The sequence below is a fragment of the Haliotis rubra genome, unplaced genomic scaffold (genome assembly GCF_003918875.1).
Source record: "Haliotis rubra isolate DU_JTF1 unplaced genomic scaffold, ASM391887v1 Scf645, whole genome shotgun sequence".
NCBI lineage: Eukaryota > Metazoa > Mollusca > Gastropoda > Lepetellida > Haliotidae > Haliotis > Haliotis rubra.
The window spans coordinates 19251-91339 of record NW_025767352.1 but is presented as its reverse complement, the minus strand read 5'-3'; the positions used below and the strand labels follow the sequence as shown (position 1 = coordinate 91339).

General features: G+C 38.9%; 1 protein-coding gene and 1 long non-coding RNA gene across 2 annotated transcripts; one reads left to right on the top strand and one right to left on the bottom strand.

The window, feature by feature from the left end:
* Window positions 1–21700: 21700 nt before the first annotated feature.
* LOC124256977 lies at window positions 21701–22921 on the top strand. The gene has a single exon (XM_046690935.1). The coding sequence runs from the start codon at window positions 21701–21703 to the stop codon at window positions 22919–22921; it is 1221 nt and encodes a 406-aa protein (XP_046546891.1).
* Window positions 22922–44993: 22072 nt separating this feature from the next.
* LOC124256967 lies at window positions 44994–61412 on the bottom strand. The gene is made up of 3 exons (XR_006893150.1): window positions 61399–61412; window positions 54429–54434; window positions 44994–45080 (listed from the first exon to the last, which is right to left on the bottom strand). It is a non-coding gene; the product is annotated as an uncharacterized LOC124256967 (long non-coding RNA).
* Between the last annotated feature and the right edge of the window lie 10677 nt (window positions 61413–72089).

The following is a 72089-nucleotide window of genomic DNA, read 5'->3' as shown; positions in this document are numbered from 1 at the left end:
ATCCATCTGATCTTAAATCCACTGTGGCTGCTGTTGTCTTTTATCTTTCTTTGGTGCGTTCTGTGTAAAGCATATAGTGGCAGGAAGGATGTATGTGGGATAATAGTTCTTATTTCAAATGGACATGTATATAATAGTTATTGCTAGAAGCAGAGAAACGTGGACTGCAGCAGAGGTATATGACAGACAGACAGGTCTAATTCATAAATGTGGCCATGAGGACAATAGTACAAAATGACAACATGGATTAATTTTTTACAGAGCGCAATTACGTGATTTTGTTTACAAAAATGCTAGAGGAGTATGACGTTATGGGTCTAAGTATTTAGAAGATGTACAAATGTTTGTTTATTTGGGTTCATAATATAGATACTTGGTATGCAGTGAGCTCTTTCCGCTGCATTTAAAGGACATTTCATCAACACATGATACTCATCTTCTGGTACACTTTTACAATAATCGCACATAGCTACACTAATGCCATTGCAGCAGAGGTATATATTTTGCTCTTTGTTCTTTTATAGTTATATATTTTATATTGATTCACTCTAAATGAATTTATTACTCTAGTTTGTTTTAAGATTCGATGACGGTCAGTTTGCATTCAAAAATAACTCAATACAAACTGTCTCAATAGGCGGCCTCAGTGATTAAATGTGGAATCTATTCAAGCATTGTCATCGTTGGCAAACAGCTTGCTCACTGTTCAACCTTTCCCCCGTGACTTGCAAGCAAATATCGATAAATATGTTGCAATCTTAAAGACGTTTTACTTTATAGGCATTGGGGTGATTTGGGAAATAAAAAATGTAAAACTAATTTGATAACTGTAGCCTCAAAACAAAAGGGTCTTGTTTTTTCTTGGAACATCTGTCTTCTGTCTTTCGTATCTCTTTTTCATAAGATATGAACGCCTAGTCCAGCAATTTACAAGTATTTATAGAAATATACAACGGAAAACTGAGACAGCTTAAAGCACACTTCATCCGACTGTTTACAACATGTGGTTGCGCTCAGAGCTAGGATATCTCTTAAAGGTCAACTGAACAATGAAGTGAAAAGATTAATTACGGTGTGATACGTCTTACGTGATACGTTCAACATTACCGCTAGAATTTTACCGTTCTCCATTTTCCGATGATAAAACATTCACACGGATAAACCATGACACCGGCTGTTTGCGAAAATTGTGAGGATATCCTGCTGTGCTTTCCGACGTTTACACAATCTACGGAACACACGCATTGGTTGCCTGACACCGCGCAACTGTGCTATTGACATGTTGCGGTGGCATTTTAACAGAACAAGGCAGACAATTAAGTAATGGACCAGTAATTCAGTTCATTTACTGATTTTGTTAAGAATTAAAAACGCATATATGAAGACACTTCTAAAACGTAAATTGTGTTGTTTGCAGATTAATGTGAATTTTTATAACAGGTTGTTAGTTTATTTTCAGTAATGTCGGATGTAAATCATCAACAAGGGAAATGTCTGTCTTTGCATTTGTGTTCATCAAATGAATTAATTTCTAACAATATTTCATATAAACATTCTAGTTCACATGTTGACTATCAATATAGAACGTCAGTACAAAAGAGACCGGCAAACTGGAAATGACAAATGTTTTGACATGCTAATCTGTTAAAGCAGACAGCGGAAACTCCGAATGTGACAAATCATTTTATTCTGTTGGGATCTGAATAGATCATCCATTCAAATATGTTTGATCCCTTGTGGATGTTGATTTATCATTTAGTCTGTCAAGTTGGAAAGTTCTGGGTCAAGACGACCCTGCACAAGTGCATTAAATAGACATCTCTACAAACTTAAACTCGTGATTCTGACATGACATCCCCTAAGGGAACTCCATGCATTATTTCCGTCCTTGGAAAGATGTAATGGAGTGCCAACTACCAGAAGGTCTCGTGGGCTGCCATCACGAGGCTATCACATCATCCCAGCACCACAATCAATACCCATAGAGTTTCTCAACATCCGTCTGTAAAACTATAACACTAATCGTCAAAGTGAATAGAAGTGACAAACCCTTTCATTCGTAAGAAATCTCTGCCAAAAGCAGAGTCGATTGTACAATTGTGACAATATCATGAGCAGATATCTGTTTCAGCAGTATTACAGCTGCATGGTGTTGTTTGTAAACAAATGAGGCCTATACGAGACAATCCAGTTATTATCACCATGCGATACGATGACAGAGCATGTGTTTATGAATCACTATGAAATAGTCATGATACCAGAAGTCAAAATAGGGAATTGCATCGGACATCATTTTTGTCACTGACGCTTCAAATTTGGACATTTCCTCCACATGTCTACCATAAAGGTTCTTGAAAGCTTTAGTGAGGCCTTGAATGTTGTAACCTTGATTAAATAACTTCTGAGTAAGAATGGCATGACGCACTTTGAAATCCTGAAAACAATAGAACGAATATACCAAATATTCCCTGGGGTCATAATGGTGACTTTTGGTATCACAATATGTGTCCCGAGTTATTCTGACAGTCTGGGTATCCTTTTTTCCCACAAAGCACTTTTGATAAACAGAAATAGTGACAATACTTTTTAATCACTAACATTATAGTGAATGAGTGAGTTTGATTTTACGCTGCTTGTAGCAATATTCGAGCAATATCACAGCGGGGGACACCAGAAATGGGCTTCACATATTGTACCCACGTGGGGATTGGACTCCGGGCTTTCGGCGTGACGAGCAACCGCTTTAACCACTAGGCTACCCCACCGCCCCTACTAACATTATAAAGGAAGAGAGAAGTTATTCACTTTGATAACAGGCCATAAGTGGCTACGCAATGGATCGGTTAGTCAGATTTGGTGGCCAAGAATCGTTCATTGTGAAATAGTTTAAAGGTTCATAAAACTATTATACATTACACCTGTGATGGAATGATATGCAAAGCACGATATTGTTGATATGAGTTGAATGAGAGTTTGATTCTACACCGCTTTTATGAATATTCCATCAATATCACAACGGTGGACACTAGAGATTGTTCATGCATCTGAACCGATGTAGAATCGAACCTTGGCCTCCGTCGTGAGGATTAAACACTTTACTTGCTACCTTTCGTTACATGATAATGCTAAACAATGTGCTCATGCTGTCAACCTTTGCGATCGATATACTTTGTTCTTCACAGCGACGTAAATTCTGAAAGGAATTTCAAGGCCCGTTTGCGCATAGCATTTCTAGCCGCTACTTAATAAAGCTATTTGTATTTTATCAAAATCATTTTTATATTCATTACTATTATTTCTGATCAGACAATTACCTAACATTATTTAGGGTTTGGGATAATAAAATAGTTACTTGCATCAACCTGCAAGAAGAACGAAAGGTTGGTCTTGGAGTGAACACATTCGAATTTCTGAAAACATTCCAGTTTCAACACTCCTTCCATACGTCGACTCCCACCTCAGATCTCCCGGCCTGAATGCACCAACTAACACCATCAGTAACATCATTGTAGAATTATACCAACCACTCCAACATCACTACATCAAACAGCACATCGCCAAGCCTGAAAGGACGCGCCAGGCAAGTATGGTCTTCACATGATGAATTGAAAGATACTATCAGTTGAAGTGAGAAGGTCACTTCATCAATACCAGCCTCAGATTTACCTTCGGAAAAGGGTTAAGCTGTCGGAATGGATTGTCCACTTTGACATGGTCACTCATTTTAATTAAAGCAATATCCCGATTAATTGATTACGGCTTGTAGGTCCGGCACCATCCTTCAGTTCCAGGGCGCTGGTTTCTAGATTCACATCGCTTCGTGTTTTCTGATTGATGGTTATTTGTGAAAGAAGAAGACGTGTGAAAACAGCGTTAAAGGAAGTGGTCGTGTATTTATGGCTTTGAATCAATATACATGTATACAAGACTGAACAAATATTACAAATGGCGAAAAAGAGACAAGCGATCTATCTTCATTGCCACCAACACTGACCAAATGTGCCTGTATATGCAGTTCTTCACTCCCTTACCTTTTCCTATTAATGCAGGTAAAAGATCATCCTGAACTTGTGACTGATCTCTAACCCGAGAAAACAACGTTGAAATTTGGTTACGACTAAATTCAAATTAGCTGGTAGTTCCTTCCGATTGTTTTTAATGTGTCTAAAGTATGTTTTCTGAAGTGAACCACAAAATTGTACCCCGAACTCTACCTTGGCCTTGTCAAGAAAAAGGGGGCAGAACTCAATTCAATATAGCACGTTCGGTATCTTATGGGTCGCTGAATTCACAAGAGAGACCCAAATGAACAAAATTTTGATGTATTAAAACAAGCTGGAACGTAATACCCCAACGAAGAATTCAACGTCAGATGCAGTGAGTAAGTGAGTTAAAATCTAACGTCAAATCAGCAATATTTCAGCCATATCGTGACGAGACATATTTATGCATAAATTGCTAATATATATAATCTGTATAAAATCCTGTCAGAGAACAGTAACATAACTAGATTATCACATTGTTGTTAAAACTAATTCAAGGAAAATTAAAATAATAAACTAAGAATTGACAATATGATACAAATTAGCAAGAGATCGCTGGCAACAGCCGCCATACTAGGGACCGGGGGACTTGAAGTCAGCGATGTGGAGGGTCAGGGTTGTTATTGCAGTTGGCAGAGGTTACACCAGGTATTGACATTGTGCTCGGTTATTGGTTGGAAGCGTTTTAATCAGGCCGAATTTCCCTCTCAGGTGAAATTTCTCTCTACAATGTACACTTGGATTATTCAATATGAACTTTCAGCCAATGATACTTAGTTTCTTTGAATTTTAGCGATTTAAAATGACCAATGAACATAGCTGTGGCAAATTAGGAGCCACGTGACCATGTGGGTAATCCGAAATAATTGTCCCGCTTTACTTCATAGTTAATGCGGAAATCGACTTTTCTATAAATCTCTAATTAATAAACATTCTGTGTTTTTACTTATCAAAAATGTTGATAGACTAATACACTTTCAATTCAAAACAATTTTACACGTAATAGACCACACTTGTACTGTTCAGTGCATAATTTCGAATTGCAGAATCGGAAAACCCATTCCATTTTAGTAGCACCCATTAGCTTTTCCAGAAGTTTAGCGAAGGGCTGGCTGGTTTCCTAGAATTGGTTGGAGAGATGTTCAGTATCAGTACCGAGCGCTGAGCGTACATGTTATACCGTATTCGTAATCACTGTGCGAAACCCACAAGTGCTTATAGGCACAGACCCGACAGTGCCACTTTATAGGATCATGTTTACTCCGCCTGTCACTAGTACTTCATTTCCAGAATCCTGAGAGGATACGTAAGTCCCAAAACTTTTTTCATGGTGTGCACCTGAACAAGGTCGGGGTAAAATTCGAAAATAACAATGAAACGTGTAATTGTGTTGCCAAAACATTCTTTGATAGAAACCAGACTGAAAGCTGTTCTGGTATTATCTAAACTTAATTAATCGTTTTTCAAATGGGATGTCTGTCATGCCAGTAAAGGCTACGTGCCACAGGGATGTTGAATGTTTGAACAAAACGGACTCTTAACTTTTCAGTCAGTAATGAGCAGATTCAAATACAGATGACAGATCTCATCGACCAAGGGCAAAACAATGCCGTTTCATCCAAACGACTATGTGTACGAAACCAAAGTCAGAGTGCCTCTAAAATACGAAATAGGTTTCACAGTGCTTTGTGTTAGAGTTAGAGGGGACATACAATTTGTAACAGACAATTTGTAATCGATTACACAGACGGAAAATGCATGCCGGACATCCAAGTATTATCCCACGTTTAACGACTAGTGAGATGTAACGCAATAGGTAAACCTGAGCAAATCGTGACCACAGCCTGTTAATATCCTTGCAATATTCAATACTATTTTCCCAGGCAAATCAGTTGTGAAAACATACCAAAGGGTCACCTAGAATCACTGATGACACCCGGTGATGTCAAACAGGACATGTGTGAACAGCCTTACCAGTTTCACAATACTATTATTTATGCCACAGGAACACGAAACACGAAGAAGTTTGAATGTCTATCACAGTTATGGATAAATGTCAATCAAAATACACTTTTCCTCAGCTCGTCTAGTCAGGAAGTAGATAATCCTGTAAAGGTGACGATTTCTGTTCTATTCCATACACTGATTAATTTTATTCAATGTGTCTATTAGATATATATCTAGCCTGTTATTGTGCAATGTGTTTGTTTGTTTGCGCTCCCAAATTCTCAGCTATATGGCGGTGGTTTGTAAATAATCTTGTTTGGGCCAGACAATCCAGTGATTTACATTATGAGCATCGATCTACGCAGTTGGGATACGATGACATGTGTCTACCAAGTCAGCAAGCCTGTAAATCTTATACAAATCCAAGTCCTCTCTACTCTGCTATCAATCAGGGATATCTGTTTCAGTTGATGTTTTGGCGACACGCAGTTCTCTATGATGTCGGCAGATAGACGCTAAGTGACTGTCCGTTTCCTCCCATGTTCACCTGTTCCTGGATGTCTTAGTCTTCTGCCCTTGGGGAAGCGACACAATGCTGAAACCTTAACCTACAGCCCGTTCACTCTTTCCGGCACGTACAGCTGTATTCGTCTCAATGAGGTCTCTGAGCTATGGAAGTCTGAAGGATGGCAAACCCAAGTAAACATTTGCTATTTCTAAGATCGACACAACCCATTTATTCAACTCTCCCTGAGCAGACTAATTTCCGATGTGATCGCTTAGATGGATTTCATGCCGTTTTTAAGCAGCAATGTGATTTATCACGTTTTTCTTCTACAGGTTTTTATACGCACAACTCCCAAATATTCAAGAATACTAATATCGGAAGTATTTTATGTTAACAAATGTCTCCGTGGGAGATCCCAGCTTTATTCAACAGTTTTTACTGGGAGCGCAGGATGCACTGAGGGAGTGTACTGTGCAATGTGTTCTTTGCTTTGATTATGTTTCTCTGTATTTTCTCGTGGGTTTAACCAAAGGTGTAACCGTCTGAGTCCTGCATCACTTCGGACTTATCCTACCAACTGAAGCTGAAATGTTTTGATATAACTGGAGTACTGTTTACAGCTGCATCACAGCCTACTCAATCACACCTTTGCTATGGCAAAGCATTATTCAAACATTTCCTCAAAGTGAAATGTCTTCAAAGTTAAACGACGAGACGGATGATAGCCTAGGGGTTAAACTGTTTGCTTGTCTAGCCAAAAATATACGGATTCTTTCCTTACATTGGGTAAACTAAGTGAAGCCCATTCTGGCGTTCCCTGCCTTGTTATTACCGGATTATTATCCTAAGCGGCGTAAAACTATCTTCATTCATGACAAATCAGCCAGATGTTCGCAGGATGGACACACTGGCTATCCACCATGTGATGGTGCATGACTCATTCGCATGTAGCTAAAAACATTGAAATGCACTAGGATGAAACAATCTTAAAATATATTTGTTGAATTTGAAATATTCTCATTGGCTGACACACGGGAGGGTCTCAGTGAAAGAACTGTACACCTGCCCCTTTCAGGAATACTAACCCATTCGCCCTGGCACCAACACGTTGTAGGAACCTAGCTACGAAACGCATTACAAAAGCTGTAAATATTTACCTTGGTCCCATGTGGGAAATCCTTCAGACTGTAAAAGACATAACCGTATCATGTGTAGGTGCAGTGGGATGTGCAGGAACGACGGGTGATCAAATATTGGCTCGTTTAGCCACAGAAAACACTGGTGGCCGCAATGCCATAAATAGATTGAAGATAGGTTTCCGTCTGGATAGTCTCAATGCTTGTAATATGATTCTTTTTGTTTCTAATTCTCCACATCAACCAGACACTGATTCACATTAGCTATTGTTTTTTGCATGGATTTGAAAACCAAGTGTATGATATTTAGCATGCTATTACATTTATGACATTTTTCGTTTGTGACAGTTTTCATATTCGTAGAAAGATTGTATGTGATCTTAAAATCATCGTAAAAGTATTTGTATAAATATTCCGAGAACTATGTACTGTGGAACCCAATAACACCAACAGATCGATCCGTTACTGGAATAGCGCTTCATGAATAAAGAGTACAGGTCATTTCTATTATGAGAATACGGATAACACAATAATACTGCATTAGATAATATAAAGCACTTGCGGAGTCCTGCTTTTTGAAGATTGCTGTCGGTGTAATCTAGTGATATTCAAATTTTGTCATGGATGTTCTTTTTTCGAGCCATGAACAGCTGGAATGGATCAAGAGTTATATCAATTGTTTGCTTTAAAGATGTTTTTAGGCCTTCCGAGCAGCCATGACCAGGAAGATGTGATTTCAAAGGAGCGAAAAGTTTCCAAATACACCAAAACTCTTGCACAAAAGTTGTTTGACCATACAACATAAAGATTTTATGTTAGACATGTAAGGGACGTTATCAAAATTTGACACATTGGTGAACGAGTTTTGGTTTAAACCCATTCCCTGTTTTAATGTCTTTGTGGAGAGTGACGCAGAGTATTGTCATCTAGGTAAAATCGGATCTGAATATGATCTGAAGAAATAGCATATACACTAAGGCTACTTTGTTTTGTCGCTCTTATTCTTCTTCAAATTCCAATAGAAATATCTTTTATGGAGAAGGATTGCGTTACACTGCTACAATTCTGTTATAAAAATACTGGAGTATCACAGATATGAATATAATACTAGCATGTAAAACTAAAACATTTTAATTAAAGCAGACAATACAATATAAAGCACGGGCTATAGATCGCCAACAACTTAAGGTAGATCACCATACTAGGGACCATGGAGACTTACATTACTTTTGCTACCTGCATGGACCCTAGTTGTATTTACACCATCCCTTCAGCCGCTGGCGATGAGTGAGTGAGTTGACCAAAATTTAAAATAACACAAATACTACGATTAAAACGTATGGTTGAGCGAAATTGACAATGTTCCAGTTTGATGACGGCAGCCTGTATGTTTTCCAGGCTGGACGAAACAAGTGAAGGACCGATATCAGCAACGTTCTATGCCATGGGTAGTTGGCATGCTTCACGAGTCTTTTATTGTTAGTGAACAATAATCTTTGTCATGTTTCCACTTCCAGACTGTGTTTATTTTCAGACGTAAAATGTCCTGTTAAGTGGGAACAAGAAATGTTTAACTGACACTTAAAAAGGTTGTCTTCCTATATATTAAGACCGCATCCATGGTAACCATCCGAGAGTCTACGAGACAGCGGAAGATCGACTGTTCTATCCCCCTGTCGCGTTCCGCCGATCGATGCTAGGAGATGAAACTTCTTGTTAAGTTGTCTGACTAAAATAAAATGAAACAAAGAATGGTCGTCTTGGCGTCAGTACTGTGTCCGGTTGGGGGACCCATGTGGCATGTTATATCAGTGGACAAGCACTTAAACAAACGGCAATAGTCCGGACTAACACAAGCCCCTGCAACAACACTTAAATAACTATTTGGATACACGCGCGTCAACAATGTGATCAAATCACGCCTCAAGACATCAAACTTTCTTTTTGTGGAGTTTTTTAAACAACGCCATCCCAGTTATCATACTTTGTTTGTGCAAGCGCCATTCATTCAATGACAAGTGTTGGACAGTCTCGGTACATTACATAATCTACATATGTACATTTCGATGCAAAATCACCCATTGACGGTTATGAGTGAAAGGTGACTGGTCCTGAGATGGAACGTGTTCGGTCTTGAGCAGTCTGAACCCATGTGTGGGTCGTCAGTAATGACCATTATGATTATTATTACTATTATTACTATTATTATTTATTACAGATTTGATTCTCGAAATAGCACTACGGTGATGGACCCATAGCGAGACCAAAATACGCATTTCTGGATCTTATAGAGGTTACTTTGATAAGCTGTCAACGAGTGGCTCGACGTCTGGCGTGCTGGTTTTAATGACTTAATCATGAAATGATGCGTGCATCACCTTAAGGTCGTGGAACGTACAAATCCATACAATTATCCACAGTCCGTCAACGTTGGGACATAATTGGTGTGGGGATTATAGTTTATAATAATTCAGTGTTGGTACAAAAGATATATTTGCAGGTACATACAGGTTTGTTTTTTTATTTATTTGTTTGTTGTGTCTCAGCAATTTTTCAGTTATACGATTGCGATGTGTACAAAATCAAGTCTAGACCCGACAATCCAGTGATGGACACAATGGGCATTTATCTACGCAATTGGGAAACGATGACATGTACCGCATTGAGCCCTGAGCTTCCCAACTACCCTTTTCTATTCCTCCATTAGATCAACAGAAACAGCCTCAGTCCTGGCGAAACTGTTTCCAAAATTAATTCTAGCACACCCGATTTCAGCGGTGAGGACCATTTTCAAAGAATAAAGGGTAAGGTTCAAAATCTGATGTTCGCCATCTTAAAGATAGTGATAATTTAAAAACTGACAAATCTAAATTTACAAACAAATTGGCGAAACTCTTGCCAAATATTCACAATGGCAAATTATCCAGAGATATCAGAAACAGGAAAAGAGACAAAGTTAATTTTGAAACAAATAATGGTGAAGACTATAATGGAAGTGTATGTCTATTTTTTATGCTTTGTTGACAAGAAACACAAATCTAAATGGAAATATATATGTGCTCTGCTTATCATCAATTTATGTACATGTATTTTTGGGCCGGAGGCCTGTTACTGAAATAAAATTCTGTTCTGTTCTGTTCTGTTCTGTTTCATTCCATGAGCTCTACATACAGCTCTTGAGCAAGCTCATGATACTGCAACGGGTGATGACAATATCCACTTACGACAAGCATGGGTTGCTAAAAACCAACCGCCATTACGGGATTAAAGCATGCCTGATTAATAAGATGCAAAAGGAATATCCATTAATTCTGTTTGACTTTTCCAAAAACGTTGGAAATCGCATGGCTCAAACTGTCAACATTTTCTTCATAAAGAAATAACAATCTGTAACTATGTCAGGGTAACATCATTCCCTGTTGGCGGTTTGAAATAAGTTTCAAAACTTTATGCATTGATTTTATTCCAACGTCTTCCATCTGCATTGATTACTGTAACTCTAATTGTTCCTAAGTGAGAATAGGCTACAAAAGCAGGCGCATTGACCTCTGAGCTGTCCAACTACTCCTTTATTCTTCCATCAGTATTTTATAAACTTACTGTGGTAGCCGGGTTCAGCCAAGTGGCTCATATAACGTTCGTTGCTCCGCAATGTTTGCTGCAGATCACAAGCAACTGAATGAAGATCACCATGATAGGGACCATGGGGACTTACAATACCTTTACTACCTTCATGGACCCAAGTTCGATCCACACCATCCTTTAAACGCTGGTGAATTATTGAAATTTAGGCATTCTAGTTACGATACGTCAAAGTTGAAGACACGGGCTTGATTCTCCACATGGTTTTCAATGTTTGAAGCCCCTCTTGTGTCCGATATTGCTGAAATCTTAATTAGAAAAAGAATTTTTTCGATCATAAAATTATATACTTGATTTGAAAGACAGTTAACAAACAGCTTATGATAGAACGTTTTGCCTGCAACAAAACTCTGATGGCTTCTTCCTGACATCACAATACTTAAGAGAGTTCTATACTCACGGTTTGACGAACGAAAGTATTACCCTATGGTCTTGTATAATCTAGACTGTATCCGTATCACTAACGTTCGCACAGCAGCACCATCAACATGCGTTTATGTATATTAGAAGAAATATTTTTTGTCTCTTTGGGCTCTGAGTATCTCGTATGTAAAAGGCGCGGAGTAAATAGAAGAACAGAATGTTTCAAATTTGCGACTATTTCAGTCAGGGCAAGTGCATTGATTTGATTCTGGTAAAAAACCGTCTCAAGTGTACAGGCGGAAAGACTGAAGATCGAAGACATATGATCTGCAGTTCATTCCTGTCTTTGGTATAGAAATTTTGTTAGAAAATGAACCAAACAGATTTATCTTTAATTCAAAATACATTATTTTCAGAACAACCAGCATGTCCAATGTAACACATTTTATGTGATTTTTCTTGCACAACATCGATACATTATTTCTTGTCAGTTTCCAGGACAGGTACATGTTGGACGCAGCTTCAGAGAAGCAGCTACATGTGTAATTCAGAGCGAATACATAAATCAGCTTAATACACCCACGGTGTGTACTTTTAGAGGTTGTTAACAACAACCAGAGACTTAAATAATAAATTACTAAAGAGGTGAAGGAATCGGTTCGAGAGGTGTTCAGTATCAGTACCGAGCGCTGAGCGTACATGTTATACCGTATTCGTAATCACTGTGCGAACCCACACGTGCTTATAGGCACAGACCCGACAGTGCCACTTTATAGGATCACGTTTAGTCCGTCTGTCACTAGTACTTCATTTCCAGAATCCTGAGAGGATACGTAAGTCCCAAAACATTTTCATGTGTGCACCTGAAAAAGGTCGGGGTAAAATTCGAAAATTACAACGAAACGTGTAATTGTGTTGCAAAAAGAATTCTATGATAGAAACCAGACTGAAAGCTGTTCTGGTATTATCTAAACTTAATTAATCGTTTTCAAATGGGATGTCTGTCATGCCAAGTAAAGGCTACGTGCCACAGGAATGTTGAATGTTTAAACAAGACGGGCTCTTAATTTTTTCACAGTCAGTAATGAGCAGATTAAAATACAGATGACAGATCTCATCGACCAAGGGCGAAACAATGCCGTTTCATCCAAACGACTATGTGTACGAAACCGTAGTCAAAGTGCCTCTAAAATGCGAAATAAGTTTCACAGTGCTTTGTGTTAGAGTTAGAGGGGACATACAATTCGTAACAGACAATTTGTAATCGATTACACAGACGGAAAATGCATGCCGGACATCCAAGTATTATCCCACGATTAACGACTAGTGAGATGTAACGCAATAGGTAAACCTGAGCAAATCGTGACCACAGCCTGTAATATCCTTGCAATATTCAATACTCGTTTTTCCGGAGCAAATCGGTTGTGAAAACATACCAAAGGGTCACCTAGAATCACTGATGACACCCGGTGATCTCCAACAGGACATGTGTGAACAGCTCTACAAGTTTCACAATACTATTATTTATGCCACAGGAACACAGAAACACGAAGAAGTTTGAATGTATCTATCACAGTTATGGATAAATGTCAATCAAAGTACACTTTTCCTCAGCTCGTGTCTAGTCAGGGGAGTAGATAATCCTGTAAAGGTGACGATTTCTGTTCTGTTCCATACACTGATTAATTTTATTCAATGTGTCTATTATTAGATATATATCTAGCCTGTTATTGTGAAATGTGTTTGTTTGTTTTGCACTCCCAAATTCTCAGCTATATGGCGGTGGTTTGTAAACAATCTAGTTTGGGCCAGACAATCCAGTGATTTACATTACATGAGCATCGATCTACGCAGTTGGGATACGATGACATGTGTCTACCAAGTCAGCAAGCCTGTAAATCTTATACAAATCCAAGTCCTCTACTGCTATCAATCAGGGATATCTGTTTCAGTTGATGTTTTGGCGACACGCAGTTCTTCATGATGTCAGATGGGCAGCTAATTGACTCTTTGGTTCCTCCCATGTTCACACTGTTCCTGGTTGTCTGAGTCTTCTTCTGCCCTTGGGGAAGCGGCACAATGCTGAAACCTTAACCTACAGCCCGTTCACTCTTTCCGACATGTACAACTGTATTCGTCTCAATGAGGTCTCTGAGCTATGGAAGTCCGAAGGATGGCAAACCAAAGTAAACATTTGCTATTTCTAAGATCGACACAACCCATTTATTCAACTCTCCCTGAGCAGCCTAATTTCCGATCTGATCGATTAGATGGATGTCATGCCGTTTTAAGCAGCAATGTGATTTATCACGTTTTTCTTCTACAGGTCTTTATGCACAACTCCATATACTCAAAAAAATACTAATATCGGAAGTATTTTATGTTAACAAATGTCTCCGTGGAGAGATCAGCTTTATACAATAGTTTTTACTGGGAGCGCCAGATGCACTGAGGAGTGTACTGTACAGAAATGTGTTCTTTGCTTTGATTATGTTTCTCTATATTTTCTCGTGGGTTTAACCAAAAGGTGTAACCGTAGTCCTGCATCACTTCGGGCTTATCCTACCAACTGAAGCTGGAAATGTTTTGATATAACTGGAGTACTGTTTACAGCTGCATCACAGCCTACTCAATCACACCTTTGCTATGGCAAAGCATTATTCAAACATTTCCTCAAAGTGAAATGTCTTCAAAGTTAAACGACGAGACGGATGATAGCCTAGGGGACTAAAATGTTCGCTGTCAAGTTAAAATATACGGATTCTTTCCTTACATTGGGTAAACTAAGTGAAGCCCATTCTGGCGTTCCTGCCTTGTTATTTCCCGGATTTTTATCTAAGCGGCGTAAACTATCTTCATTCATGACCAATCAATAGCCAGATGACTGCAGGGTGGACACACTGGCTATATATATTTGTTGAATTTGAAATATTATCATTGGCTGACACATTGGGAGGTCTCAGTGAGAGAATTGTACACCTGCCCCTTTCAGGAATACTAACCCATTCGCCCTTGGCACCAACACGTTGTAGGGCCTAGCTACGAAACGCCATGTGCCATGTGGAAATCCCTCAGACTGTAGAAGACATAACCGTATCATGTGTAGGTGCGATTGGGATGTGTGCAGGCATGACGAGTGACTAAATATTGGCTCATTTAGCCACAGAAAACACTGGTGTACAATGCCATAAATAGATTGAAGATAGGTTTCCGCCTGGATAGTCTCAATGCTTGTAATGTGATTCTTTTTGTTTCTAATTCTCCACATCAACCAGACGCAGTTTATTCACATTAGCTATGTTCCTTTTTTGCATATTTGAGACCGAGTGTCTGATATTTAGCATACGATTACATTTATGACATTTATGCCGTATGAGACATTTTCATATTCTTTAGAAGAATGTATGTGATCTTAAAAATCATCGCGTGGATTTGAAAACCAAGTGTATGATATTTAACATAATATTACATTTATGTCATTTTTCGTTTGTGACGGATTTTCATATTCGTAGAGAAGATTGTATGTGATCTTAAAATCATCGTAAAAATGTATTTGTATAAATATTCCGAGAACTATGTACTGTGTGGACCCAATAACACTAACGGATCGATCCGTTTCGAGTGAAAAACAAAGCCCGTTACCGGAAAAGCGCTTCATGAATAAAGAGTACAGGTCATTTCTATTATGAGGAATATGGATAACACAATAATACTGCATTAGATAATATAACGCACTTGCGGAGTTCTGCTTTTGAAGACTGCTGTCGGTGTAATCTAGTGATATTCAAATTTGGTCATGGATGTTCTGTTTTTTTAACCATGAACAGCTGGAATGGATCAAGAGTTATATCAATTGTTTTGCTTTAAAGATGTTTTTAGACATTCCAGAGGCAGCCATGACCAGGAGATGTGATTTCAAAAGGAGCAAAAAGTTTCCAAATGCACAAAAATTCTTGCACAAAGTTGTTTGACCATAGAACATAAAAAAGATTTTTATGTTAAACATGTAAGGGACGTTATCAAAATTTGACACATTGGTGAACGAGTTTTGGTTTAAACCCATTCCCTGTTTTAATGTCTTTGTGGCGAGAGAGTGACGCAGAGTTTTGTCATCTAGGTAAAATCGGATCTGAATATGATCTGAAGAAATAGCATATGCACCAAGGCTACGTTGCTCTGTCGCTCTTTTTCTTTTCAAATTCCAATAGAAAAATATCTTTTATGGAGAAGGATTGCGTTACACTGCTACAATTCTGTTATTAGAGTTCATGGAGTGAGTGAGTTAATATTTAACGTCACATCAGCAATATCACAGCCATGTCGTGACAAAAACAAATTTATACAATGAAAAATGAAAACATTTTTTGAAGATTAAAACCTGTCGACGAATGACAGTAAAAATACTGGAGTATCCACAGATATGAATATAATACTAGCATGTAAAACTAAAACATTTTAATGAAAGCAGACAATACAATATAAAACACGGGCTATAGATCGCCAACAACTAAAGGTAGATCACCATACTAGGGACCATGGAGACTTACATTACTTTTTGCTACCCATATTTTTCACTTTTGTACAAAATGCTTATTACAATCATCTATAAGCATATTTATGTTTCAAAATCATCATCTACAATCAATTACATCTCCAATAAGTTAATTCACTTCTTTAGATGAGTAAATCAAAACATTGATTCTACTCCTTATTGTAATCAAAACAAAAGCACATGTCATTGTTTACAAACATGGGGTCAGCTGACCTAATTTGCATATCATCACCACCTGGTGGCTGTTTCAAATTTGTTACCTGGCTGAAGTCACTGACTCTCCATATTGGTCATGCACCTGGTCCAAGTGGGAACACAAGGTGTAAGTAACAATTTTTGCTGTATCCTACCATAATGTTTTAGAGAAAGTGTAATGTAATGAATATCTGCTATTTTTTGGTGTTTATTATGTTTTTTGGTAGGAAATGTGTAATTTGAAGGGAAATTTCATGTGAACTGTCTATTTCTGTTATTTGCATTGTTTTCATGACTGAGCCTAGATGAAATAACGAATATGGTTCTGTAACAGTGTATAAGGCCTAAAATGAGTAAAATTATGTAAAAAAGGCTTTTTCATATCTGTATTGATATGAGTTTGTGTTTGTATAACTGAGGTTCTTTTTGTTTGTTTTTATTGTAGTTTTTGAACCTCGTCACATGTGTGGTATGAATAAATTCTGTGGCGCGAGTTTCGCATTTGTGTTCTTGCTGCTACAAAGTTCAAAAAACCTTTTGAACGAGAAGATGGACTGTTGTGGACAGCCGGGCCAGGACTGAAGTGACAACGTAACAGAATGCCAGGACAAGTCAGAAGATAACAGTTGAAAGTGAATGGTGACTTGTGAATTGTGACAGTTCTGTTGAATTTGTGTTTTGTCAGTTTTGTAGGACATTATAAGGATTAATATGTCTGACAGAAGTGGCAATAGTGAATTTGATTGTAGGACATATGATGAACTTGGTATTGCACCAGTGTACAGACATGATGTTCTAGACTATGATGAGACTGAATTTAGTCAACGTCCTACTCGTCAACGGGTCCTAACGGAGAAAGGAAGGGCTGAACGTTTGTGTGGTTTGAGAAGGGGTGCTACTAGTGCACTCGCTGCTGTGACCAAGTGTAAAAATGAACTCACTAGACTGTTGAATGATTCTAATGCTGACAATTTACACTTGATTAAATCATGTTTTAGTAGATATCATGATTTGTGTTTCAGCTATGAAAATGTGTTGAATCTTACACTAGGGAGATGGAGTCTCCAGAGGAAGTAAATATCTATACTGTTCAGGCTAAAGAGAGGTTACAGGCAATGAAAAGAATTCCGGGAGCAGGTGTTGGATTCAATCAAGACACAGGAACGTGAGTTATTAGCGGAAGTGAATATGATTCAGTGTCCTACAGGGGTTCACAGCACAGCCATAGATCTAAAGGTGGGAAGTCTACTTTGTCTTATGCAAGTTCTACCAAATCTGCTCGTACCTTTGAGAAAGCAAAACTTGCAGAATTGATTGCAGAGCGTTCTATGATGGATGCTGCACAGAAGGTCAAGGAGTTACAGCTGGACATTGAGATAGCCAAGGTACAGGCACGTGAGAAAGTTTTTCGCCACTGCAGAAAATGATGACATTGAACAGACAGCGGTGAAAGATGTATTCAAGGCAAGTGACCAGATGAACAGACTTACCTTGCAAGACACAGAGCCCAGAAAGCATACATATCCACTGCGCAGTACTACCTTTAAATCAGAGCCACATCCCAGTGAGTATGTAAGCTATCCAGCTACTTCCAGTAACTACCCCAGGCACCTCCCTACCAGTACACTAGAGTCTGTTAATATGAATCAGGGGCAAAGTGCAAGTAATATCATGACAGAAGTTTATAGGCAGATGACAAGTGCAATGTTATTGCCACAGACAAAAGTTCCTACATTCAAAGGGGATCCTATGGAATTTGGACAATTTATCATGTCTTTTGATGCTCGCATTGTACCACACACAAATAATGATGCTGACAGATTGTACTATCTTGGCCAGCAGCTTGAGGGTGAGGACTAAGGACTTGATATCAGGCTGTTTATATATAGAGCCTACAGAGGGATACAGGACTGCACGTCAGCTCTTGCATAATGAATATGGTGACCCATATAGTGTTTCCAGAAGCTATCTGAGCAAAGTACTTTCTTGGCCGACAATCAAGAATGATGACAACATTGGACTCAAACAGTTATCTGTCTTGTTGTTTAAATGCTACCATGTTATGCATAGCATCTCTCACATGTCGGTGTTGAATCATGCTCCAAACCTACAGGCCATTGTACAGAAGCTGCCTTTCACCTTGCAGAACAAATGGAGAGACAAGGTCACAAAACTTAGAATGGGTGGACAAAGGGCTGTTGATTTCAAGGCATTAGTGGATTTTGTTGATTTTGCAGCCAAGTCAGCGAATGAGCCCATTTTTGGTAAGGAAGCCCTGACAGCTGGCCAAGAATCGACAAAACGTCGAAGAGAAAACAAAAGGAGCAACCAGTCTTCACGAAGGCAAGAATTCAGCAGTTTTGTAGCAGGAGTAAACAGCAATGAACAGAAAAATGGTAAGCGTTCCAAGGACAATGAGAAATGGTTCTGTTATTTCTGCAAGAAACAGCATGATATTGACAATTGTGAATCTTTTAAACAGAAGTCACTAGCAGAGAGAAGAGCTTACCTTCGTGACAACAACAGGTGCTTCAGCTGCTATGGTGCTAACCATACTTCCAGGGGATGTCTGAAACATCGTGTTTGTGCAGTCTGTGAATTGCGCCATCCCACAGCCTTACATGATTACAACTACAAGCCTGAAGATTCTCCAAAGACAAGTAGTAAAGTACTGTCTGGATCCAGTAATCAAGAGACAAGTGTGGAGACAGCCTGTAATGTCACTGGGACAGGTGTCATAGAAACAGTTCTGCAGCCTATCATTCTTGTCAAAGTAAAACAGAAGGGTCAAGACAAGGTAATCACGACGTATGCCTTTCTAGATAATGGAAGCACAGGATGCTTTATCACCAATGACTTGAAGCAGAGACTGGATGCTAAAGCTATGAAGTCCACACTGAAGCTTACTACCATGAACGGAACGGAAGTGATTGATACTGATGTTATACATGATCTCATCATCACTGACCTGTCTGATGACAATCTTTCTCTTCTTCCCAAGACATTCTGTCGAGACGTCATGCCTGTAGACCACAGTCATATCCCTCAGCGTCAACTTCTACAAAAATGGAAGCATTCTCAAGGTATAGCTGATACATTGCCTCCATACCAGCCAAACATTGACATTGGACTCCTGATAGGCATCAACTGTTCTTCTGCACACCAGCCACTTGAAGTAAGGTCAGACAAGTTGTCAGATCTGTTTGCTGTTCGCTATCGACATGGTTGGACAATCAACGGCCCTATACAGGTGAAGCACAACAGAGAAGACAATACAGTGGTGTGCAATAGAATTCTTCTGCGTCCAGTCACAACAGCTAATGAGTGCTTGTCTGAAACAGTTCTCAAGATGTTTGAACAGGACTTTAGTGAACATGGTCAAGGTAAACGACCTGGTGAATTGGGACTCTCAGTGGAGGATGAAAGATTTATGGAAATTGTTAAAGGTCAACACTGTTTCATTGATGGACATTTCCAAGTTCCACTACCTTTTAAGAAGTTGGATCAGACTATGCCATACAATCGTGAGCTTGCTGTCAAGAGAGCTTTGGGTCAAAAGAAAAAAGATGCTCCGTGATGACAAGTATCACAGAGATTATGTAATGTTTGTAGAATCTCTTCTCCAGAAAGAATATGCACGCAAGATCCCTCCTGCTGAACTGAACACACAACCTGGACGTATATGGTACTTACCTCACCATGGCATTTACCATCCGAAGAAACCAACAAAGATCAGGGTGGTCTTCGATTGTAGTGCGAAATGTAAAGGTCTGGGTTTAAATGATGTACTGCTTCAGGGTCCCGACCTCACGAATTCATTGTTGGGCGTTCTTCTTCGCTTCAGAGAAAACAGCATAGCTTTCATGGGTGATATAGATGCTATGTTTCACCAGGTCAGGTTGCCAGCTGAGCATCAGGACTTCTTTCGCTTTGTTTGGTGGCCAAATGGAGATCTAGACGCAGAACTGGAGGAATACTGCATGACGGTCCAGGTCTTTGGAAGCGTGTCATCTCCATCTATCGCTAACTTCGCACTCAAGGCAACCGCTGACAAGGTTGAAAAGAAATATGATGAAAGTGTGACAGAAACTCTGAGAAGAAACTTTTATGTAGACGATTGTCTTAAGTCTGTGGGTACTGAGGAAAACGCCATCAAACTTATCAAAGACTTACAGTCAGCAAGCATGGAAGGCGGATTCAAACTGGCAAAGTTTGTCAGTAACAACAAAGCAGTGGTTTTGTCTATCCCTCCTGAAGACAGATCTAAAGATATTCAAGCAATAGATATGGACTATGACAAGTTGCCTGTAGAACGAGCACTTGGATTACAGTGGCATACCGAATCGGACACATTTGAATATGCAGTTGTATTACCAGACAAAGCCTTGACAAGGCGAGGTATATTGTCGACAATGTCTTCACTGTACGATCCTCTTGGACTAGTATCACCTGTGCTCCTGCCAGCCAAGAAGATATTACAGGACTTGTGTAAAGACAAATCACTTGACTGGGACGACATTGTCAGTGAAGAGAATCAGCAACTCTGGAAACAGTGGCTTGCAAACCTTCAATCTCTCAGGTCGTTGAAAATTGATCGTTGCATGAAGCCTGATTATTTCGGCAACATTGTCTCAAAGCAGCTCTGTGTATTTTCCGATGCCAGCACAAACGGATATGGATGTTCAGCCTACATTAGGCTTTCTGACAACTGCAACAACATCCATACAGTACTTCTCATGGGCAAGTCACGTTTAGCACCTATGAAAACCCAGAGTATTCCCCGACTCGAATTGACGGCGGCTACAGTGGCGGTTAAGATCGGACGACAACTGCTATGTGAACTGGACATTGACGATGAGAATATCACCTACTTCACAGACTCAACCACAGTCCTTCACTACATCAAGAGTGAGCACAGAAGATTTCCTGTCTTCGTAGCAAACAGGGTTAGACTGATACGAGACTTTTCTACTCCTCAGCAATGGTTCTACGTGGATTCAAACAGCAATCCAGCAGATATCGCTTCAAGAGGAAGCAGTTGTGAAGGCCTAGTGAAGTCAGCAACATGGTTTGAAGGTCCACGATTCATGAGACTACCTTATTCAGAATGGCCATCCCAGCCTGCTGACACTTTGTATGACAAAGACCACACTGAGGCCGAGGAGTGTGTCGCTATTGTGAGTGTAAAAAACAGTCTCAAAGTTCAAGTTGTGGTGGTTTGATGAAGCTGATAAACTACTACTCCTCTTGGTATCGCCTGAAACGAGCTGTTGCAGTCTACCAACGATTAGCCAAAATCTTGTATCAGAGAAATATGAAACGTGATATCAAATCCCTACTAACTGATCAGAAGTTCACTGTTACAGAACTGAAAGATGCTGAAACATCTATTGTGAGATTCATACAATCAGAACATTACAGGTCAGAGATAAACGACTTGAGGAAATCTGGGTCAGTGAATAGGAATAGTGGAATTCGCAGATTGAGCCCATTTCTTCATGACGGACTACTGCATGTTGGAGGTCGTCTATCACGAGCGCGCATATCTGAAGATATGAAGCATCCTATTCTGATCCCTTGTACCAGTCCTATCAGTATCTTGATCATCAGAGAGATTCATGAGAATTCTGGACATATTGGACGTTCACAGGTACTGTCTACTTTGAGACAGCGCTATTGGATAACGAAGGCAAATAGCACAGTCCGCAGCGTCATCAACAAATGTACAACATGTCGAAGATATAAGAGGCAGACAAGTACTCAGCTCATGTCGGACTTACCAGAGAAAAGAGTTAATCCAGCTCCTCCATTTGCATATTGTGGTGTGGATTTCTTCGGCCCACATACAGTGAAAGAAGGAAGAAAAAGCGTGAAACGTTACGGGGCTCTCTTCACTTGTTTCACCAGTCGAGCTATCCATATCGAAGTAGCAAATTCCTTGAGCACAGATTCTTTCATACAGGCCTTGCGTCGTTTCATCGCAAGAAGAGGACCTGTACAGGAAATCCATTGTGATAATGGTACAAACTTCACCGGGGCAGCAAAAGAACTTGAACAATCTGTACAAGAAATGGATCAGTCTAGATTACATGAGTACTTGCTGAAAAGCAACATTTCCTGGAAGTTTAACCCACCAACAGCTAGTCACATGGGCGGCGTGTGGGAGCGACTTATACGTTCCGTGCGTACTGTTCTTAATCCCCTACTGCGAGAGTTTGGAGAGCGAATAGATGATGAGTCCTACAGAACACTGCTGACTGAAGTTGAAGGTATTGTAAATTCCCGACCCTTGACAACGTCGTCTGATGATCCGCTTGATCTCCAGCCTCTAACGCCAAATCACCTCCTCATGGTGAAAACACAAGTCTTTATTCCTCCGCCTGGAACATTTCAGAGGAATGATGTCTATATGCGTCAACGTTGGAGATGTGTTCAACATTTGACCAACCTTTTCTGGACAAGGTGGAAAAATGAGTATCTCCTTACCTTACAAAAACGTCAAAGTGGAATGCTCCGAAACGTAACTTTGAAGTAGGAGACATTGTACTGCTGAAAGATGAGTCTTTACCCCGAACCTACTGGTCTATGGGACGCATCGTAGAAACGGAGCCTGATCAGCAAGGTTATGTCCGAACTGTAACTGTGAAGACGCAGGGGTCTACGTTACGCAGGCCTATCCACAAGCTTGTGTTGTTGCTTGCAGGCAACCAGTGAATTTGTGTGTTTTCTGCTTGAATTTCCAGCTTTAATGTAGTATTTAGCCTTTATTTTTGTGTTAAACATGTTATATATGTTTAAGAGGCCGAGTATGTAAAGGCTAAAACCATATTTTTTCACTTTTGTACAAAATGCTTATTACAATCATCTATAAGCATATTTATGTTTCAAAATCATCATCTACAATCAATTACATCTCCAATAAGTTAATTCACTTCTTTAGATGAGTAAATCAAAACATTGATTCTACTCCTTATTGTAATCAAAACAAAAGCACATGTCATTGTTTACAAACATGGGGTCAGCTGACCTAATTTGCATATCATCACCACCTGGTGGCTGTTTCAAATTTGTTACCTGGCTGAAGTCACTGACTCTCCATATTGGTCATGCACCTGGTCCAAGTGGGAACACAAGGTGTAAGTAACAATTTTTGCTGTATCCTACCATAATGTTTTAGAGAAAGTGTAATGTAATGAATATCTGCTATTTTTTGGTGTTTATTATGTTTTTTGGTAGGAAATGTGTAATTTGAAGGGAAATTTCATGTGAACTGTCTATTTCTGTTATTTGCATTGTTTTCATGACTGAGCCTAGATGAAATAACGAATATGGTTCTGTAACAGTGTATAAGGCCTAAAATGAGTAAAATTATGTAAAAAAGGCTTTTTCATATCTGTATTGATATGAGTTTGTGTTTGTATAACTGAGGTTCTTTTTGTTTGTTTTTATTGTAGTTTTTGAACCTCGTCACATGTGTGGTATGAATAAATTCTGTGGCGCGAGTTTCGCATTTGTGTTCTTGCTGCTACAGAAACTCTTGCTAAATATTCACAATTGGCAAATTATCCAGAGATATCAGAAACAGGAAAAGACAAAAGTTAATTTTGAAACAAATAACGGTGAAGACTATAATGAAGTGTTTTCCTTCCATGAGCTCTACATACAGCTCTTGAGCAAGCATTGATACTGCAACGGATGATGACAATATGCACTTACGACAAGCATGGGTTGCTAAAAACCAACCGCCATTACGGGATTAAAGCATGCCTGATTAATAAGATGCAAAAGGAATATCCATTAATTGTGTTTGACTTTTCCAAAAACGTTGGAAATCGCATGGCTCAAACTGTCAAAATTTTCTTCATAAACAAATAACAATCTGTAACTATGTCAGGATAGCATCATTCCCTGTCGGTGGTTTAAAATAAGTTTCAAAACTTTATGCATTGATTTTATTCCAATTCTTCCATCAGTATTTGATAAACTTACTGTGGTAGTGGGGTAGCCAAATGGCTCATAACGTTCGTTGCTCCGCAATGTTTGCTGCAGATCACAAGCAACTGACCATGGGGACTTACAATACCTTTACTACCTGCATGGACCCAAGCTGGATCCACACCATCCTTTAAACGCTGGTGAATTATTGAAATTTAGGCATTATAGTTACGATACGTCATGCTGAAGACACGGGCTTGATTCTCCACATGGTTTCAATGTGTGAAGCCCCTCTTGTGTCCGATATTGCTGAACTCTTAATTAGAAAAGAATTTGTCGACCATAAAAGCCTAATTGAGTGCAAACTGTATAGCCCAGTTTTGGGATGCTCCCCGACGTGATATGCATGGAATATGGCTACAATAGCGTAAAGTAAATTAAATGCTCACTCACTCGCCAAAGTCATAACTAAATTTGAGGAATTGTGCATTCTTTGAAGGACATTCTGAGTAAGCACCTACGTTTCCGTGTAATTTAAAAATCGTAGTCTCTTTCCTTGCGCCGTCGGAAACAAAGTCAATTAGGGCATATAACTGTCAGGTTCCTTCTACGCGGAACACGTTTCTTACACAATAGGTGAAAAAAATCCGTTCCTGAAAATTAAACTGAATGGTTGATGAGTTTTCGCATGCTGGCAGAAATGTGAAATTTCCACACAAAGGAAATATATCAATAATTTGAATTCAACAGCTTACAAATTGCAGTTAGAACTTATGAATGAATAATGAATAAATTTAGGTCAATATTCTGCTTCACACCTATGAAAAACAGCAGGACCTACAATGAGGACTTCAATAAGTATCACATTCTTGGTGCATTTGTAAATGTAATGCAATTTCCAGTGTTTCTGATTTTGACTTTTAAGGGCAGTGTTGTTTTTGCCATTTACATGACAAACGTCAAAGACGTAATGAAACTGAACCCGCCAGATGCTTCCACTGTGAATGAGTTAATATTTATCTTCACATCGGCAATATTTCAGCCATATCGTGACGAAAACAATTAATGATTATATCATATTCAGTAAAAGTAGAAATTAAATCCTATTGACGAAGAACAGTAAAAGTACTAGTGTATCACAGATATCCATTTAAAACTAGTAAATAAATATAAAACATGTCAACTAGAAATGACAGGACAATGTAAAAACAGGCTATAGATTGCCAACAACTGAAGGTAGATCACCATACTAGGGACCATGGGGACTTACAGTACATTTGCTTCCTGCATGGACCCTAGCTGGTTTACTCTATCCCTTCAGCCGTTAGCAGTTTAGACACATTTAGCCATACATTAAAAACACACATATTCTACGATTGAAAAGGTTGGATAGATTTAAATTGACTTTGAATGTCTTGGGACTTACGTACACGACCACTGGAAGGGCATCTTTACGAAGCAAGGTCGAGAACTAAAATAGTCCGGTTTCCACCATTAACGAACTGGTGAGGAACTTCGTGGCCCCATGTGTAGCGCGACCAGTGTGGCGCTAAAGTTATTTCCCTTCAACCTGTTGGCTCGTGGTTACTATATTACTTGCATTTACCTCAAACGAAAAGGTGGCGTCTTGTCAAGAGGACTTTATAGATAAACTTGATCTATACTGTCATGGAGGGTATCACATGTCTTGAGCACCTTCATTAACAACTGAATAACATCTATTTGTCGACTTCCAATAAACGGTAAACATACTTTTTATTCGACCAGACTATACAAGTGAGTTTACAACCCGGATGTTGACTGCCCTGTTCGATTTTGATTGGACTATGCACAAACTAAAGAAATTCCAGGCAGGTTCGAGAAGGATGTTAACTTCAATATTTGAGCCCGTTAGAGCTCTTGCCTCGGAGAAGGATCTCGAAAGGGAATTTGATTTCTCAGTCTTAAAGAGGATGTGGGTTTGTGTGTTGTTGGTAGAGGTTTTAGTGAAGAAAAAATCAAATTCACCTCCGACCTGATTAATCCAACATCGGAGCCAGTGGAGATTTGCGATAGTGTAATCTCATCTCTAACAGATTGATCGATTTCTCGCTCTCACTTCACGTTGTAGAAATGGTTGTCCAACAAATACAAGAATAATTAAAAAATTATGTCTGTTTTTACACCAGAGAGGTTTAAAAGTTAGTATATAATGACATGCTGGTATTTGTCCCTCGGAGAATTCGAAAGGTGTCAGAAAGTTCAATTATGAAGTGCTTTCAACGTTTTGTGTCACACAAAAGAAAATGTCACTTCAACTTATGATACAGGATCATCAGTGATAGGATTTGCCTGTATTACGTGCGACGGTTAGACTGTATTACTATAATAAAAACTGTGAGTGTCCGAACACTCTTTCTGTGCAAACATGGCTCCCGATCAAAGGCTACCTCAAAACCCTTGACATTATCGATTTTTCCATCACAAGGAATAACTATTTTAAAGTTTCACCCACGAAGGATATTTTAATGAAAGTGTGTTCTTAATTCTTGATTATTTAAAAAAAAGGTTATTACACACGTTTTGATTGTAAAAGTTTGTATATAATAACACATTTTATATAATTAGTAGAAGAGCTGATAACTAAGTTTGTTTGTGGCGGAACCCATGAAGGGGTTTGAGCACTGTAAAAGTATTGTCCCCCCACCCACCCCGAATGGGTACTGAAAGTCCATACCATTCAAACCATGTTTGATCTCCCACCGTTTTAACATAGAAAAATATGTCATTTTTTTTGGCTAAAATTCCTTACTATCGCCAGCAAATGAAGGGGAGATGTAAATCCATACGGGTAGCAAATGTACCAGATGGTCTCTAATTAATGTGATCTACCTGCCTTTGTCGACAGATTGTCCAAACGTTATTTATTATCAATGAATGACATGCTTAAGGCACGATATTGCTGGTGTGAATTTAAATTTTATCTCATTCACTACCTCAAAAGCGTGGGTACCTATACAAGATTTTAAATATTCAGGAAATGTTGAGATGCATACACTGCGACAATTTATCTCGGGACGGGACAAATCTGCTTGGAGCACTGCAGATATTGCAGGGTAAAGTGGCTGTGCATCCAAAGCTCACATTCGCACCAACAATCAATGATGTTAGCGAACAATGTTGAAATAGAGCTGTGTTCTTATTAAAGGGGTGATCTCTTCACAGGGTCGTAAGAAAATGTTTTCTTATGGACATGAAGAATCATTCCAGTATTTAGTTCTTGAATAAGTGGGGTTTTGCGTTCCTTACATTGTTTTAGATATTTCTTTAGAAGACAAACGTGATAAATATCCATGCTGCTTGAAGCGGTATTAAATCCATTTAATCAATCACATCAGGAATTAGACTGCTCAAAGATCAAGAATGGATGGATTGTATCCGTGTTAGAAATCTAAACTGTTTTCTTTGGTTTGACACTCTTCTGATTTTCATAGATCAGAGACCCCACTGAGGCGAATACAGAAGGCGGAAGGAGTGGGTGAGCTGTAGTTTAAAATGTCAGCATTGTGTCGCTTCCGCAACGTGAGAAGAGTGATATGCCTTCAATAGATGAGCAATTGAGTACATTATGAATCAGTTGCAGTCTATCTGCCTTGCATTATAGGGACATTCATGCTGTAAAAAAGGTCAAATGGAAGCGCTATCCATCATTGATAACAGTGCAGACAGGATTGGGTTTCTTATGAAATGGACGACTCTGTACAATAACAGATCACATACTTGCCATGAAACAAACAGATTGGATTTGCAATGGAGCATCAACCGTGGTCCTTACAGTATAATCTACTTTCTGACTAGATGAGGAGATAAGGCACTTGAAACAGTCTATTTTGGGGTAATGTTTGAACAATAGATGTCAATTTCTTTATATACTTTCGACATGATTTTTACGATTGTTTATCCTTTTACACCATATATGCAGCAGAGGGGAGAAGTTGCTATGAGGGGGACCTGCCACCTTATAGCTTGTAAAAACAAAACAATCTTTCTTGTCTCTCTTTTTGATCGGATAAGGACTTCTAATCTTGCTATTTATTTAAGCGTAACTACAATGGAAAACTGAGACAGCTTACGCACACTTCATCTGTTTACGCACACTGTTTACATCATGTGGTTGCCTTCATAGCTGGGGTCTCTCTAAAACGTCAATGGAACAATGTAGTGACACGATTAATTAACATGTGATACCTTTACTAAATATTGAAGGTCACCGCGAGTAATTATACCATTCTCCATTTTCAACAGATTCCATTAGACATGCAAGGTGAATCGATGACACCAGGCGTATGCATAAATGGTGTGGGTATCCTGTCCTGCTTCGCGACGTTCACACAATTTACGAAAAACACCGCACAACAGTACGAGTGCAATACGACGGTGGTATTTGAACAAAACAAACCAGATAATCAAGTGATGGACCAGCAGGTCAGTTCATTTACAGATTTCGTTTATGATTAAAAACGCATGACTGAAGAAATTTCTAAAATGCAAATTGTATTGTTTGCAGATTATTTTAGTTTATTTTCAATCATATCGAATGTAAACTCTCAAACAGGGGAATATTTGTCTTTGCATTTATGTTCATCAAATGAATTTCCTAACAATATTTTTTTATAAACATCCTGATTTAGAGCTCGCATGTTTACACTTATTCTTTCAGGACGCTACTGAATTACAATATAGAACGTCAGTGCAGAGAGACCGGCAAACTGGAAATGCTAATCTGTTAAAGCAGACAGCGGAAACTACGAATGTGACAAATCATTTTATTCTGTTGGGATATGAATAGATCATCCGTTTGATCCCTTGTGGATGTTGATTTATCATTCAGTCTGTCACGTTGGAAAGTTCTGGGTCAAGACGACCTTGTACAAGTACACTAAACATATCTTTACAAGCTTAAAGTCGAGATTCTGACACTGCATCCCCTAAGGGAACTCCATGCATTATTTCCGTCCTTGGAAAGATGTAATAGAGCGCCAACTACCGGAAGGTCTCGTTGGCTGCCATCACGAGGCTATCATATTATCCTAGCACAACAATCAGTACCCATAGTGTTTCTCAACATCCGTCTGTAAAACTATAACACAATGGTCGGTGTAAAGTACGAATATACCAAATATTGCATAGGGCTAAAATGGTGACTCTAGGTATCATAATATTTGTCCATTCTGACAGTCGAGGTATCGCCGTTTCTCACAACGCCTTTGTGATAAACAGATATAGCGAGTCAGATATATAGCAATTCCTTTTAAGTACTAACATTATAAAGAAAGAGAGAAGTTATTCACTTTTATAACATTCCATAAGTGGCTACGCAATGGATCGCATGTGGTGACCTTGAATCGATTCATTGTGAAATAGTTTAAAGGTCCATGAAACTATTATACATTATACCTGTGGTAAAATGATATGCAAAGCACGATATTGTTAATATGAGTTGAATGAGTGTTTGATTTTATGTCGCTTTTAGCAATATTCCATCAATATCACAACGGTGGACACTAGAGATTATTCATGCATCTGAACCATCTGTAGAATCTAACCTGGGCATCCGCCGTGAGGATTAAACACTTCAATTGCTACCATTCGTTGAATGATAATGCTAAACAATGAAGATGTGTTCTCATGCTGTCAACCTCTGCGATGTACCTTGTTCTTCACAAAAATGTCGGCAATAGAGCTGACGGTGACGTAAATTCCGAAAGGAAATTCAAGGCCCACTTACCATAGCAATCCAAGCTGCTACTTAATAAAACTATAAGACATTGTATTTTATCAAATCATTTTTAATACTCATTACTATGATTTCTGATCAAACATAATACCTAGCATTATTCAGGGCTTGGGATTATAAAATCGGTTATTGTTTTCCATTTTTTAAATTCATTTCAGACTGGTGTACATTTCAGGGTGGAGTGAAATTGATACTACAGCACTTACAAATTACAACACATGAGATAAATGTTGCATGACAGTGATCTACTGTAGGTTCTCTGAGTGTACAATTAAATCTACTTTGACATTTTTGTAAAATTTGGCAATCCTGTGTTTTTCCTGGCTATATGCCTTTCGACTATTAAAATATCCCGTAGTATCTTCATGAATTCTGAGATATGTAATAGTTAATGCTAGAAGTAAATATAAATCTTTTACCAGCAAGTATAATGTTGTTGATAAAATCATAGTATTAAGTCCCAACAGGATTGTGAAATTTGAGAATACCAATTCAATGTTCAGAATGTCTTTAAGAAACGCTCTTAATTCATTCCAAAACGTCTGTACATATTCACAAGAAATAAAAACATGGACAATATATTCAGGTTCTGTTTTGCAAAATGTACAAATATTTCTTTCTACTATTTTCATTAATTCTCTTTTGGTATATATAATCTTATGGAAGTCAAATAGCTTGATATCACGGGATTATAAAATAGTAACTTGGATCAGCTTGTAGGTAGAAAGAAATGTTTGTCTTGGAGTAAACACATTCGACTTCCTGAAAACATTCCAGTTTCAAAACTCCTTCCATACGCCGACCCTCACCTCAGATCTCCCGGCCTGAATGCACTAACTAACACCATCAGTAACATCATTGTAAAATTATACCAACCACTCCAACATCACTATATCAAACAGCACATCGCCAAGCCTGAAAGGACGCGCCAAGCAAGTATGGTCTTCACATGATGAATTGAAAGATGCCGTCAGTTGAAGTGAGAAGGTCACTTCATCAATACCAGCCTCAGATTTACCTTCGGAAAAGGGTTAAGCTGTCGGAATGGATTGTCCACTTTGACATGGTCACTCATTTTAATTAAAGCAATATCCCGATTAATTGATTACGGCTTGTAGGTCCGGCACCATCCGTCAGAACTAGGGCGCTGGTTTCCAGATTCACATGGCTTTATGTGTTTCTGATCGATGGGTATTTGTTAACAAGAAGACGTGAGGAAACAGTGTACAAAGGAGTGGTTGTGTTGTGTGGTTATGGCTTTAAATGAATATATGTCAAGAATGAACAAATATTACTAATACAGACAAGCACTCTATCTTCAATGCTATTGAAGTTGGCAGAGGTTACACCAGATATTGACGTTGTGCTCGGTTATTGAAACCTATTTTTTATATTCTCAAAGGTGAAATACTGTAAATATTGGTGAAAAGAAAAATGGTATTTTCACTGAGTAGAATAACATGTTATTTCACTGAGTAGAATATCACTTTTGCCTGGAACTACTTTCTGTTCAATGGCTAGACTGTAGTTGGGTTGCGTGATAAAATGCAGACTTACTCGATACCTCGATCATTTATAAACAATGATCAAAATATAATAAATAGAATATTTTGTTAATGTTGTCAAATAACATGTATATTTTATCTCGTGATCTGACAAAGTTGATATGTTCAGTCGTGGCTGTGTGCGCCACTCGTGGACATATCAACTTTAACAGACCACTCGATGACATAAACATGTTATTTGACAACATTCACAAACTATCCTCTATGTAATTTCTTGATGATTGTGCTCCTAAATCTTGAACATGACCGCACTTGTTCACGTCATACGACGAGTACTACAAAAGGAGTCAATTTTGTTTGCTTTGAATAAACTAAACTTGGGGTGTTGCGATATTTTATTTCATGTGTATAGTACAGTTACCTTGACGAGATACAACCCTCAGTTTGACATAATGCTTACATCACTTCTGACGTAATGCAGATATCATTGTTACATAAGTCAGTGTTGTCATAAGAACGTTCCTGACGGGATACATACATCTTTGTTAACATAAAGTAATAATTAGTCTTGACATAAGTCATGTGTGCACGAAATGCATGCACAGCCTTATATTAATACCATTTCCAGAAACTATATTCCATTCACAACGTTTTATGAATTTCGTTCAAATCAAATTTTTCGTCAGAGCGTTTTTCATGATGTGCCCGTGAACAAGGTTGGGGGTAAAATTCGAATTTACAATGAAACGTGTCAGTGTGATGCAAAAACAATTCTATGTTAGAAACCAGAATAAATGCTGTTCTGGTATTATCTAAACTTAATTGGTATTATCTAAACTTAATTGGTGTTATCTAAACTTAATTAAGCGTTCTTCACATGCGGCACGTCTGGAACAGCTATTTGCAATTGGTATGTGGAATGTTGGAACAAGACAGAGTATTGAGACACGAGCTTTTAACTTTTCAGTCAGTAATTAGCAGATAAAACTACATATGGCAGATGAGGATCTGATCAACCAGGGCGAAACAAGATCGTTTCATCAAAACGACTGTGTGTACGAGACCATGGTCAAAGTACCTCTAATATGGGAAATAAGCGTCACAATGCTTTGTTCTAGAGTGAGGGGACAGACGATTCGTAATCGATTGCACAGATGGAGAATGCATGCCGGAGGTATTATCCCACGATTAACGAACTGTCCCACTACTGCAAGACGTTGGTATCAAGCGCGCCAGCGCTGGCCCAATCGTCGCTGGGTAAACGTTCTGTCTCGGAGGAGTCCGTGCTTACCCTGGAGTTCTTTGACAGGCGTAGCAGAGATAGGCGTAAACAGAAGTTAACGTTAGACAGAATTGTCGGTTTTGGGGTCATTCAGTAGTTGTGTGGGGTGAGATCACTGTACATGTCACGCCAAACATATGGATTCGTTCCTTACATTGGGTAAACTATGTGAAGCCCATTCTGGCGTTCCCTTCCTTGTTATTACCGGAATAATACAGTAGATGTGTGGGGTGAGATCACTGTAATTGGCAGAACACATATATAATTTTGTTTCTTTGTTGACGAACTCTGGAATTTTCAAGCTCTATGAGGGTGGTCAAATAATCGAGTTTGGGCCAGACAATCCAGTGATTAACATCATGACCATCGATCTACTCAATTGGGATACGATGACATGTGTCAGCCAAGTCAGCGAGCCTGTAAATATTATACAAGTCCACATAATTCATACTGACAAACAATCTCATTCTTCACAGCGATCCTTCGTAGCCTAGTGGATAAAACCGCCAAGCTAGAGGGCAAAGGGTTGCAGGTTCGAAACCAGTCATCGCCACTATATACTGAAAGTTTTCAACAATGTGATATTTTACGATCAGTGATAGCAAGACAAAGATGTATCAATCATAACCTGATATGAGGTTTCGAAACGTGTACTTCAAAACCTAGGTTTAGAAATCATCAGTGCAAAGTCACAGCAGAGGTCTACCTGATTCTAGAAGGAACCTACTTTGCTACAGACAAAATCGGATATAGGTTTATAAATCTTATACAAGTCCTCTCTACTCTGCTATCAGTCAGGGATATCTGTTTCAGTTGATGTTTTAGCTGCACGCAGGTCTTCATGATGTCGGCAGATAGACTCTAATTGACTCTTTGGTTCCTCCCATGTTCACCTGTTCCTGGTTGTCTTAGTCTTCGGCCCTTGGGTAAGCGACACAATGCTGAAACCTTAACCTACAGCCCGTTCACTCTTTCCGGCATGTACAGCTGTATTCGTCTCAATGAGGTCTCTGAGCTATGGAAGTCAGAAGGATGGCAAACCAAAGTAAACATTTGCTATTTCTAAGATCGACACAACCCATTTATTCAACTCTCCCTGAGCAGACTAATTTCCGATCTGATCGATTAGATGGATTTCATGCCGTTTTTAAGCAGCAATGTGATTTATCACGTTTTTCTTCCACAGGTTTTTATACGCACAACCCATCTATTCAAGAAAACTAATATCGGAAGTATTTTATGTTAACAAATGTCTCCGTGGAGAGATCCCAGCTTTATTCAACAGTTTTTACTGGGAGCGCCAGATGCACTAAGGGATTGTACTGTGCAGTGTGTTCTTTGCTTTGGTTATGTTTCTCTATATTTTCTCGTGGGTTTAACCAAAGGTGTAACCGTCTGAGTCCTGCATCACTTCGGGCTTATCCTCCCAAATGAAAATGAAATGTTTCGATATAACTGGAGTACTGTACACAATGGCTCCACAGCCTTGATTTTGTACATGACAAGCAAGGGAAGTATCACTTATTTTGTACATACATTTTAGGGGGGATCATGCTTCTCAACAAAAATCATCATCACCCCCCTAGCCATAAATTATCAACGGTCCCTAAGCGGTGTAACACCACCCTCATTCATGATGAATCAGGCAGAAGTTCACATCAATTGACAGGATGGACACACTGACTACCCAGGTGATCATTCTTCTGAATACCTGCGTCTGCATGACTATTTTGCGTATAACTAAAAACATTGAAATGCACTGGGATAAAACAAGACGTTCCTTGCTGAATTCGAAATCCTCATTGGCCGACACACAGGATGAGGGAATTATACACCTACCCCTTTCAGGTAGAGAATAGTAACCCATTCACCCTCGCACCATCAACATTGTAAGAATCAAGCAATGAAACGCATTACGAAAGCCGTAAAAATTTACATCGATCCCGTGTGGGAAGTTCCTCAGACTGTAGAAGATGTAACTGTATCATGTGTAGGTGCAGTTGGATGTATAGATACGACGGGTGATTAAATATTGGGTCGTTTAGCCACAGAAAACCCTGATGGCCGTGATGCCATAAATATATTGAAGATAGGCTTCCGTCTGGATAGTCTCAGTGCTTGTGATGTGCTTCTTTTGTTTCTAATTCTCCACATCAACTAGACACTGATTCAAATTAGCTATGTTCCTTTGGCATATTTGAAGACCGAGTGTCTGATATTTAGCATACGATTACATTTATGACATGTATGCGTCCGAGAATAATGCACTGAATCCCAATAACACCCACGGATCGTTCCAAGTGAAAAACAAAACCAGTTACTGGAATAGTGCTTCATAAATAGAGAATACAGGTAATCTCTGCTATGAAAATATAGATAACAATAACACTGCATTAGATAAACTCCCCACATTTTCAATACGTTTGCTATGTACATGTACATGTAGATGAAGCAATCATACATACCCCTACTTGTGGTGGTCCGATTAATTGAAATAATCGAAGATTGGTCGCAGTGACTAAACGACCAAGCAATCGATCATGTTTTCTCATAATCGAACACAAACAATTCTGGAACACTTGTTTTCATTAACAAAATATTTCACAAGGCTGGTTTTGTCTGTTACATTTATTAAGCACTACAAACTCGTTCCAAGTCATGATTGAATTTATCTTAAAGACTCCAAGAAATTTATGTTCGTAACATACTTGTCATCCTTTAAAGATGTGTGTCCTTATTTATTGTGTGCATTACTTACAAATTATTTTCGATGATTGATCGGTTGTAATGAAGCAATCATCAATAATGAGATTTTAACCAATTCCCAACACTAACCCCTACTATCCTGCGATGAAACACATTTAACAGTCCTACCAATAGTATATTCTGTGAATGTTTTCGGTGTAATTAATCTATTGATATTCAAATCTCCCCAATTTGTAAATAGATGTATATTTTATTATTGGTAGTTTGGATTCGTAACTGAGATTATTAGTGGCTGTACCCTTAAAGGGGGTTGAAGTATCGTAAAATTATTGTCCTCCTGAGAGGGTACGTAAGTCACAAAACTTTAAAAGTCAATTTAAACTTACCAGGATTTTAAACGTAGTATTCTTGTTATTTTCATTTTGGCTAACATTTCGTACAATCGCCAACAAATGAGGGGATGTTGTAAATCCAACTAGGGTCCATGCAGGTAGCAAAGGTACTGTAAGTCCCCATGGTCCCTAGTATGGTGATCTACCTTCAGTTGTTGGTGATCTATAGCTTATTTTTATATTGTTGTCCTCTGTAGTTAAAATGTTTTAGATTTAATTACTAGTTTTGTATCTGTGATATTCTAGTTGTTTTACTGTCCTTCGTTGACAGGATTTTATACTCTATCTTTAATTATTGTTAATCTATATGTTGTTTTAGTCACGATATGGCTGAAATATTCCCAAAGTAACTTTAAATTTTAACTCACTCACTCACTCAATTCTCACCATGGATGTACTGTTGTCAAGGAACAGCTGGAATGGATCAATCAATTCCATCAATTCTTAAACCGCTAGTTGTTATGTTACTTTAAATATTTAGTTTTTATGCGACCGGGAAGATGTGGTTTCAAAAGCACGAACAGTTTCCAAAGCACAAAAGAGCTGCACAAAAAACCCAAAACAACAAAAAACAAAAACAAAACAAAACATTTGGCCATACAACATAAAGCCTTTATGGTGGACATGTTGGGGACATTTTCAAACTTTGACACATCAGTGACCAAAATGAGTTTAATCCCTCTTTTGACTGTACATACCTCTTGTTTTACAGGGTAGTCATTGACACTATTCCATTTTTGAATACCTTTAGAAAGTGTTTCATCCTAGACGCACGGCTATAAATCTATTATTATTATTATTACATATAGTCCATGGGAAATGCAGTCACCTATTAGTATATGCATATGACGTCCAATTGTGTCAGAATATGATGCAGGTGGTGCCGTTAGTGTCGTGTAGAGCAAGACTTATTTACACTAAGTTATGAATGTTAAAAATATTACATGCAGCTGGGGTATCTTAGCAATACGAGCCAACTTCCGATTATATGCACCTGTAGTTAAAATCAATTACTGTTGATTTAAAGCAGGTTTTAACAAAATATGCATGAGACTGTATTCAAGTAAACATATTGGTTTAAACAGGTTTCGAATCCGGGTTCTGATGTATAGAGTGTGCAATCGGTGGTTCGATTCGATTCCGGTCATACCAATCGATCGATGGTGCTTGAACTCTGTCTATTTTATTTTAAATTTTAACCTTGTGAAGCACCACTGAGCAGCCACCGGTTGGAAATTAGGTGCTATACAAGTGCATTATTATTATTATTATGTTTTACAGATTAAAGATAATATGCAGCAGAGAGGGTTTGGGTGATCCTGGCACAGTCAGGCTGGTAAGGCTCATCATCAGCTCAGGGCCCTTGCCCCCTCTACACGCAGCCCAGACAGCGAATGGGACTTCTCCCAGGAAACGCTGCCTAGTCGAACCCACCAAGAACTTTCCGGAGAATATGAAGGCTCCCCAACACTGCAGCCTTCTGCATTACCCAGAGTGTCAGAAGAGCTGTACTCCAGGTGGAGAACCCGGGCACTCTCCTGATCTGTGCCAAAAGATCAGGAGGTACCAAACCAAGGGCACCGAGAACAATGGGGAGCCTGACGACAGTGTACTTGGGATGCAAGCGAGACATTTCAAAGGCGAGGTCCGCATATTTATCATGCTTTTCCTTGATCTTGTCAATCACATTCCTGTCAAAAAGGGACAGAAAATTCAATGATATATATAAATTCATTGGCTTTATCAAAAAGGACAAGATCAGGTTTGTTGGCGGGAATTCTTCTGAGGCTGTATATGGGCCTATTCCACAGAAGTTTGAAAGCATCATTTTCCATGACGCCCTGGACATGTTCAGGGTCGTACCATGGATGGACCTCGGAGTCAAAGCCACAGGCATGTCGGAGACGGTAGTAAAAGCAGCGAGCCATGCCATCATGTCGTTTAAGATATGATGTTTGTGCCAAGGAAGGGCATCCACTGACAAGGTGTTGGACAGTCTCTTATTATTATTATTATTATTATTATTATGTTACCCTACCCATATCGCAGCATTAAGGGTATGATAAGTTGGTTGTTTATTTGAAATTGCGGCATAGTATCGTAGGGGACACACACTCTTAAGTACTACAGAACATATAATGCGTTTGATTGTTTTGTTTGACAGCGCACTCAACCGTCTTCCAGCTGTGTGACGATGGTCTGTAAATAATCGAGTCTGCACCAGACAATCTAGTGATTGACATAAGCATCCTGACGAGTAAATGACTCACACAAAACATACACACGCGCATGCATGTAGTTTTGTATACATGCACTATTCTTTGGTGATATCCACGAGACTGATATGGTACAGAGAAACCAAGGGTCAAAATCTGCTGCCCTACTGAGATTTGCACGCCAGATTATCGGATTCTGACAGCTCCACAGGGTCGTTCCCCTGCGATAAAATACTTGCAAGAGCTCGAACGCCTGTTAGATATTCTGCACCGCGCACGTGATCACTGAGATAGTTTCAGTTTACTTGATAATTAAGTTCTAGAATGATATCTTTCTCTGAAAGAAACTTTCCGAAAATCTACGCACTGTACACGTCGAAAATCCCTAAAAGATGAAAACAAATGATTGAATGTTACAACATGGCAACACATGGTGCGGACTTGGCATTTTCAAGGAGAAAGAATATTTACATAAACGTCTTTTCAAACATTCTGATTATCTGTAAAAGTTTATTGTGATTGTACCATCAATTTCTCCATTTAAAATCTATCAGTTATAACAAATCATTCAAATGAATTTGTTTTCCTAATATTACGCCAGGGATTTACTCCGTGAATAGTTTTCAGTTATTCCAGACGTTTGATTGGCTGACTGAATATTCTGACAGAAGGCACTACTTTCGCTGAATTTATTCGTTCATGTTCACTAGCCCTCCGTCTCCATACACGCTGGACAACATAACAAATGAAAACGAACTGAATTCAGTTTAATTTCTAATTTCTTTATTAGATTCAGAAGCTTCTAATTTCATTATTAGATTCAGAAGCTCCTCCGTTGAAGAATTACCTATTGATCAGAATCTGTATAAAGTAAATCTTTCCTGGAAAGTGGCTGTATATTTTTATGTTCCATATACGCAGGAAGTGATACTTGAGCGACATGGTCTTAACTATTGAATATATGGCACTGACATTGATATTAGGTATCTATGGTACAGGATCAATGAAGAGTGAATTCACTACGCAGTAGGCGTCGTTTGGGGACATTTTGGAAACACGATGGTCGTCTTCATTAATCAACACGAGAACATTCTGACGTCATGCGACGACATGTCTGCATGTACTTTTGGACATGATCAATCAACACCCTGCATTTGGAAAAGTAGCATGATGATACATTTAAGTTCAGCAATGGAGAAACCGGGCCCCGTATAATGAAGTTTACATATGTATGCTCTACCACTTTGGTTGATCACTCAGATTTAGCGTAAACGAAACTTGGAACACATACACATCTATATAGTCATAGAAAAAATATAGAAAATTTTGCAAGTGAATGTCATTGAAGGCTTTTATTTTGTTGTTGTTGAGGGCAATATTCATCAATTTTTCAGCCTGATGACGGAAGCTTGTAAATTTTCCAGTCTGTGGACCAAACAAGTGATTTCAAGATAGATATCTGCAACACTCTATGCCATCGGGGTACTCTGAAACGCTGTGCACAATTGAGTCATATATATTTTATGAGAATTATTCTTTGTCATGTTTCTACTTCCTGACTGTATTTATTTTCAGATGGACAGTGTTCTGTTAAGTGGGAACAAGAAATGTATTACTGACACTTAAAAAGATTTTCTTTCTGTATATTCAGAGGTGGATACCATCAGAGCGTCTAAAGGACAGCGGAAGGTCGATTGTTCGATCCCCCTGTCGCGTCCTGCCGATCGATGCTAGGAGATGGAACTTCTTGTTAAGTTTTCTGATCGAAATAAAATGAAACAAAGAATGGTCGTCTGGATGTCAGAGTGAAGCATCCATGTTAAAATATGTATACAGGATTAGTATTTCAGTTATTGACTTGATTCTCGAAATAGGATTATTTTGATAGACCCATAGTGAAACTAAATTACGCATGTTGAGGTTATTTCATAAGCTGTCCTCATGTGTCTGGGCATCTGACGTGTTGGTTTTAATGACTTAATCATGAAATGATGTTTGCATCACCTAAAATCCATACCAAGTAATCACAGTCCATCATCGTTGAGGTATTGCTATTCTTTGTTCAACTTCTTATCGATATATATAGAGGATATTATTATCCTTAAGATAAATTTGTTGTATTCTGATTGTCAATAGCCAATTCAAATCTGTCACGTGACACATTACACGGGTTGTACGAATGACCTTGACCTTAGATGGAATATGGCTGCCATACGGTTGATCGCTTCGAAATTTTAGAGTTGGCGTGTACAACTATTATGAGTTTAAACAGAGTAATAGAATTGTTGCCATAATTTCTTATTTGTTTCTGTCAATATATATATATATATATCCAAAAAGTAAAATGTATCTGTATTTCACTTGTCGTTTAACAAAACCTCAAATTCGATAATTTTTATCATCCTGAATTATCCCCCTTTATGGCGAAATGTTTTACGTCTCATTCTGGCGATGATTAAATGTTGCTGTTTAAAGATAAGCTGAATAAAAAAATCTTAAGGGTAATAAATTCGTTACATGGTGTTTCGAAAGGGAATTTACAAGGGTCTTACATTCCCGTACACCCTTTCAAAACACCGTGTAACTAATATTATATGAGTGCCCAAGCCATACTAAGTTTACGACACGAGTGCCTAAATGTTGGTATTACCCGAGCGAGAGCGAGGGATATACCGATATTTAGGCACGAGTGTCATAAGCATAGTATGATATGGGCACGAATATAACATTCTATTTATTACCGAAGTCGTCAAATTGAGGAAAATAACCCAAATCTACTTTCAAACATAGGCTGGCTACCCGCCGTCGCCGCCTGTAGAACGCAACGTCATAGAAGAAACGTGACGTCATATGTCACCATGACAAAGTGATATTTTTCCCTAGGGTATCGTATGAAAAGTATGAACCCCGATGTTTTCGCCCTCATAGGTAATAAATGAGGATTGTATTTGAAATCAATTACATTTAGGTGCAAGCAATATCCCTGTAGGTACAAACAAGTTTGCTTCTGCACTCAGCAGTTTTCCTCATATACGACGGCGATCTGTTAATAATCAAGTCTGGACCAGTGATTAACGCCATGGACATCGGTCTACGCGATGGACAGGATATCATACATCAACAAAGTCTGACAAAGAGATCCCGTTAGGCGCCTCTTACGACCTACATTACTAAAGACCAACTCTAACCGCGGATCATCACGGGTAACACACAGGTTGGCATTACAGGTAGATCACTTTATGCCGAAGTGTGCACATAATGTGTTGCAAAGGTCAAAAGGTTGAAAAAATATAGCTTATTGAACTGGATTCGTACATTGCGTGAACATAGAGGGCAGTGGAGCAAATGTGAGTGAGTGAGTTTAGTTTTACGCCGCACTCCGCAATATTCCAGCTATATGGCGGCGGTCTGTAAATAATCGAATCTGGACCAGTCAATCCAGTGATCAACAGCATGATCATCAATCTACGCAACTGGGATACGATGACTTGTGTCGCCCAAGTCAGCGAGCCTCTTACAACAAGCATGGAATTCTGAAGAGAAATTCTAATCCGGATCTTCACGGATTGTAAATCCAAAGACTTGGTTGAAATTATATTTGAGCATGGTCCTGTGATGAACCTAAATAAGCAATGATTCTGTTAAAAACTCCTCGTCAACCATAAGTCAGAAATGACGATGAAACATTTCTCATAAAGAGTATCTTGTCATTGAAACATCCAAACAGCGGAAAAGAACATGTATTCTCGGGTCTTACCTGAAAATATCATTCATTGGACATGCTGCATATTCTAAAAGCTAATGTGATATGTGTATAAACATGATTGTTTCAGATGACCCGGAATATTAAATTGTTTTCACTCGCAGACAATAATAACAGTCAGCGAACCAAACCATCCGATCCCGTTAGTCGCCTCTTACGACAAACATGGGTTACTGAAGATCAATATTCTAGCCCGGACCTTCACGGGTTAGAGACGAAAATGTACACCAAACTGAATATAAAGATCTAATGTAATCATCACTGGATTGTCGGATCCAGACTCGATTATTTAAAGACCAACGCCATATAGCTGGAATATTGCTGAGTGCGGCGTTAAATAATACACAAACAATGAAACATCATGAACATCAACAGAATCACCTTCTCATTTCAGGATGGATATTTTACATCTGTTTTTGTTATTTAATACCCTTGTTACACAACATGAATATGCTTCTGAGAAGCACACAGTCTCGTTGCTGCAATCCTTGAAGGTCCGGGTTAGAATATTGATCTCCAGTAACCCATGCTTGTCGTAAGAGGCGACTGATGGGATCGGGTGGTCAGGCTCGCTGACTTGGTTGACACATGTCATCGTTTCCAGTTGCGCAGATCGATGGACATGCTGTTGATCACTGGATTGTCTGGTCCAGACTCAATTATTTACAGACCGCCGCCATATAGCTGGAATATTGCTGAGGGCGGCGTAAAACTAAACTCACTCACTCCTGCAATCCTTACGTTATAGTCAAGGTTTCATGCTTCAGATTTTTTAAAAGTTTGAATACTAAAAATGTTGGGCTTACGTTTCCGCTTCTTTACGAACTCGAAAGGTTTTGCCTGTTTATTGCAGACTACTTCTTTAAGGTAGCGTTACAGGATTAAGGCATGCCTGAAAAATAAGATGCAAAAGAGATATCCATTAATTGTGTTTGATTTTTCCAAAAACGTTGGAAATTGCATGGCTCAAACTGTCAAGAGTTTCTTCATAAAGAAATAAGAAGCTGTAAATATGTCAGGATGACATCATTGCCTGTTGGTGGTTTGAAATAAGTTTCGAAACTTTATGCCAACCTCTCTGCCAATTACATCTGCATTAATACTCTAACTCTAATAGTCCTTTAGTGACATTTTCATCGCTTTAACTTTTTTTTCAAGCTCTACCATTCCCGAGAATGGGCTTCAAACTTTACATAATGAAGCAGCGCATTGACCTCTGAGCTTCCCAAATTCATGGACTCATTGTTATTCCTCCATTAGAATTTCCAGAAATTACTGGGGCAGTCTTGTGGCTCATGACTCTCCTCTTAAACCTTTATGCATTGTGCTTATTGCAACGTCCTTGCATATTACGTCTGCAATGATTACTCTAACTCTAATAGTCCTTAAGTGACTTATCATCGCTTTTGACAACTTTTCAATCTCTGCCATTCCCGAGAATGGGTTACAAACTTTACATAATTAAGTATCGCATTGACCTCTGAGCTTCCCAACTACTCTTTGTTTTTTCCTCCATTAGTATTTCCGAAAGTTACTGGGACGGTGATGCAGTCTTGTGGCTCATAACCTTCGATTCTACGCTTGGATACAGCGCGAGGTGTCCATTTCTGGTGGCCCCCAGAAAAAAGCGACGTGAAACCATACTCACCGACCCACTCACTCCAACATTTACTGGGGCGGTGGGGTAGCCTAGTGGTTAAAGCGTTGGCTCGTCACGCCATAGACCCGGGTTCGAATCCCCACATGGGTACAATGTGTGAAGCCCATTTTTGGTGTCCCCCGCCGTGATGTTGCTGGAATATTGCTAAAAGCGGCGTAAAACCAAACTCAGTCAGTCAGTCAGTCCAACATTTACTACCCGGTCTTGATCCACAAAGCATTGGAAACATTATGATCTGTCTCAACTCTACTGTTTAATATAGGCCTACGAATGTCGCAGCACAGGGAAGCTTAGTGGATCGGGTCACATCGGCAATATTTCAGCCATATCGTGATTTAATAAGGTCATTCTCTAATAATAGATAATGTTATACTATAAAGTCTGTCGACAATGGACAGTAAAACAACTGGAATATCACAGTTTGAGACATAAGATCAGTATGTAAATTAAAATCATAACATTATTGAGAACATTACAATATAAAATAGATCACTCCTACTGAAGGTAGGTCACCATGCTCAGGACCACGGGGACCTGAGGTACCTCTACTACCTGCGTGTACCAAAGCTGGATTTACACCATCCTTCCAGCCGCTGGTGATTGTATTGAAATTTAGGCACCCTAGTTACGATACATATGTACTGGCTAGCGAACAGTTATCGCCATATTTTAGCGGCTTTTACTCCGCCGTTCGTTAAATTAATGAAACAGAATTATGATACTTAATTAGCTATTCACCGATGTGTCCAGCCCGTTCACTGCCGCCAATCATGTTTTTATATAACGCGGCGGAAGTGAATCAGGGAAGTATAAGTAGATATTTTCTCACAACTAACTGTAACAGTTATCGCCATTCAGAATTTCTCATGCCATTCGTGAATACCTCGAATAATTGATTGTGTGACTATTTGAGTGTTTCTTTTACAGTAGATTGAGTGAGTGAGTGAGTTTAGTTTTACGCCGCACTCAGCAATATTCCAGCTTTATGGTAAATAATCGAGTCTGGACCAGACAATCCAGTGATCAACAGCATGAGCATCGATCTGCGCAATTGGGAACCGATGACATGTGTCAACCAAGTCAGCGAAACTGACCACCCGATCCCGTTAGCCGCCTCTTACGACAAGATAGTCGCCTTTTCATGGCAAGCACATGGGTTGCTGAAGACCTATTCTACCCCGGATCTTCACGGGTTTTACAGTAGATTGATAGGGAATGAAACTACTAATGACTTGTGAACATGAACTTGCTATTATATGTCATGGGACATCCGTCCGATAAGTTAAAAATGTTTATAGGTTTTTTTCTCTTTAATTTTTCTCTTATATAACTTGCTTGAGGTCATTTGCTGCCCCAAATACCGTGGGGAATTGTAATTGACCGGGACTGCGCACGTGTGATACTGATGTATTTGCGATAACTGTTACGCGGCGATGACTGTTCGCTTGCCAGTAGATGACTGAGGTGGTGCTGTAGCTTAGTGGCAAAAGCATTCGCTCATCACGCGGAAGGACCGGGATCGGTTTCAATGAGTGAAGGCCCTCTGCTGAAATATTAATCAGAAAAGAATTTGGGAATCATTAAATTATATACTTGAATTTAAAGAAGAAAGATAAGCGTTGACAATAAACAGCTTATGATAGAACGTCTTTTTGTTTGCATAACATACCGATGCCTTGTACCTGACCAATACAGGAATCTGAAGCTTGCGGAACATCTACGGGCTATTGAGGAGCTGTAAGAACTGTGGCAGAACTCTCAAAGACGTTCAATGTTTCACCGTTCGTAGCCTGTTTCAACAGAATATGAAACAGGCACCAAATATACCCATCAATGTGGACGATGTACCCCGTTGCAGGGGTCCAGGGTCAACGACACAGAGTATAGAGTACATTCGAAACCAGCCTCAAAGAAATCGTGCTCAAACGGAACATTATTGCAGCTAACTTTCAGAAGGCTACTGAAATGCAAAAGAAATCATCGTCTGCATGTATTTTGTCCTTTATGCTCAATAACCACATGCTGTGCCTCACCTGTCAAATCGTTATACCCATAGTGTACACAATGTCGAATCTGTCTTGTCACATGTCATGTCTTTAGTCTCGACTCATGATAGCTTTGCACTTTTTAGAAAGGTCGTCCAAGTGAACGCTGAGCTAAATGACTGTCAACCTGAGAAAAAAAACAACGAAACACATAAAAAAAACCCCAGAAAATACAACAAAACAAAAGCAAAAAAAAAAAACCCAAGACAACAACAAAGGGGTGGGGGGTGGGAGCATCACAAAATAGAAAAAAGATCACAAAAGTCCCACAGGAACTGAAAATGGAAACAGAGTCTGTTTGACACTATTTTTTTAATATATAAATAACGGATGGCATTAAGTGTGACAAATGATTCGGTTTATATTAGTGGTAAACGTTTCACTAAGATTTCCGTACCGTCACCGTGCACACGACCGAGAGTTCCTATTGTCTTGTTCCACTAGATTCGTTGTATTACTGACCTTCATACATAACACCATACTACATGTCTATTATAAGAATTATTTTTTTGTCTCTTGGGCACCGACTGGTATCTATATAATGGGCGTGGAGTAGATGGAAGAACAGAATGTTCAAGATTTGCACCTATTTCTGTCAGGGTTAGTGCATTGATTTGATGTTGGTAAAACAACGTCTCGAGCATATAGACTGAAAGACTGAAGATCGAAGATATTTGAACTGCAGTTCATTTCTGTCTTTGATAGGAGTATTGTTCAAGGCTAAATATATATTCTGTCATCGTTTCAAGATATTTGCTGAGACTCCAAAGAAGTTAAAGATCCCCAGATTGTTTCAGTGTTCATCAGTTCATCTAAGGTAAGATGACTGATTGGTCATAGTAATATTAAAGAATGCTCATTTGTTTCTTTGGAAAAGGAACCAAACATATGTGTTTTTAATTCAAAATACACTATTTTCAGAATAACCAGCTTGTCCAATGTAGCACTTTATATGTTAAAGGGGAAGTGTACACGAATAAATCACATTTATTCTTATGTGAATCAAAGTTAACTGTTTTAATTAGTTAATACCAATGTTTGAAAATATACACTCATTTTTCTTACAATGTAAGTATAACCCTCAAAATAAGTGCTGAAATGTTATGCCAATATGAGGTATTTGTTTGTCGAGCTAAACAGGCCAGAGTTCCGCCCTTTGATTATGATGTAATTGGTGCCACTTGATTTTAAACTGGTCTCCTGTCTAGTCCCAAATCAAAAGATAATAATACTGATATTAATCACGTGAAAAAATGTTTGTGAAAATACGAAAGAAGCATAAGAACAGAAAATGTAAGCAGCAGGACGGACTGATCGTGTGTATTTTCATTCATAACCTCGCCTCAATGAAAATACCAAATATGTATGACAATGTTGACGTCCGTATGACATCACTATCGGGAAGCGACTTTTTCAAAATGGCGTGTTCACTGACACGAGTACGCCGGAGTTTTCGAAGGAAATTTTCGTTGTTTCAAGCAACGTACATGTATATGCATAAATGTGACATGTAAGTAGTCCGAAAATTCTGTCAGTCTGCTGGTTGTTATTTTCTTTTTGTTTTCATTGTGACCAAGGGAAATAGTCAGAAATTAAGAGAAGTACCGTCATCGTTGTGCGTGAGTTTGCGTCAGTTATGGCGTCATGCTTTCAAAAACTATGTTGTGATGAATCTAGAAATTCATTGGTATACGCCTGTTTTATTTAACTATCGCTTGCTACAATACCTTTCCCATGCATGTTCTAAAAATAATGAGCAATTGCATGCAACAAGTAGGCGAACGGATACACAGTGTAAAATCTGAGATTGGCTTTGTTTACATTTCAAACAAGTATTATTTCACAGCGCGGCATCTCACATCCTCTATATATTTCGTTAGATTTCACTGAAACACTTCGTATTGGTGACAGAGTCCATTTGTCAGTTTATTTTGAACTGTATGAGAAATTCTGGGATTCATGTAAGGAAGATGGTGTTGAATTATACAATTGATTTTATGGACGAAACATAACCGACATACATGTGACGTGATTTTATAAACACTATGTAATATGGCTGAAAATTCACTTTGACGTTTGCGTATTTTCCAAAACATTCTCAGCGATTCTCGGTTCATCGATAATGTTTCAGAACGAGCATTCGTGATTCGATCATACAACAACAAAACTACCGTCATCACGTCTTTTTCTTTTAAATTCAATTCTTCCAGTAAAATTTGACATTTGAATTAAGACATACCATAAATTACGCAAAACGGAGATTTAGTAATGTGTCAAAACTGGCGAGATTTACGATGCAGGTAATTTTCAGTAAATTTTATCTACAATGAGCGGATGATATCATAGAAAAACAAATTTCAAACAGTGTTCAAAACTGCAAATTGCATTTATCTGCGTGATGTGTTTGGATATGTACTATCGATATCAAAGTGAAGGTGGAAGAGGTGGGACATATCGTACGATTTATGTAAGAACTTTAGTAACAAACGTAGAATGCCGGCACATTCACCGATGGCAAGCAAGATATACGTTTCAGGTTGCATGTAAAAAGATACTGTTGGAAAGGGGACCGACTCAGGTTGAATATGTTATACAATTTGGTTACGTGGTAACACTTTTAGTACAATGTATGCGTTTTTTCAAACTGCAACGTCATTACAGTGTAGAATTGACCACATAGTCAGCTGACGGCCAAGCAACAGGTGGATTAAAACAGTAGCCTGCGCATCGAGACGAACCACACCTATACCTGCACGACGTGAAATGGGTCTAATAAGGTCTGACGACGTCATTCGTTTATCGTTTGGGCACCAATGACGTCATTTCAAAGGGACATAAGCCATGGTGTGTTTATTGTGGACATAGAACTCTTGGTAAATGTTGAAAATATGAATTGATATAACGCAAATAATACATTAGTTACTTCTGAAATATGTACGGGTTTGGATATAAAACTACTTGATAAACACTTTTTATGATGAAAAAGTGCAAGACAAAAAGATTAATTTTCGTGTACACTTGCCCTTTAATGGTTGTAGAACAGGGATAAAATTCTTTCTCATTTCCCGGAACAGGTACTTTTCTGGCGCAACTCACGAGTCGCAGGTACATGTGTAATTGTGAATCAGAGTGAGTAACTAGATCGGAACAACTGAATGTAGATCACCATACTAGGGACCATGGGGACTTACAGTACATTTGCTTCTTGCATGGGCCCAAGCTGGATTTAAACCATGCCTTCAGATGCTAGCAATTTGACACAATTTTTGCCATAGATTCAATAACATAAATGCTACAATTAAAGATAGTGGTACATCTAAATTTATTGTTAATGTAACAGCACTTACGTACCTCTCAGGAGGACAATAATTGTACGATGATTTAACCCCCCTCGAGGATACAGCCAATAACAATCTAAGTTTCCAATTGAAACTACCAATTATAAAAATACATCTGTCTACAAAACATATCAATCAGAATTTATCAATAAGTTCTATGTCTTTTAAACACAATTAAACGACTATTAACATTTGGCCAATACGACATCGTTGTATAACGAACCCCTCAAATCAGGACTGACAACCCAAGTAGGTGTAACCGATAGTTGGTTTAATTTCATGTAATTTATTCATATCTACTTGGGTGTCCCACTATTTTAACATTAGAAACTATTGATGTTGGTGGGGATGTGAGGATAATCTGCCCTTCCTGTGGTACCCATCAGAAACACATGCCAAGGCATGTCAATTATTCATATCAAGAAGCAAGGGAACTACTCGAAAAGGTAAACTCAATCTGACGATTGGACCATTGCTTTTGGAAATGTCACACGGTTAAGTTTATTTGTGTCTCACTTGGGTAAACCAGCATTGTGCACGCCATACTCAGTTTGGGATAATTGGAATCCCTATTGACTACAAAATGTGAAGCCCAATTTTGTGATACTGCCCGACGTGATATACATGGAATATGCCAACAATAGCGTAAAGAATATTGAATGCTCTCTCATTTGCCAAAGTCATAACTAAGCTTGAGGAATTGTGCATTCTTTGAAGGACATTCTGAGAAAACGCCTTCATTTCCATGTAAATTAACAATCGTAGTCTCTTTCCTTGCGCTGTCAAGAACAAAGCCAATTGGGGCATATAACTGTCAGGTTTCTTCTATGCGAAACACGTTTCTAACACAATAGGTGAAAAAATCCGTTCCTGAAACTGAAACTTAATGGTTAATGCGTTTTCCTATACTGACAGAAATCTGAAATTTCCACTCAAAGGGAATGCATCAATAATTTTAATTCATACAGCTTACAAATTGTATTTAGAACTTAAGAATGAATAAATTCAGGTTGATATTTTGCCTCACAATAGTAAAAAACAGAAGGAGCTACAATGAACACTTCGAAAGGTACCACATTCTTAGTGTATATGTAAATGTAATGCCATCTCTAGTGTTTTGGTTGTGACTTTCAATAGCTGTATTGCGTTTGGAATTTACATGACAAATGTCAAAGATAAAACGAAACTGCCTCAAGGAGCAAGCTTTTCATTAATTAATCTTTAATCAGAGAAATACCACTGGAAAGGCATCTTTACGAGGCAAGGAAGATAACTAGAAAAATCCGGTTTCCATCATTAACGAACTACGCAGGAACTTACAAGTTTCCCTTCTATGTCCATCTGTTGGCGAATAAAATTCCGCCTGTTACGACATCACTTGCATTAATATCAAACGATGCGTAGTCAGGACTATCTGGTAGATAAGCTTGGTCTCTGTTGTCATGAAGGGTATCACATTTCTTGAGCACCTTCATTAGCGACCTGAGAACACTTTGAAAATAATTGTCGACTGCCAAGTGATAGTAAATGTAGAATATGCAAGTGAGTTTAAACCAGATGCGATTTGGACTTAGTCTAAAAAAATATCAAGTTGGACTTTAAGTAACTGCCAGATGATTTATTCTTTGAAATATGGGTGGGGGTGGGGGTGGGGGGTTTGTTGTTGTTGTGTCATCTTCTGATGGTTCTTGTTGGAATAGTTGTTAAGTCTGATATTGATTATTCTCCTTGTAAAAATCCCTGTCTAGGTAACAATAGGTAAAAAGCATAATGGTCCCCTGTCATGGTTAGAAAATTCCTTCTTTTCTTGGAATTGTCAAGTGTTTTGATGTACTTATTGATCAAATTGTGTTATAATTGAGGTATAAATTGAATATGTGATTGATGTAATGGTTTGAATGCAACTTGAAAAAACTAAGTTATTTAGTTTTAGGATATAAACATCTCATATGTCTCTTTTGTAACACAGTATTGTCAATATTGTCACAGATACAATTCTACTTTCATACATTCTTTCGATAACATTAAACATTTGCTATAATCTTCTTTGGATATTCAGATCTAGAATAATAATGAAATAACTGAGAAATTTGCGTTGGTTGAAACGTATTTTGAAGGTGTCACAAAAATACCGACATCTGCACAGGAAACCTTTGTAGTTTTTATGTATGTCCCTCACCTAGGATATATAAGTTTCGTTATTTACATGTTATTCTTGTTATAATTTGTCAAACTGTTAATATTTTGTTCTTTTGTTACAACCAGACTGCCATAAAGAAAACCAAATACACCAAAGTGTATGTTTTTCTGTTCGGAATTATTTGTACAGCATGTGTAACTGTAATGTGGTCTATGGTATTTATGAAACAATACATGCAGTTATGTTATATGACCTTGTTTGTGTTATTTTTCATCATGTCTGATGTAAAATCTGCTTTCTATGACAGTATATCTCATCTTGATTGAATTGTTGGATTTCACCAAGTATTCTTATATTTGGCTGGCCTCATGAAAAGGCTGTTACATTTTTGAAAGTCACATTTACTTGCCCACTGCAAATTAGATAATTTCAAAGTAAAATCTCACAAAGAGCAATTCATTTAGATAATTTTAAGGTGTGTTGGTGTACAATAATGAAGGCTCTGCTTAATGTGGTTTCAAGGATTATACATCTGCCATATACAATTCATTTATCCATTGTCCAGTTAGAGTGATTATAGAAGCAACAGAGGCACACAGACCATATTATAAATCTTTTCTGCCAGACATTTCGGCAGAAAAAAAAATTCTGCCAGAAATTTCTGCAGAAATGCATTTTCAGAGCCAATTTGTGAGCTTATGAACATATGAACACACTTGCACATTATATATGTTTGGATTCACCTCCTTGAGATCTTTCCAATGATATACAAAATGTGTTTGTAGCATGCTTCCTTCTGTGTGTCAAGTTAGGACTTGCTGGCCATTTCTAAGTTGTCCCGCCCGGCCTTATAAGCTTTTCGATTTTGATTGGACTATGCACAAACTCTAAAGAAATTCCAGGCAAGTTCGACAAGGATGTTAACTGCAATATTTGAGCCCGTTAAATGCGCTCGAAGGGGAATTTGTTTTCTCAGTCTTAATGAGGATTTGGGTTTGTGTGTCTTTGGTATAGGTCTTAGTGAACAAGAAATCAAATTCAAATTGATGGAGGCGAATTTCTTGGTTCTATGTTTGATTAATCCACCCAATCACTGTAAAAGTGTCAAGAAAGTGGCTGTAAATATTCTTCAAATGTAATCAGAGGTGTAATCAGCGATGTAACATCGGGGCAAGTGGAAGTTTGCGAAAGTGTAATCTCATCTCTAAAACATTGATCCATTTCACGCTTTCAATCCACATTGTAGAAATGGTCGTACAAGAAATATAAGAATAATTCAAACACTGTGTCCGTTTTTACACCAAGATACGTCTATACGTTAAAATATCATGACATGCTGGTATTTATTCATTGGAGTATTTGAAAGGTGTGAGAAGGTTGAATTATGAAGTGCTTTCAATGCTTCGTGTCACACACAGGAAAATGTCTCTTCAACTTGTGATACAGGATCATCAGTGATAGGGTTTGCCTGTATTATGTTCAACCCGATAGCCTTAACCACCACACCCTAAGCCTCGAATATCTTATCTGGGCTCCTAAATTAATTTCGTATTATGTGTGGATTGGGAGCTCAGGCGGAGGGTTTAGCTAACGATCACATCTGTCAGGAAGTGATCCTACTTCTTGAATTGGTCAGATATGACATGAACAAAACAAGCAAGTTTTTCATTGCTCTAGATACTATTCTATATATATAATGTAATCGTCTTCCTCTCAACCCTAGTTCGCATTTCCTGTTGCATCCATGAAGATCCGCTAGAAACAGTTTGAGGTAATGATCGAACACAGGTGTCATGTCTGATTTCTTTTTATACGATTTTCACAATCGTGTTGCCTTTTACATCATACATGCAGCGGGCAGTGGGTTAGCCTAGTGGTTAAAGCGTTGGCTCGTCACGCTGAAGACCCGGGTTCGATTCCCCACATGGGCACAATGTGTTAAGCCCATTTCTGGTGTCCCCCGCCGTGATATTGCTGGAATATTGCTAAAAGCGGCGTAAAACTAAACTCAGTCAGTCATACATGCAGCAGAGGGGAGAACATGCTTTGAGGGGGGCCGCCGCCTTATAGCTTGCAAAAACAAAACAATCTTTCTTGTCTCTCTCATCGATTGGATAGGACTTCTTGTCTTGCAATTTATTAAAGCGCAACTGCAGTGGAAAGCAGAAACAGCTTACGTACATGAAGCACACGCCATCCGACTGTTTACATCATGTGGTCACCTTTATAGCTAGGTTTTCTCTGAACGGTCAATAGAACAATGCAGTGAAATGATTAATTAATATGTGATACGTTTACTAAATATTAAACGTCACCTTGAGTGATTAACCATTCTCCATTTATAACATATTCCTTTCAACATGCAAGGCTAAACGATGCACCAGCTATATGCATAAATGGTGTGGGTATCCTGTCCTGCTTCGCGACGTTCTCACAATTCACGAAAAACACCCCACAACAGTACGACGGTGGTATTTAAACAAAGCAAAGCAGATAATCAAGTGATGGACCAGCAACTCAGTAAATGAAATGAAAAATTCTAAAATGTAAATTGTATTGTTTGCAGATTAAAGTGGATTTTGAAAATAGGTTTTAGTTTATTTTCGGTAATACCGGATGTTAATTCTCAACAAGGAAAATGAATTTCCTGACAATATTTCATATAAACATCCTAGTTCAGAACTTACATGTTTACTAATGTTCTTACAGGCAGCCACTGGATTACAACATAGAACGACAGGCACAAAAAATCTGCCTCAGGATTGACAGCTAATCTGAAGCAGTGTCTGTGAAGAATCAGAAACAAAAGAAGCGTATTACAAGTATTGCGATTACCCAGACGAGAATCTATCTTCAATTGATTTATGGCATCACGAGCACCAGCTTTGTCTGAGCCTAAGCGAGCCAATATTTAATCATCCGTCATGTCTATTCACCACACTGGGATACCTACTTCTTGTGGTACTGTTACGTCCTCTACAGTTGGAAGATGTTCCTACTCCACAGCTAACCCGTTGTGACTTCCTTACAGTTTTTCACAGCGAGGCCACAACCACAAGAGCGTGTTACTATGAATGAGTTATCAGATTCAAGTCAGCGTACTATCGGTGGGTGTTGGACTCCTTGGCGAAAAGCGTCTCTCGCCAGTAAAAGAGATTATTTAAAAACAAAATTAAGAAAAAGATTGCTTTATTCCAATACATAAGGGACAGTGGCATGTATTCATCCCAAGTGTATGATGATCAATAGACGGACAACTCAGTACCCTGGAGATCGTGTGACACTCATTGCTTAAGTATTTTGTATTTCTATGACAAATGAGTATGTTGAGCGCTTTAGTGTATAGCAAGAGTTATTGTGACATACAAACAACAAAACAGGATTAGTCAAAATGTTTGACTGCCGTCCAAAGAAGTACACGTATGTCACATTGAATGACTGTTTGAGCTATTTTTAGTACACTGTTTCGAACAACGGGTCACACTGAGTTCGTTTCAGCAATTTGTTCTTGCCACACAGGGAAGCCAGAGGGAAGTTTACATAGCCTGTAGACAATGTGTCTATCTTGTCCATTGACACAGTCCTGACACATCTGGTTAATTTTGAAGATGGTTTGGAGATGGTTTTACGCCGTCTTTAGCAACATTCCAGCAAGAACATCGCGGAAGAAACCAGAAATAGGCTTCACATATGTTCACATCCAGTGTCTGGCTCAAAGAGCAAACGCGTTAACCTTGAATCATCAATGAAGAGGACCCTTCACGAAAGACGTGCTGTATACACTTAGTGTCATCTACACCACTGGAGAGTTGATGATTGACTTACAGATACGCCAGGGAAGACACGTGCTGTGAGAGTTGTTCGAATATCCATCTTGACGAGGATTTGTCTCGTAAGGTCGTTTTGTTTACATGGTTTCTTTTTCTTTATGCAACCCAAAACTCTCAACAAGCATTCATAACTAACAAGCCTTCCACCTGAGATGCTTACATTTCAATCGAACATTTTCACCAAGATTTCAAAGAGCGTCATGCGACTGGACCTCAGAAATTGTTTGTTCAAGGTTAAAAAAAGTCAAAACGTTTTATGGTAGATATGTAGAAGACATTAACAAATTTGACGAATCAGTGACAAAAAGGATGCCCGAAGCAATTACCTATTTTGACTTGCAACATACGTTTCTGATATTTTCCAGGTGAACAAATGACTGATGGTTGCCATCGGTGGAGTAAGATATGCACAACAACACAACTTCTTGACCATCAGTCTCTTTCTATGTAAACATTGCTCTCAATCTCAAAACCGTTATTGATTTTTCTATCACAAGGGAGAACTATTTTAAAGTTTCATCCAAGAAGGATATTTCAATGAAAGTCCATTTTTAATATTGTTAAATATAAGTTTTTCCACACATTTTGATTGTAATATTTTGTATATAATTAACAAATTATATTTATCATCCAAAACTGTGTTCCACAGGAGATATCGCGTGTGTGAGATCATATGATATCTCCTAGGAGATATCGTTTTGAAAGTAGATTTTGTACAATGCCCTGACAATGCTATGATGTCATCAACTTGATGACGTCACAGTGCTATGACATCGTTGCACTGCAAGTCTAATGGTGGTATAGTGTTGAGAGATGTGCACTTTTCATTGAAAACTAATGAAGAATGAGTTTTAATATAAATGGAATCTCTCGTGTCTGCTGATATCAATTATATCAACACTCGTTGATAAAGGTAAAAATATCCTGAGCAAGCCTTTATCAACTCGTGTTGATATAATTGATATCAGTAGACACGAGGGTGAGATTCTCTATATATTATTGGTAGAACAATTGATAACTAAGAGTGCGTGTACTGTACAAGTATTGTGCCCCTGATGGGGTAAGAAGTCCATATCATTCAAAGTATGTTTGATCTACCGCTGTTTTAAACATAGGATAGTTATCATTACTATCGCCAGCGAATGAAGGGGAGATGTAAATCCAGCTACGGGTCCATGTAGTTAGAAAATGATCTGTAGTCCCCATGGTGTCTAGTATATGGTGATCTACCTTCAGTTGATGGCAAGTTTTAACATCTATATCTGTGCTATTGTAGTTGTATTAGTGTCCTTTGAAATATTCTGCAGATGTTGAGCTATATACTCTGCAACAATTTATCTCCGGTATTTTGTAAACTGGACGACCCGTGAAGGTCCGAGTTAGAATATTGATCTTCAATAACCCATGCGGGAGTGCGGCGTAAAACTAAACCCACTCACTCATTGTAAACTGGACAACTCTGCTTGGAGCAATGCAGATATTGCAGAATACAGTCGCAGAGCATCCAAACCTCCCATTCGCAGGAACGATCAATGATGTTAGTGAACAATGCTTAAACAGAGCTGTGTTCCTATTAAAGGGGTGATCTCTGCACAGAGTCGTAAGAAAAGGTTTTCTTATGGACATGTAGAATCATTCCAGTATTTAGTTCTTGAATAAGTGGGGTTTTGCGTTCCTTACGTTGTTTTTGATATTTCTTTAGAAGGCAAACGTGATAAATATCCATGCTGCTTGAAGCGGTATTAAATCCATTTAATCAATCACATCGGGAATTAGACTGCTCCAAGATCAAGAATGGATGGATTGTATCCGTGTTAGAAGTCGAAACTGTTTTCTTTGGTTTGACACTCTTCTGATTTCCATAGATCAGAAACCCCACTGAGGCGAATACAGAAGGCGGAAAGGGTGGGTGAGCTGTAGTTTAAAATGTCAGCATTGTGTCGCTTCCCCAAAGTGAGAAGAGTGATGTGCCTTCGACTGATGAGCAATGGAGTACATTATGAATCGGTTGCAGTCTGTCTGCCTTGCATTAAAGGGAAATTCATGCTGTAAAAAGGTCAAATATAAGCGCTATCCATCATTGATAACAGCGCAGACAGGATTGGGTTTCTTATGAGATGAATGACTCTTCGCAATAACAGGCCACATACTTGCTATCAAACAAACAAATTGGATTTTCGATTGGCTTAGAGCATCAATCGTCACCCTTACAGCATAATCTACTTTCTGTCAAGATGAGGAGAAGAAGCTCTTGAAACAGTTTATGTTGAGGTAAGCTATTGACATGAATATGCAGCTTTGATAGGAATCAGTGTTACAACCCTTTTTCAACCTTTTTTTGACATATAACACCGAGGCAAGTAATGTGCTTCTGGAAAAACAGCACAGGCGTACCCAATTCTCGAACAACATATTTCTTTTCTGATTGTGATTAAACCTTCTATATGATTTTTATTATTGTTTTGCCTTTCATAACCATAGGAAGCTGAGTATGGTATTTGCTTTAGAAAAAACTTGCTTTCAAGGGAACTGATGAAGTCCTAATATTATAGGTAAAATATGCCATTTGAGTTTGAAGAAAATTAACCATTGGTATGTGGCAGTGTTATTCATTGTGTAACAACGTCACAGGTGTAATACATGGTACATGTGGATAGTCAACGAGGGACAGACGTTTGCTATATTAAAACAGTTCTTAAAGGTACAACACAGTACATCCCACATGGGCCTTTCCATTATATTCTGACCCAGAAGAAAGCAAAATTCTCTGGTACGTGTAGGTATATTAGTTGAGCGAAACTCTTGTCCCGGATGTCTGGCCCAGATTCAGTTATTGCAGACTAACGCTATATAGTTGAAATATTGCTGAGTGCAGCGTAAAAACTAAACTCACTTACTCATAAACGTCTCCACTGTTGCTTTGACGTGAAGGTTACTATGTCTGTCATTATTGCTATAATCACTCCTTTCGTATCATCCTGCCTTTGCGTTTTTATTGCCACTCTAATAGCTTTAAAAAAATGAAACATACAACTTTACGGATGACAACTTTTTATTTAGTGCATTGAGCAACGTTTCGATGTAGATTCTTACGTCGTTATCAAGCTAAAAGTGAATCCAACCAGATGTAGAGGAGTATATATACTGAGTCAAAAACGAAACTTCACAAAATGCAATTTGAAAAATAATGAATATTTTTTCTCTGATGATACATCTATGTATCCGAAATTGGATCCCTATCTTTCGACTCTAGAAAAACGTTAGCAAAACCCACTTAAAGCCATCCATTCGTCGTGCAAATCACGTTAGTGCCAAATCAGGTTTTGCACGTGCAGTCGATCACGTGTTTGCATTGGCCTCAAGAATTGAAAAAACACTTTAAAACCACAGTTCTAACGGTACTTTAAATGCCACGATTGTCAAATGTGCAACGTGAACGTGCCATTGGCATGTTGCAAGCGGGAAGATCAGTTATTGACGTGGCAAGAGCAATGGGATGCAGCAGTCGTATTGCGTATGACTTGCGAGGTCGTCTACAACAAACTGGCACCACTTCTGATCGCCAAAGGTCGGGTCGTCCACGTGTGACGTCACGAGCAGAAGACCGTCAAATCGTCCTACGTCACCTACGTGACAGATTTCTGCCAGCTACACGAACCAGGGCTGAGATGTTTAGAGGTCGACTGTCCTCACAGACCATTCGAAATCGGTTGGGGGCTGTCAATCTCAATTCTCGACGTCCATATTGTGGGCCAATATTGACGCCGTTTCATCAACGTCAACGTCTGCTGGAGGCCCAACGTCACCTCCAATGGACCCAGAGAGACTGGAATCGAGTCGTCTTTAGCGATGAATCCAGGTTTACCCTCAGATTCGCGGACGGCAGGCATAGAGTCTGGAGACGACGTCGTGAACGGTATGCCCAATGTTGTGTACAGGAAGTCGACAGATTTGGGGGCGGAAGTTGCGTGGTGTGGGGTGCTTTCTGTGGGAACAATCGTTCCCGACTTCTGGTCTCCGTGGAAACCTCACAGCTGCTGCTTACCGCGACCAGGTGCTCACCCCTGAACTCGTTCCTTTCATGGCGGCTCATGGCCCAGGTCTACAGTTCTAGCATGATAATGCTCGGCCGCATACCGAGATGTAAACACGAAATTTCCTTTAAAACGCTGGAATCAACGTCATGGACTGGCCATCGAGGTCCCCTGACCTTACTCCAATAGAGCACGTTTGGGATGCACTTGGGAGAAGGCTTTGTGGTCTTAGGAACCAACCTCAGAATTTGCAGGAACTTGGCGCTGCCTTGCAAGAGCAATGGTGCAGAATCCCCAACCACGTGTTCACAAGCATCAGGCAGTCGATGAGGAGACGGTGTTTGGCAGTGGTGAATGCGCGGGGCGGCCATACACGATATTGAACTGAGAAATTTCGCATTTTTATTCTTGTTACTTGACATTCTGTATACCCATGTTTTGGAACGGCGGTGTAGCCTAATGGAACTGATTATGGCACTGTCAGTGTATCGAGTACATCACACAGATCTCAGCAATGAAATAATAACAATTTAACCATCTTACCATCTCTTGTTCTTTTATAGTGCCCTGAAGAAAGAATGTGAAATTTCTTTTTTGACTCAGTATATATACACAGCATGTTTTGACAACAGCAGATTAACATTAACAACAACATGTAATTGAATAACAACTGGTACATAATTATGAGAGGCCAGTGTACCAGTTGTTATTCAATTAACATACTGTGTATATACTCCTCTACATCTGGTTGTATTCACTTTTAGCTCCATAACGATGTAAGAATCTACGTCGAAACGTCCCTCTATGCAATAAATAAGAAGTTGTCATCCATGAAGTTGTATGTTTCATTTTTGAGTCACCAACTTCTAGAATGCCCATCAAACAATCTAATAGCTTTGTAGTGATACGTGTTAATTTGTAAACTTAGTTCATTTGAGAATACAATTGTTAATTATATAAGTCTGCTTTGTTGTTTATTGGTTCTTCACTGACTTCTTTTAGAGACGGATTCCCTTAACGTTTAGTTTCAACTTGGGAATTAACATGTAACACTATGTCCTTTTCTTGTTTTGCCAGTAGTTGTTGGAGCCAAAGTGTGTCCCTTTGAATTAGAATCTGTCTCTAGTAAGGTACATTAAAGTCTCTGAGGGCATATGGTCTTTTACTTTCTGAAAATGTCACGACGGTTCGCTGTACAGGTAAAGCTCTTGGTGACATATTCAGAGTCAAATAACACAACTCAAACGTCAGAGACTGACAATCAGCACGTTTAATGCCTGTCTGGTGGTTACATTTACTACATCATGAAACTCAGTTCAGTACTTTACTCCAACACAATAGAACATTTCAGCAACGCCTGACCTTTCATTACGCCAACGGATACAATTGATACGACTAATTACCCAATGGTTTACTTTTGCTGTGTTACCTGTCATCTTCGGGTTTACCTATGAGTATTGAGAGGAAGGGACGGCGGGGCTGATAGCACTTGTGAAGTAGTGGCAGGTAGTAAAGAGAAGTTTTTCAGCTAGCCACCTGGGAAGTGAGTGATTATGAGAGGATAAATATGTTTGTATCACCGCTTTCAACAATACTTCAGTTACAGCACGGCATGTCTTGTAACTGTGAGAAATAACGCTGGAGGTGATGCAAGCAGTAGACGATTATCACTCTGGGCAAACGGGGATTAAACCGACACTATAATTGGTTTCAAGCGCGCCAGACGGATTTTAAATCTACACAGAACATGTCGTCGACAACCTGGCATCTGGTGCAAACCATATCAATATATAGAGATGTTTTGAGCATTTCTAAGGCGCTGATTGCGAACTCCAGTCGGCATCAGGTGGTTACAGTTTGTAACTTGGCTGAGTGTCCTAACGCTGTTGGACTGTCACAGCTTTGTGATGACTCGCGCGATAAAACTGGAACAACGACGATTGAAAGATTAAACTACACACTTAGACGTGTGACACGAGTATGAAGTGGTGCAGAATTCGCTACCTTTTCCTCACTTTGCCAGTTATTGCCTCTGACCTTAGCCATGTGCCCTTGTATCTTAACATTCTCACCACTTCTGATAACAGCACCTCAAAAAGAAAAATGCTATCTACGTCATGAATCATTTTGGATTTCATTGAAATGAATGTGTTAATTTTAAGGTGGAAATTGCAATGGTTCCGAGTCGCGTTCAGGTAGAAACTAATTGAGGCTTCATGCTTCTGGTCTGAGCTCAGTCGACTCCAGAGAGTGTGAATTACTGTAAGTACCTCGTTACAACATTGTGTCACTTCAACCCAGACAGAAGAGAAGTACATGTATCAACAGAAAACTTGTGTAATATCCTTGAGTCAAATAAGGTCTATTTCCCCCCAAAGCTGCCTAAATACATATGAAGATAAAATTGCAAGCACTATCACTGTCTGAATAGCTTTACAACGGATATTGTTTCTAATTCTACTATGTCTGCAACCTGTCCACAAATATAAATGTTTTAAGGAGCCCAGAGGGCAGGGTACCGAGGAACAATTATCAAGAATCAGATCTTCAACCAAACTCTTCAGTACCTATCATTAGTGATGCACGATAATCTCTTTCCTGGCAATGTAAGAAATATGATGGTGTGCATATATTGAAATAAAGTTAACGTATAAAATCATGTATACGTAGTTGTGGCAAGGTAATTCCCTTTCATATTTCAGTTCTGGATAAAAAGACATACAATACCAATATATATCTGTCCGTAATCCTTTGTCCGCACACTACCTGTATAGGTGTCGGTATTCACAAATTTTGTGGTAAAAACACATTCAGGATCCTTACCCCATTGATTCTGATCATGGGCCATTTCTGCATTGCAAATTGAGATACAGGGATTCTCACCCGAGTGTCTCTTCGATAATAAGAAGAGACACTACTTAAGTAGCTTAATTGTTAAAGTGTCACAGCTTTACGCCAAAGACTTGGGTTCGATTTCCCACAACATTTGTGATGCCCATTTCATCATGATATTGCTGGAATATTGCTAAAACTGCGTAAAACGATAGTCACTCACTCGATATCAAATATATGATTCGATTTTAATAACTCTTGTTCTGCAGGTTTAAACTTTGATTAACGATGGGACTAATATATTATTTTTAAAAGAAACGAGGGGCAGTTGTTGTTTTCTAAACTACCTTCGACAGATTCTAAACGGGCTAAAACTGATGCAACCCAGTATAAGGCGCGACGATGGTCAGGCTCACTGATTTGGTTGACACATGTCATGGTTTCCCCAACAGATAGATACTAACGATGTGAATAACTGGATTGACAGGTCCAGACTTAATTATATGGCTGGAATGTTTCTGAGTACGGCGTTAAATAAATAGAAACAAACAAACAAGTGTAAACTGGATTTCTCGTATCCAAAGTGTACGGTGTAAATCAACGACTTAAAAGGTTAATGATAAGTAAGGTCACTGGAGTGTGATGTCGTGGTGAGTGAGTGAGTGAGTTTAGTTTTACGCCGCACTCAGCAATATTCCAGCTATATGGCGGCGGTCTGTAAATAATCGAGTCTGAACCAGACAATCCAGTGATCAACAGCATGAGTATTGATCTGCGCAATTGGGAACCGATTACATGTGTCAACCAAGTCAGCTAGCCTGACCACCCGATCCCGTTAGTCGCCTCTTACGACAAGCATAGTCGCCTTTTGTGGCAAGCATGGGTTGCTGAAGAAGTATTCTACCCCGGATCTTCACGGGTCGTGATGTCATTGGATGTGAAGTTGGCACAATATTCTGCTGAACATTATTCATTGTGGCGATATTTCCTACGGGAGCCAGCTTTGGGCGTGAAGTGATGTTGCTTGACTATCAATGAACCGAGAATGTGTTCAAGTGCAAAAACGTTAATTGGATACGATATTCAAAACATGTTTTTGATGATGAATATATTTTACGAAAGGATGCCATACATACCTCACCATATCACTACAGGCAATACTAACGCATTGATATGATGCATTGTAGACCTATGCACACGTGTTAAGAGAATAATACGGATGAAGAAAAGTTCCTATCTTGATGTGTTAATGTGCTGTCAATGTGCTAGTCATTTTTGAAAAACCTCCAGAGCTACTCATTGAAGGAGAAATGAATATGTGATATGTGATAACGTTACATGCTATAGAGAGCCTTATTCCTTGATCTGAGAAAAAAAAAATTGTTCAAGGATCCACAAAGTTGCTAGTATAGGAATCCCAATATTGTGTCATGCACAGTGATAGGTACCTGGAGGCACCTGGACTTAGTACAAAATCTATATCAGTTCAACCCGACAGCAACACTGATTGTTCCATACAAGACAGTAAGCCTCCACAAATACGTCTTACCACCGAGTATGGTCATGTTCCTCTTGTCGATGTGTATAAGTATCATTGCTATTGTCTCGTGAGAAATATCTACTGACGTAACAGAGTTTACTGTGAGAACCTTAGTCGGCTAAGCAGTACTCGACACTCTGGTGTGCATTCCGGGAAGAGCTATTTAGATGCTTCATGTAGTGATTGAGGAGATGAAACTCCTTACTCCTTGTGGCACTGGTCTTTCTGATAATGAACAGAACTTCTGATTCCTCCCACGCAAATGAGCAAGACTACAAGCGTTTTAAAATAATACGGCGACTAATGACATGGGGGCTATCATGTTCAAATGTTTATTGAACAACATGGTTGAGAATTAGATTGAAAAAGTAGACGTATGATTTTCAAGTGAACTGGAGAATTGAGAGGATTGGAAACTTGCTAAGTTTCCTTTCTCAATAAGTGGCATTAAACTGTAAACAGTTTCATTAGAAGGAGCTAGACTCTCTCGTAACAGATAATCTTTCTAATAAATGTTTCCTGGTCTTGCTTTTACACGTTGGCAGTTATTCGCTTCTGCCTGAGTGAGTGAGTGAGTTATTATTTAACGTCACATCGGCAATATTTCAGCCATATCGTGACGAGAACATTTGACATTGTAATGGAATATGTATATATTATAAAACCTGTCATCGAAGGACAGTAAAACAACTAGAATATCACACTTGGATTTAAAACTAGTGTGGAAGGTTAAAACTAATAGCACTATTAGGACAATACAAAATAAAAACAGGCTATAGATCGCCAACAACTGAAGGTCGATCACCATACTAGGGACCATGGGGACTTACAGTACCTTGGCTACCTGCATGGACCCTAGTTGGATTTACACCATCCCTTCAGCTGCTGGTGATTGTAAGAAATGTTAGCTACAATTAAAATGACAAAAATGCTACGTTTAAAAATCCTGGTAAGTTTAAATTGACTTTCGAAGTTTTGGGACTTACGTACCCTCTCAGGGGGACAATATTTTTACGATACTTCAACCCCCCTTGAGAGTACAGCCACTAACAATCTAAGTTACTAATCAAACTACCAATTATTAAAACACAGCTATTTACAGAACATATTAATTAAAATTCATTAATGAAATCAATTTCTTTTAAAAAACCAAGAATTAAATGAAGATGAACAGAATTAAAAAGATCCTTAACAGTTTTAACATTGAAATATTTATCCCTTATGATGGAGAATTCAACACAGTCAAGCAGGAGATGCTTGACTGTGACTCTCTCATCACAAGGGATACAAAACGGAGGATCTTCACCATTTAACAAATATTTGTGAGTATACCTTGTATGGCCAATACGACATCGTCGCATGATGACCTCTTCAAATCTGGACTGACAACCCAAGTAAGTGTAACCGATATAGGGTTTTATTTCATGTAATTTATTGATACCTACTTGGGTGTCCCACTTCTTCTGCATCAGATCACGGATGTATGTTCTAATGCAAGCTTTGTAATCAGAGTAAGGAATAAGAAGTGGTGTTACAGATTTGTTGAGTGCTGCCTTGGCAGCAAGATCGGCCATTGTATTCCCAGAAATGCCAACGTGGCTGGGTAACCAACAGAAGACGATGTCGCACTGGCCTGTAGCAAGATCATTATATAATTCGATGATTTCAATTAAAAGTGGATGTTTGCAAGAGAGATTTTGAATAGCCTGAAGGCAAGAAAGAGAGTCAGAAAATATTATATACTGGTTATGTTTTGGATGTCTTTGAATATATTTAAGAGCTGTTAAGATGGCGTTTGCTTCTGCTGTAAATATAGAGCTGTTATCAAGTATTCTAGAAGATATTGTTCTGGCTCCAATGACAGTGGCACATGCCACTGCGCCACCGTCCTTGGACCCATCTGTAAATAAGGATTTGTATGTATTATATTTGATTTTTAATTGATTATATTCTTGTTTATACTGTAATTCATTAGTTTCAGATTTCTTAAATTTTGTCAGAGTAAGGTCAACTTCAGGCCTCACCAGTTGCCAAGGAGGAGAAGAAAGAAGACGGGAAGGAGCTATATTCTCCAGCTCAATGCCGGCAGCAGTATTGAATGGCTTCATTCTGAGCCCCAAGGGCGGAACAAGAGAAGATTTATTGTTGTACAAATCCTCCTAAAGAGGATTAAAGATACAATGAAATGCAGGATTCGATTCGTTAGAATATAGTTTTGTAAGATATTGTAAAGATAATTTTATACGTCGATGAGAAGGCTCGTCTGCTGCGACGTAGAGACTGTCAACAGGAGAAGTTCTAAAAGATCCAAGACAAAGTCTCAGACCTTGGTGGTGGATAGAATCAAGTAGTTTTAGATTGCTTTTGCAAGCTCCACCATATACGATGGAGCCATAATCAAGTTTCGAGCGGACCAATGAGCGATATAGGTGGAGGAGGGTAGCTTGATCCCCTCCCCACTTTGTGTTGGAAACAACTTTCAACAAGTCAAGTGCCTTCAGGTATTTAGTTTTAAGGGATTTAATATGTGGCAGAAACGTTAAGTGCGAGTCAAAAATAATATCCAAGAATTTGGCCTCCTTCACAACTTTAATGGGAGTGCCATTTAGAGAGAGTTCAGGGTCTTTATGCGGTTTGTATTTACGGCAGAAATGTATACAATTAGTTTTGGATTTTGAAAATTTAAAGCCATTTTCAAGACACCATTTATTTATCTTGTTTAAACACAACTGCAGTTGTCGTTCAATAGTATGCATTTTCTTACCGCGACATGAAATATTAAAATCATCCACAAAAAGTGATCCATCAATTGAATCGTTTAAAACCTTGGATAAACTGTTGAACTTGACGCTAAATAAAGTGACAGACAAAATACTGCCTTGTGGGACACCCTGATCCTGATTGTAATGGTCAGACAAGGTTGAACCCACTCGGACTTGAAAGTGCCTGTCTTTTAAAAATTGTGAGATAAAATGAGGCAAACGACCTCTTAAACCGAAATCATGCAAATCTTTCAAAATGCCATGCTTCCAAGTAGTATCATACGCTTTCTCCAGATCGAAGAAAATTGATACTACATGTTTATTTACAATTGCATTTTTTACATAGGATTCTAATCGTACCAAATGGTCGATAGTACTTCGGTTTTTCCGGAAACCACATTGAATATTAGTAATGAGATTATTGGTTTCCAAATACCACACTAAACGATTATTTACCATTCGTTCCATAGTTTTGCAAACACAGCTAGTCAAGGATATAGGTCGATAATTAGATGCATCTGAATGGTCTTTGCCAGGCTTAGGTATAGGAACAACAATAGCATTTCGCCAAGAAGGAGGGAATTTCCCTGAAGTCCAAATTTCATCAAAAATGTCTAAAAGCACTTCAAGACATGATGCAGGCAAATGTTTCAGGAGCTGATAGTGAATGTTATCAGCCCCTGTTGCTGTATCATGAGCCTGCCCAAGGGCAGCTTGTAGCTCATGTAGTGAAAATACTTCGTTGTAATCTTCTCCGTTTTCGGAGTGGAAATTAATTTTTTTCTTTTCCTCAGTTTTCTGATATTTCTGAAATTCGGGAAGATAGTTTGATGAAGCCGAGTGTTGAGCTAATGTTTCGCCAGGTTTGTTTGCAATGTCGGAAGCATCTTCAAGAAAGTGATCTCCTTCCTTAATATGTTTAACACTCGGTTTAGAACCTTTGCCTTTGATCCTTTGGACCATATTCCACACCTTTGATATAGGTGTGCGGGAATTAATCTCGGAGACGTAGGTTCTCCATGATTGACGTTTATTTTGTTTGAAGGTACGGCGAGCTTTAGCTCTGGTTACCTTAACGTTATTCAAATTATGTACAGTTGGATGCTTGCGGAAATATTTTTCCGCTTTTTTCCTATTTTTCCTAGCCTGTTTGCAGTCGCCATCAAACCATGGCTTACGAATGTGTGGATTTGCAGAGGACTTATGAATGGAATCGGTAGCTATAGCATTCAGTTCATCTGAAAACAACTGAATGGGGTCAGCAATATTCTGGAACGTTGCATGTTTCAATTTCTCAGTACATAACGAACTGAATTGAGACCAGTTAGCCTTTGAAAAATTCCACCTTGATGAGGGTGGAACGTCAGACGGGTTATTTACTGTTAGAAATGTAGGAAAGTGGTCACTGCCACATAAATCATCATGAACTGACCACGAAAATTCATGTAGAAGGGTCGCATCTGTGAGTGTAAGGTCCAAGGCAGAATAGCTACCCGTTGCAGGGTGTAAATATGTATGAGTACCATCATTAAAAATACAAAGACTATTGTCAGAAATGAAATCCTCCAATACTTTGCCCTTGGTATTAATACCATTACCTCCCCATAAAGGATTTTGTCAATTCAAATCCCCCATGAGTATGCAGGGCTGAGGGAGCTGGTCATATAGAGATTGAAGTTCAGATTTCTGGAGGTTTGAAGATGGAGGGATATATAAAGAGCATACAGTAAATGCAATGTGTAAAGTTAGTCGGACTGCAACAGCCTGAAGATTCGTAGTAAAGTTGAACAGGGCTGTGTATTATGCCCTGCCTCACTAAGATAGAGGAGCTCCATTGGCTTTGCCACCCGGGGTGAAAAGGAATGATGAGAATTGTATTGACGTAAGTCAAATGTATCTGTCTGTTTAAGGTATGTTTCTTGGAGACAGAAAATTGATGGCTGAAAATCTTGTACTACTAATTGTAGTTCATTTAAATTGGCTCTAAGTCCTCTGCAGTTCCACTGGATAAGTGTATTACCCTGACTCATGTTATATTAGGTGGTAGTACAGGGGATCTGGACCGTGGCGAATGACTATTGTGACGCACACGGTGATGTGGAGTGACATCCATGTCCTCCAGAAGTTGATATTTGTTAAATATTTGTACCGGATCCCGTTGACCTTTCGGTACTCGATCCGATTTTTTGGAATAGTTGACTGACTTGCTGGCATTTACTATTACAGGTGACGGTGAACGAGATTGTTGACGCGATGGTGATTTTGTTTGCGTAGATGCAACATTTTTCGTTTCACGTATTGAATATTTCGCAGTCTTCACCCAGGTGATATCGGTCTGGCACTCTACAGATTTAACAGTCTTAGTAGGCTGACGGGTAACTACTGCAGAGTATGATACAGATGCAGTTGGAGTGTTAGCAGATGTTACCAAACGTTTAGCCTCTGCAAAAGAGATACTCTTTCATGCTTCAGTTTAACAATTTGATGTTGTAGTTGCCAGACTGGGCAGGATTTTGATGAAGCAGCGTGGTCCCCAGAACAATTAGCACATTTAGGGCTGTTTGGGCAGTCTAAAGTGTCATGCGCAGGTTCTCCACAACGGTGACATTTCTTGCTATTGGTACATGATTGGGCACCATGACCAAACTTTTGACATGAGTAACACCGAAGTGGATTTGGTATGTACTTGTCTACACCAATATTACAGTAACCTGCTTTGATGGATGGTGGTGGAACTGGAACAGAAAAGGTAAACAGATAAGTATTCAACTTAATAGTTTGACCATTCTGCCTGCTTGTAAAACGTTTCACAAACGTTACACCCTGGTCGTTCAGTTCAGAAGCTATCTCATCCTCAGACATGTCTGCAAGACAACGGTCTCTATCTCTGACAATGCCCTTGGAACTGTTGAGAGTTTTGTGTGGTGACACAGTAACTGGTACGGAAACAAGATGTTTGACAGCCAATAGTGTAGCTGATTGAAAGGCTGATTTACATTCTAGTAAGATACAGCCAGATCGCATCCTTTTCATTGACACAACATCACCAGCGATACCATAAATCGCTTTTGATAGAGCAAACGGATTCAATTTCAATGGACCATCATCCGGAGAAGAAATCACCAAAAATCGAGACCAATGGTCAGATTTGTTTTTTGAGACGGTGTCATCATCAGAAGATGTACTATCTTCTAAAGTACGTTTGAGTTGTTTTGGAGGTGTCATGGTAAGTTAATAAAGGTTCATCATCCCAGCTCCCCACCCACCACGGAGTATCAGGAAGACAATGCCATATGCCAGTGGGTGTCCAACTAGCAGCACCAAGGATACTGGGATGATATACTCCAGCAGAAGTATCTATTCAAGATCAATAAATCCACCAGATTGACCCTTGAGCCATCGCCTTCTGGGCATTAAGACTCTAGGTAATTACATTTTGATCTATGTAGAATCAATATATACATTGCAGGTCTATAAGTGATTTGACCAAGACCCCATGGCAAGCACTAGAAAATATCAATATTGTGCAAAAACAAGTAACATGCACAGGGCTCGGCATGACCAGCCGATTGGTAGAACCGGGCCCATTCTACCACCCGTCTAGGTGAAGTAAGGGGCGAAGTGGTGTGTTGGGCAAAGGAACACTGTTCCTGGAACCAATGCCCTCAACCACCAGACTCCCTTCCTCCACCGACACAGGGGCGCAACCCACGGCAAACGGGTTGGTGGACCAAATATCCCCACGGGTCCACAACGGGGGGTTGAAGGGCGCTTAGCGTTACCCAGCACCCACCACGAGGAGGTGGCCCTTCATGGGTGCCGCTTCTGCCTGACGTGAAATTATCAAAATAAGTATTTTTTCAAATGTTTTCTACCATGTCTACAGTTTATCATAATAAGATGATACACGCTTTCAAACAGACAGTTTATTATATTTCACACCATCTTAAGCAGTATTTCACCAGTGAATGACATGTGTTTCGGGTGATTTTTATGATTGCTCTTACTATAAGATATTAAAAACTGGTGCACTGACGATCAGATTCCAATCTTTAAATAAACAGGATATCCATAAATCTCACTCAACACAGCTTTATGTTGGCACTTTCTTAACTCTGAAGAACCTTTAATGACGTGTAATTGTCTTTGTCTTGGAGAATTGTTATTGTGTAGCTCAATTACAAATACAAATTACAGTCCAGATACAAGTGAAACTCAGTGATCATGGGTATCAACATTCTCTGACCTGCATTACTTCAATTGGTATTCAATAGACACGGGGCTATTAATCTCTATATAATAAATGTATATATTTATAATATTCATATCTGACATCTGTGAATGTTATCTAGTTCGATAACATGTCACTTGTTTCCGATTTTAATGTTCTCTCATGACACGTAAAAGCGCTTGTTGGCTAAGTCTTCCTCGAAACTCTGGACTCCGCGTTTTTTCCGATAATTGGCATTTCCACAATGTGACATGATACTAATCACCTCAACAAAATGACACATTCAGGCATGTTAACATTGAAATCACATACATCAATCTCACATTCAGACGTGATGGTTATTACCAAGTGGATGTTTCTGAGATCATGGTAAGACGCCACTGTAAATCTATCTGGCACGCCAGTCAATCGAAATGGTCATTCATTAGCAAGAAATTTGCTTGGAAGTTTGATTTCGTCCATCACATATTCTATTTTGTCCAGTGTGGGGTTCCTTATGGCCTAGCTATTCTTGTCACTATCGCTTTGACGGGGTCTTTGGAATGCGACGCAGATCTGTTGATCACTAGTTTACTTTTTACACCTGAAGGAGTATATTTCGGTATATGATTGACAATTGTTGTTCTCTGGAGATTTGTTCTAGCGGTTGTTAACGTGATTGTCTATGTAAACATAAGAAGGGTATTTTGGAGGCATATCGACAGCTCATTTCCCATTCAAAACTCCAGGATGCCATGTCCTCTTTGTATCAATAAAATTGGAGTCGTGTACGTAACAAAACAAAACAAAACACACCAACATTTCTAGAGAATTCAAAGGGAACACCAGAAGGATTGTTAAAAAAAAAATCAATGAACTTCGAAAGTTGATAATCTTCAAGTTTGCAATCATACCATATTTAATGGAGTTTTGCCCGAAGGCCGAAAAACAAGTAAGATCTTTTATTCTACTACAAATTGTCTTCTAAGGAATAGAGGGAAAACAGTTAAGTGTTTGGCAGATTGCTTGGAAGTAAAGTTTCTCTGTGAATGTGACTTTTAGTCCCAAAGAATCGACAGAAATGTTTTCGGCATCAAGCAGCAATAATCGATCCCAACAATCACATCAGGAATTAGACTGCTCAAAGATCTTGAATGGATGGATCATGTCCGTGTTAGAAATTGACACTGTTTACCACTCCTCTCATTTCCATGGCTCAAAGACCAACCGACACGAATACAGCTGTACATGACGGAAGGTGTGGGTGAATTGTGGTGTAAAGTGTCAGCATTGTGTCGCTTTCAGATGGGCAGAGGAGAAGGATACCATCAACAGATGAGAAATTGTGGAAATTAGGAGTCAATAGCAGTCAATCTGCCTGCATCTTGAGGAATTTCATGTTGTAAAATGATCAAATGAAAGGGCTATCCCTCATTGATTGCAATATAGACAGGATTGGGTTTCTTATGAGATGAACGATACTTCACAATAACAGTGTGGATCTCTATCAACAGATTACTTTGAAGTAGACGAATTTCATTTGTGTATAACCTTGATAGAAATTAGTGTTTAAAATCTGTTTTACCCTTTTACATTGACGCGCGTACTCTTTTCTTCATCACCAGATGTCATTACTTGATATTGATTAAATTTTGGACATGGCTGTTTTCATATTTTCTTACATCACATTAAGTGGAATGTATTTAACCGAAGATCATATCTGCCTTGTAATAACTA

Excerpts from the sequence above, each read along its gene's own strand:
- LOC124256977 (XM_046690935.1), top strand. The coding sequence starts at position 21,701 with ATGAAACGTGATATCAAATCCCTACTAACTGATCAGAAGTTCACTGTT.